The sequence below is a fragment of the Copadichromis virginalis genome, linkage group LG12 (genome assembly GCF_057382275.1).
Source record: "Copadichromis virginalis isolate Kocher_CV1m ecotype Utaka linkage group LG12, C_Virginalis_male_GT1.1, whole genome shotgun sequence".
NCBI lineage: Eukaryota > Metazoa > Chordata > Actinopteri > Cichliformes > Cichlidae > Copadichromis > Copadichromis virginalis.
Window position 1 is genome coordinate 11,199,024 of NC_140629.1, and position 72,089 is coordinate 11,271,112.

The window sequence follows — 72,089 nt, forward strand, 5'->3', positions numbered from 1 at the left end:
CACCAGGGGCTCTGCCACCAAGCAGTTGTTTAACTGCCTCAGTGACCTCGCCCCCGGAAATTGGCGGGTCATTCCCCTCATCCCCAGACTCTGCTTCTTCCTCGGAAGACGTGTCAGTGGGATTAAGGAGGTCCTCGAAGTATTCCTTCCACTGCCTGACAATTTTCTTAGTCGACGTCAGCAGCGCTCCGCCAGCACTATACACAGTGCAGGTAGAGCACCGCTTTCCCCTCCTGAGATGCCTGACAGTTTGCCAGAATCTCTTCGAGGCAGTCCGAAAGTCTTTTTCCATGGCCTCTCCGAACTCCTCCCACACCAGAGTTTTTGCTTCAGCCACTGCCCGAGCCGCATTCCGCTTGGCCTGTCGATACCTGTTGGCTGCCTCCGGAGTCCCACAGGCTAACCAAGCCCGATAGGACTCCTTCTTCAGCCTGGTGGCTCCCTTCACCTCTGGTGTCCACCATTTGGTTCGGGGATTACCACCACGGCAGGCACCAACCACCTTGCGACCCCGCCTCTCGCCCTAGGACTGAGTTATGTTGTACTGGAAGCTGTTATTACCACAAACATGCAGGCCAGTGGTGGGGGTGGGCTATTCTTGTAAAGCAGCTTTATTTTTATGACATTTTTTATTGTAACAACCAACGATTTATACAGGAAAATAATGACTATTAACAAGATTGCCCAAACTTTTGCATCCCACTGTATTAGTATATATTGTCATTAGTATAATATGAAATAAATTCTGCATGTGTCAAGTCGTGTGCCAACATTTGCTGTGTAGTAGAACTGAGACATTAGTCATTATAAAAATTTATTTGAAATAATATTAAAATTCTCACACAGAAAAACATTAAACATAAATATATAAAATATAAGTATTTACAGAGAGACAGGAATAAAAAGGACCAGCTGCTCTCCAGAGCAGGAACAAGGCTGAGGAGGAAATGCTCCATTGGAGACTGGTGTTGCCTTTTCAGGGACACCAGGATGGCCAGCTCCACCGTCGATGGACCGTCCTGGGACCCGTCCCTCATCTGCCTCGGAGCTGTCCTCCTCTGTGGGCCTGTAAAACACAGCACAAAACACAAAGAAATGAGAAGGCTGCTACTAGATTTTAATTTCAACATTGAAAAAAACCCAAAACAAAACAGGATAATTTCAGATTGGTTATAGATATTTAGTAAAGGTTATCAGTAAAGGGAATTCCACTGAGTAAGGCTGGGTCATATCATACCATTCACAGTAATACCGGTATAATGTTGACAAGGACAAGATGGCGCCTGTGTTTGGCTTTGCCACTTGTGCCGCTACAGCTCGCTGGTATAGTTTTATACTGGCCGCTATTGTCACTTGCAAGATTATTTTTACCGTCCTGTGTTTTGATTTTGTCTCTGCCACCAATACTTATGATCGGGGCATGATGTTGTATATCAAAGATTCAATGGAGAGCTACTGTGACAGCTGGGACAGTTACAGGAAATTTTTCCCTCCACCCTTTGTGTGTTCCTCACCTGACTGCATGTTACAATACATATCGGTGGGATTTAACACGAAGAAAAGAAGAAGTAGGGGAACCAGGGCCGGTGTCCAGGTTCGACTGAGAAGGTACTGAAGATTAGCTTCTTGCATGTGGGAAGAGTCCCGGTGCCTACAACCAATTTATCTACTGTCACCTGGTGCCGACGCTACACTTCAGTTCCCAGCTCGGAATCTATGGTCTGATGGCCCCATGTTCACTTGGCGTCCCTCCTTCGACCGCCGTTTTTGTTGTGGTAAGGACTAATTCAATGGTTCATGCAGCACCCTCTGGTGGTGGTGCCGTGTGTATTTGTTGTTGCAGCTTGGCAATAAACGGAGTCGCTACGTTAAGACAGAGCTGTCCCAGTCTCGTTAATGGTGCTGCTATTATAAACCTGAGATCTACCAAAACATGGTGTCAGAAGTACTCTAGAGGGAAGAAGAACGTCACGAAAACGGAAGCTTTCTCACCGGAGAGAACTCGCCCTGCAAGTTTGCATTAACAGCCACAGTAGGAGCTAAGCTAACAAATTAGCAAACGCTAACTAGCATCTTGCGACTAGCAGCATGACAGCCGAGCCAGCAGCCTTCCAAGTATCACCGCCGCCGAAATTTGACTTTTCAAAGCCAGAAGAGTGGCCGAAATGGATCCGACGCTTTGAGAGGTTCAGGATAGCATCCGGACTCGAGCTACAATCGGACGAAAACCAGGTTAACACTCTGATATATACAATGGGCGATGAAGCTGAGGACGTGATCACTTCGTTGAACCTGACCGAAGAAGAGGCGAGTGAGTACCACACTCTCAAAGACAAACTCGAGGCACACTTTGTAGTCAGAAGAAATGTTATCTTTGAACGTGCAAAGTTCAACCAAAGGCAGCAAGAAGCAGGAGAGACTGCAGACGGGTTTATTACATCCCTATATGCCTTGGCTGAGCATTGTGGCTACGGGGCGCTGCACAGTGAAATGATAAGAGACGTGGACTGTGCCACAAACCACAGAGAGGAACGTGAAAAGCCAATGCAACCGCTGTGGAAAGACACCCTTTCACAGCAAGAACCTGTGCCCAGCCAAAGAGGTACTCTGCAATCAGTGTAAAAAGAAAGGTCACTATGCAAGAGTGTGCAGGTCTGGGGCAGTGGGAGAAATACGTGCAGCAGGTGGTGACAGTGAAGAAAGGGAGGTAGCATTTTTGGGAACAGTAGCCTCAGAGAGAACTGAGGATGCGTGGTTGACTAAAATAAAAGTTAACAATGTAGACTGCTGGCTCAAAATTGACACAGGAGCGGACGTAACCGTATTGCCTGAAAAAGAGTACAATGCTCTAGCACAAAAACCACAGCTGCAACCCACAGATCTGAAACTGTATGGGGCGGAAATGTCTCCACTAGCCGTTAGAGGGACATTTACTGCTAACCTGAGCACTCCGAGCAAAACTACAGTACAGCCTGTGTATGCAGTAGCAGACCTGACGCAAGGGTTACTTAGCCGCTTAGCAAGTGTAGCACTTGGATTAGTGGCCAGAGTAGAAGCAGTGTCACTCACTTCGGTAGAGGCAGTAAAGCAGCAGTTTCCAAAACTATTCAGCGGGTTAGGCCGAATGGAGGGGGAATACAAAATTGAGCTTAAAGCAGACGCTAAACCATTTGCCCTGTCAACCCCAAGAAGGGTCCCGTTTCCCCTGTTGCCCAAAGTCAAAGGAGACCTTGCTCGTATGAGTTAGGTGTAATCTCCAGAGTAGAGCAGCCTACTGACTGGTGTGCAGGAATGGTTCCAGTACCTAAACCAAACAGAGATGAAGTGCGTGTGTGCGTGGACTTGACCAAACTAAACAATTCTGTGAAAAGAGAAAGACACATGTTGCCATCAGTTGAGCACACCCTAGGACAGCTAGAGGGCGCAAAGTTGTTCTCAAAACTCGATGCTAACTCAGGGTTTTGGCAAATACCTTTGTCCAAGCAGTCAGCTCTTCTCACAACCTTCATCACACCATTCGGAAGGTACTGTTTCAATAGACTCTGTTTTGGCATATCCTCAGCCCCTGAGCATTTTCAAAAACGAATGTCTCAGCTTTTGGAAGGGCTGGACGGTGTTGTCTGCCAAATGGATGACATTCTGGTTTATGCTGACACACAGACCCAGCACGACAAGAGGCTGGTTGCAGTCCTCGAACGGCTCACAAAAGCAGGGGTGACATTGAAAAGTGAGAAGTGTCAGTTTGCAAAGACCTCAATCAAGTTCCTCGGACAGATCATTGACACTACAGGAGTCAAAGCAGACCCAGAAAAAGTGAAAGCGGTCAGCAACATGGAGGCACCCACCGATGTGGGTGGAGTGAGACGATTCCTAGGAATGGTTAATCATCTAGGCAAGTACCTTCCCCACTTAGCAGAGAAAACACAGCCGTTGAGAGAACTACTCAGTACCAAAAAAATTTGGTGTTGGAGTGAGGCTCAACAAACAGCGTTTGACAACATTAAGGCAGAACTGAGTAAACCACCGAACTTGGCACTCTACAACCCCAAAGCACAAACAACAGTATCAGCTGATGCATCCTCCTATGGACTAGGAGCGGTGCTACTTCAGAAACAAGAGGATGACACAACCAAGCCAGTGGCCTTCGCTTCAAGAGCATTAACCCCCACAGAACAAAGGTATGCTCAAATAGAGAAGGAAGCGTTAGCCATAACCTGGGCATGCGAGCGATTCTCTGATTTTCTTATAGGCATTGAGTTCCATGTTGAGACAGATCACAAGCCTTTAGTACCACTTTTGGGCTCCAAGAACTTAGACGAACTGCCACCACGAGTACAAAGACTGAGAATGAGATTAATGCGGTACTCTTTCACCATCTCACATGTCCCAGGCAAACACATCGCAACTGCAGACGTGCTGTCCAGAGCACCAGAAAAAACTGTTTGTGATGAGACATTAAGAGACGAAATGAACCTGTATGCACATCAGGTGATTTCAGGTCTTCCTGCAACAGAGGAGAGACTACAACAAATAAGAGAGCAGCAAGACAAAGACGAAACACTGAAACAAATCAAACTCTACTGCAGGAACGGCTGGCCGGACAAACTCAAAATACCAGGTCCATGTTTCCCATACCACCAGCATGCAGGGGACCTGACTGTTGAAAATGAACTTCTCCTAAAAGGTATGCGTATAGTTATTCCAAAGATATTACAGAAAGATGTTTTGACACGACTGCACACAGGTCACCAGGGCATTGTAAAGTCCAGGGAACGAGCCAAGCAGTTGGTATGGTGGCCAGGACTGAGCTCTCAACTACAACAGCTGGTAGCAGAATGTGAGACATGTGCAAAGGTGAGACAGCAACCCAGAGAAACACTCATGCCAACTGAGTTTCCTACATGGCCGTGGGAGTTAGTTGGTGCTGATATTTTTGAGTGGAGTAACAGCCAGTATTTGGTTGCAGTGGACTATTTCTCACGATACATAGAAATAGCTAAGCTGTCCTCTACCACATCAGCAGCAGTGATTGACCACTTAAAGTCCATATTCGCATGCCACGGCATTCCAACAGAGTTAAGGTCGGATAATGGTCCACAATCCTCCTCAGAACACTTCCAAAAGTTTGCTTCAGAGTGGGGCTTTGCCCACACCACTTCCAGCCCGAGATTCCCTCAGAGCAATGGTGAGGCTGAAAGAGCAGTGAGAACAGTAAAGAGCCTTCTACAGAAAGAAGGAGACCCATATCTTGCTCTCATGGCATATCGCGCCACACCACTTGCCAATGGACATAGCCCTGCAGAGCTTCTGATGGGGAGGAAACTTCGTACCACAGTTCCCATACTTCCATCCTGCCTCAACTCAGGCTGGACAAACATCACTAAACTGAGAGAGAGAGAAGGGAAGGAGAGAGAAAAACAGTGGAAATGGTTCAATTACAGACACAGAGCACAAGACCTCACTGGACTACACCCAGGAGATCAAGTTTGGATCACAGACATGAAAACAAATGGGACTATATCAGGCAGAGCAGATACGCCGCGGTCTTACCTTGTTGAGACCCCGAGGGGGCTTCTACGTCGAAACAGGAGCCATCTCATCACACTAAAAGGGACCAAGACTGAACCAACTGAACAACAAATCCCTGTCCTGCCAGAAAACAGCAGCAGCCCTGTTTCAAACCAGGTTCAGCAGTGTCTTATACCACCAAGTAACCAGTCTACTGAAAGAAGATATCCTACAAGAGACAGAAACCCACCGAGGTACCTTAAGGACTTTGATTTAGGTAGAAGGTACTCTCGAGCACCTGAGTGACCAGCCCGGGGCAGAATAATCCCCTCACTCAGTTGAAGGACTGGGTTGTCTACCCCACCTTCATAGTTGAATAAGTTCACACAGTTAAATAAAATAATAGTTATAAATTAAGGCAATAAATGTTTGTTACAGATTTGAGTTAATGTAACAGCCTTGGAGTATCCAGCTACAAGTTAAGTTGCAGTGATTTCAGTATTGACATAAATGTGGATTAATACAGAAAACATTATAGTTTATAATGTACTCAGAAGGGGGGATGTTATGGTAAGGACTAATTCAATGGTTCATGCAGCACCCTCTGGTGGTGGAGCCGTGTGTATTTGTTGTTGCAGCTTGGCAATAAACGGAGTCGCTACGTTAAGACAGAGCTGTCCCAGTCTCGTTAATGGTGCTGCTATTATAAACCTGAGATCTACCAAAACAGTTTTGATGGCAGAGTTGATGGATATTAGCTTCTGCTAGCCCTGAAGTCCCCGCCCGGCGTAACAGGTGTAGAGGTGCGCACAGGTGTTTAATTCGAGTGCCACTTCAGTCAGCTGTTGACTGCACCAACCAAACGTCTTCAATCAGGTTTGCCCTGCTCAACACTCGCTCAATCACAAATCGTTTATTTTAAACGATCTTTTTATAAAGGAATCTCTCAACTTCTTGTGTTTAACTGAGATGTGGCAACAAAACATGGATTATATACATCTGAAGGAAATTTGTTCGACGTCTTTCGGGACGTGGCGGAGGTCTCGCTGTTGTGCACCAGGACAGATTCACATGCAGACTGATGAACTTGGATTCTTTTACTTCATTTGAACTTCAGATGATCAAGGTCGGCTCTTTGCGCACCTTTTATTGTATTTTAATCTACCGACCTCCTGGCCCTGCCGGAGTCTTTTTAACTGAATTTAACGACCTCCTATCATCCATTATTAAATTAGAGAAGGTGGTAATTTTGGGAGATTTTAACCTTCATATTGATGATGCATCCTGTAATATGGCTGCTGACTTCATGACTATCACAGAGTCTTTTAATTTTATGCAGCATGTTTCTGGCCCTACACATGTAAAGGGTCACACATTGGACCTTGTTTTCTCCTTGGGTTTAAATATAAATGACATTCGTGTGGAAAATGTCCATGTGAGTGACCATAGCTGCATATATTTTAACTTGTCGTTTTATTTGGATCCCCCGGCTCCCAAAATAACGATTGAAAGGCGAATCATAAACCAGAACGCTGGCAAAAGGTTCTCTGCCATGTTTGACGCTGAAATGACTTAGAATGATTTGGACTCTCTTGTCTCATCCTTTAATAACCAGTGTAATTCTACTTTAGACATGGTGGCACCTCTGAAAAAAAGTACTGTCCTACGTTTGAAATCTCATCCTTGGTTAAATGAAAACATTCGTAATTTCAGGAGATACTGTCGCAAGCTAGAACGTTTGTGGAAGGCTTCCAAGCTTGAGGTTTATACGTTACACCTTAAAGAATCTATCCTCTTGCTAAATGACATGTGGAAAAATGCCAGAGTATTTTTCATACCTCATAGCTTCAAAAAAGAAAGATCCTAAATTCTTGTTTAAAACAATTAAGAGTATCGTTTCTCCTGATGCTCCTTGTGCACCAGTTCACTCAACGTCCGAATGCAATGAGTTTATGAGCTATTTCAGAAATAAGGTCATTGCCACCAGGTCTAATATCTCTCCATCTTCTCAATATCAAACTTTTAACTTGCTCTCCTCTGATACTTGGTCCTCTTTTACTCCTGTTACATTACAAGACATCAGAGGCCTGCTTTGCTCCATCTTCATTTTTCACTAGTGTGTTTGATTCAATTGGCCCCTGTATTGTGGAAATGATAAATACTTCTCTTCATACTGGCTGAGTCCCCAGCTTACAAGCTATTGTTGAGCCAATATTAAAGAAACCCCAGCTGGATCCATCTCTTCCTAACAGTTATAGGCCAATATCCAAATTGCCTTTTATATCAAAAATTTTAGAAAAAGTAGTACTAGAAAAACTTAACTATTTCCTGGATAAAAATGCTGTTATGGACACTTTCCAGTCTGGTTTTCGTAAATTGCATTCCACTGAAACGGCCTTACTTAGAGTATCTAGTGATATCTTGATGGCAGCAGACTCTGGAGAATATACAGTGCTGATCCTGTTGGATCTCAGCTCTGCTTTTGACACTGTAGATCACAGTATCATGATAAACAGACTCGAGAACTTGTTTGGGATTACTGGTGTTGTTTTAAAATGGTTTATATCATATCTGTCTGAGAGATCTTTTACTGTTTGCACAGGGCTCTAGACTAACTTTTTGCCATGGGCGTACCGGTACGCCTAACTTAAAAAAGTTAGTCGTACCGGCACAAAAGTTAGGCGAACACAAATTTTATAATAACTTATATAATATAATGTGTTTTTCTGGATACACTGTGCTTTTTCAGCATTCAAAGATTGATGACACCGTGTCAGAGCACTGGCTATGAATTTCAGAAGGATCAGGCCTTAATTTAACAGAAAAGTTAGCAATAGTTCTTTTCCTATTACAGCTACATCCACTTCTGTCGTGCCTAGGCTACTCACTAGGGCTGGGTATCATCACTGCTTTCTATAATCCATTCAATTCCGGTTTTCAAGTCCCGATTCGATTCAACTTAGCCTCAGACAGTCAGAAATATTATAATTCTGATCATTTATCAGTACTGACTTCATCAGAATTGTGAACATCACAGCAGATGTCTATGTGTGAAAGTAACTGAGAATAAAACACAGAAAAACATGAAGGAGATTTTCCTGGTCTGGCTTTTTATAGCAGATAACCTTAAAAATATTCTACAATGTTCTGCATATAAAGTTTAAATTTCTTCAGTATTGAACAACAGAAAAATAGGCTTTCTCGTCCGAGGTCATTTAAGTGAAAAAAAGAAAAGAAAAAGACAGCAGCCTACAGTGCTGTAAACAACGGTAGACTGGTGGGTAATAAGCGAATGAATAATACAGAAAACAGAGATTGGAGACGGAAACTGTTCTTGAAGTACAGAGAGAGTTAGAGAGAGCGCTAGCTGTGCATGAAGTGTGATTTTAATAGTCGTGGAAGCAAAACAGCAAAATTCATGACGACATTGATCAAATGTGAAGCGCAGTTTGCTGCTTCTTTTGCTGCTTCTTTTGCTGCTGGCTCGGTGAATTTTGGTTGGAGAGAGACAAAACCTGCAGCTCAGAATCAGCGCAAAAAGACGTAATCACAGCGCGGACCGGACGCATCAGAACCGCTAAGCTCCGACAGTGTGTCCGTCTGCGGGCTGTCGGGTGAGAAAGCCGAGGAAGACAAAGTTGATTGTGATGTGTCGAGTCATTCTGTGTTTACGTCTTTGTGTGGAATCCGTGTACCTGCTCTCATTTGCTGTTTGGTTGTTGTTGAAATGGTTTTGTGAGCTTTAATCACAAAACACAGTTATATTTAAAAGTCGATTCAGGATTTAATGAATTGATATCGCTTTATTCAAGCTACTCACCTCCCACTTCCACCTGCACTTTCAACTGGACCACGGCCAATCAGAGAGGTCCCGCCCCTTACTATCTCTGATTGGTTTAGTCCACGATAGGGGCATAATGTGTGTCTGTTGTTGACCACAGGGAAGGTTGCAGATTTTGTTTTTTGTTTTTTGCTACCCGAACAGTTGGTCGCACAGGTGCAACCGAATTTTTTTTTTTAGTCGCACCACTGAAAAATTTGGTCATATTTGCGACCAAATTGGTCGCACTCTAGAGCCCTGTTGCATGAATCATGTCACATCAGAATCAACAGTTTTGCCGTGTGGGGTACCTCAGGGATCTATCCTGGGTCCAATTCTCTTTTTACTTTATGTATTTCCCCTAGGCCAAATTATTAAGCGCTATAAATATATCTCCTATCATCTCTATGCTGACGACATCCAACTATACTGTTCCTTCAAAATGTCTGAGTTTTATAAATTGTCTAATTTAAGTAATTGCCTGACAGAAATCAACAAATGGTTATATGACAATTTTCTCCAACTAAACTCTGAAAAAACAGAAACTCTAATTATTGCTCCAGACCACATGGTCCCAGAAATTAGACAGCATATCAGCTTCTTAGACCCTTATGTAAAATCAAGCCTTAGAAACCTCGGTGTCATATTTGACAGCTCGATGTCGCTGGAGCAGCATTCTAAGCAGCTGGTCTGAAACTGTTTTTATCATTTATGGAATATTTCTAAACTCAGACTAATGGTATCAAAGCTTGAACTTGAGATGATTATTCATGCTTTTATTTCTTCTCGTTTAGACTATTGTAATGGCCTTTTTACTTGTTTTAACAAATCAGCCTTAAATCGTCTTCAGACTCTGCAGAATGCTGCAGCACGTCTCTTAACAGGCACCAAAAGAAGATCGCATATCACTCCAGTCTTGGCCTCCCTTCACTGGTTGCCTGTAAATTTTAGGTTTCATTAGGGCTGCTCAATTAATCGAATTTTAATCACGATTACGATCTGGGCTTTCAACGATCATTAAAAATGACTGAGCCGATTATTAGCCCCTCCCTCATGCTTTACTCTCGCGCTGCTCCGTGTGGCAAATCAAGCGCACTGCTCTGCATTTCGAACACGCGTCACAACAATTAAGAGGACCCGAGGGAAGCTCGGAGAGCTAAGCAGAAGTTATTTGGAGAGGAGTGGACTGCCGTTGGTTGAAAAGAGAGGTAAAAAAAAAACAAAAAAAAAAACTTCAGTGGTGTGGAAACATTATGGGTTCGTGGAGTCAGACGTGGATCAAGTAGACACAGTGTGTAAACTTTGCTATGGTGTCGTAGCTGCACCACAGAGCAACACTGCAAAGTTTACATTTTTCATTTATTTCTTATATTGCAAACATTTGCACTGTTATCAGTATTTGCACACTATTTTATATTATTTTTTAAAGTCATTATTCAATACATTGTTATTGTTAACCCTTTAAAGCCGGTCAGAGCAGCATGCTCGTTTTGTATAACTATTTTTAAATCCCTGTAGAACCTGAACCGCTAAGCTAGCACAATAAAATTTTTTCCATATGAAACCAGAGGAGTTGTATTTACATCTTATGCCCTCAGCTTGTCCTAGGTCACGGTTTCCTTCCACATATAGCTTTGCAAAAATTGCATAAAAAGTGCTTGCAGGAACAAAAACATAATATTCCAGAAACACGCTTTGCCGATCTGATCAGCTGTTCTTAACACTTCCCACATTGAAAAAGACATCAACACGAACTATCGCAAGTGACGTCATTTTCGCGGAAAATGTAGTTTTTTACTTGTAGGCCTTAGAACTCGAATTGCGCTGCTGGAAATAGTTTATTTTGATGCACATGCTTTGCAAATTTGCATCATAGGATTGTTTTTTTGTTTTTCCTGCAGTATATAAAAATTGCTGTATCTCCAAAAATAAAACTATGAAGACACTCAAAATAAATTTCCTGTTGTTGTAAACTATTTTTTGCAACTTTTTTGTATTTAAAGTTTTGAGGGATAAACCTCTTAAATTTCTCCAAGTAGAAATATATGTAAAAAAAACAAAACAAAAATGATTTTCAATTTTTTTGTAGTTTATTGCACTTTTTTGCAATTAATGTAGTTACTATGGACTTAATACATACACATTTTTAAAATATGGGTTATAACAGTTGTATTGATGTATAGCAACTTAAAATGCTCCCACAAATGGCACTACAACATTTAAAAAAAAAAAAAAAAAAAGCTCTGGCGGACTTGGTTCTATGGTAGGTCTTAAAGGGTTAAATAAATATCGTCAAATAATCGTGATCTCAATTTCAGTGAAAATAATCGTGATTATCATTTTTGCCATAATCGAGCAGCCCTAGGTTTCATTTTAAAATTTTAGTTCTAAACTTTAGGGCCCTACATGGTCAGGCTCCTCAATATTTATCTGACCTGCTGAAACCACATGCATCTTCTCGGGCTTTAAGGTCATTAGATCAGAGACTGCTGGTGGTACCGCGCACTCGTTTTAAAACTTGTGGTGATCGGGCCTTTCAGGTTGTGGCACCACGGTTGTGGAATTCTCTCCCACTGTCTCTTCGTTGCACGGACTCCATTGATTCTTTTAAGAAACAGCTGAAGACATTTTTATTTAGAAAAGCATTTGATTAATTTCTTCTTATGCTGTTTTTATAGTTTTACATTGTTTTATTTACTGTTATATTGTTTTTATATTCTCATTTCCTTTGTGATTTTTATCTGTGAAAACCGCTATATACTTACTTACTTTTACTAATGTTGGGCAACGATAAGAAAATGAAATATCGCGATAGAATATGGGTAAAACGCACATGCGCAGTGCCTTTGTTTTCATACGCACATGGCGGAAAAAGTGTGCCGGCAACAGAGAATGAGAAGGGCGAAAGCGGATCGTTGAATGAAACTGATGAATCAGAATTGGTTTGTAAAAATGCTGAAACTTCAGTGGTGTGGAACTGGTTTAGCTTTCGTCCGTCAGATACACAACAAAGCACTAGTTTTGGTAGCGCATGCTAGCGGGCTGTCGTTATTACCGTGTTGTTTGGAAAATACGGCACACTTAAAATCAATCCTTTGTTTTTTCTGAAAATCGACAGTGCCCCTTATAATCCTGTGTGCCTTATGTATGACTTCTGGTTGTGTTTACTGACCTCAAAATGATTTTATGTGGTACACGGCGCTGGAAAATCTGTCACGTTTTAGTACGACTTTGCTAAGCTACGAACCCGCACCGCATGATGGATTGTCGGAGCATTACGGCTATCGTAGGCAGGAGCCTCGCGGAGTGATACGTACTGTGCTTCAACATAATATTACCGTATTGTGTGTGTATAACCTCTTTTTAAGTTTTGTGGATAATAATATCCACAAAACAAAACTCTTCCGGGAAAACATCTGATTTAATGACATGTGAATATGCTGAGGATATGTCGGCCAATTTCCACTGGAAATGCCTTTTGGTTAAACTGTCAGCAAGGAATTTGCACTGTTACATTTTTATATAACTTTAATGCACATAAAAAACAGCTGCTTGTTTACGTGAAAATACATTGATGGGGTTTTTTGCACTAATAAAGTTGTGGAGTTGTAAAGCATTTTGTCTAGTGTCAATTATATCGTCAGTCATATTGTTAGCGCAAATTTTCAAATGTATATTGTGATAAATATTTTTGGTTATATCGTCCTGCTCTAGACAAGGGTCACTCCCATGCAAGTAATTAAAATGTTGCTTTGTCATTTTGTAATCCAGATAACATTTTATTATTTCTTTTTCATAGTTTGGCGAAAAAGGTAAAAAAAAAAAAAAGATACAAGGTGATAGCACACTTACATGCCTCAATTACAAATACAGCTACACTTGCATCCAAATCAGATGTCATAATTTTTAGAAGTGTGAGCTTCAGACTACAGGAGCAACTCTTCCTGGAAAACATCTGATTTAATGACATGTGAATATATGTTTCGTCACCACTTTAGTATTTTAAGGTACATTGCGGAGTTTACTGGGACTGGGGTTTTCCATCAGCATGTTTCTTTCAATTTCATTTCCTCTTCTTTAGCTGTATTGAGGAATCTACTGAAAATTAAAAAAAAAAAAAAAAGCTGCAACATATATTGTCAGTGTCATTTTCACAGAAGCAGAAGTTAGAAAACAACATGCCGAGTAAGCGACAAAATTACAGTTGTGTTGTGACTGAGCATAGAGGTTACTTCATGACCAGTGTTGGGAAGGTTACTTTTAAAATGTATTCAACTATACCATACCAATACCAACTAGATTTTTAAATCTTAATATAAAATGAGTAACAGTTGGGATGACATTATGTAAGGCTGCAGTTTTTGCAGCACTCTGGTATAAAAAACTATTCCGCGCGTATATAAAACAGGTCCCCGGCTCCGAACCGTAGTAAAGGGACCTCTGGCTAATTCGTCGGGTTCCGTGTCGGGCTCGTAGCCGAAAACTAGCTTTACTTTGTTGTCTGGGTCAGCTTTGCTAACAAGAGAAAGAGAGAGGCGTTGAAAGGCTGCTCCAACGGAATTTATCGTTTCGGAGGAAAACGAACACAGCGTACTGTCGAGTCTTAATAGCTTACTTACAACTGGGCTCGTCAGGCTCTCTTTTTGGCTGCAGTGGTTATTATTATATTTACATGTTTCCATCTACCGTTTGTGGTCGGTGACAACTCGTACTTTTCTTTCGACTCTCCTTTTTCTCCCTCCCTTGAGCTCACATGGCAGTCCATTCTCCCTGCAGCATGGACTACACTGCCAATGAGGCTACATAATTTAGGGTTATTGCCTGTAACACTCTAACACTCTCTGATTGAGACACATGCATTAGAGCCTCGTATTGTGTGTTTTGTTTGGGTTTCCACCGGCGTCGAATTACCAAAAATAGAGAGAGCCTAGCCTAACATGAAACAGGAAAATACCGTGTAATCCATTTATTTCAACAAAGTAACTGTATTCTGAATACCACCCTTTTTAACGGTAATTGTAATGGAATACAGTTACTCATATTTTTATTTTAAATACGTACATGTAGGGCTGGGCCATATTATATCATTCACGGTACAATGTTAGACAACGATACGAAAATAAAATAATGCGATAGAATATGGGTAAAATGCGCATGCGCAGTGCCTTTGTTTTCATATGCACATTGCGGAAAAAGCATGGCAGCAACGGAGAATGAGAAGAGGGAAAGCGGAACGTTGAGTGAAACGGATGAAACAGAATTGGTTTGTAAAAATGGTGCAACTTCAGTGGTGTGGAACTGGTTTGGTGTTTGTCCGTCAGATACCCACCAAAGCACTTTTTTTTTTTTTGTAGAACGTGCAAGCAGGCAGTCGTTATTGCCGTATTTGCCGGACTAAGGTGCTCGTAAATCTGGGTCCAAAACTCCGTCCGCTTGAGGTCCCAAAGTCAAACGAACACTGCGGCATCACTGAGAGTTAAAAACAGGCTTGTACGATATAATGATATATATCGGATGACGATATAACAGTGTCTATCGTTTCATTTTATGCTATCGTTTGTTTCGTGGTGTCGCAAAATAAACTGTTTATGGCAATATTTTTTCATCGTTTTGATGGTCACTGTAGTGGCTATATTAATTTCTTAAAGTTCTCTCTTTCTCTTATATTTTATATAACCACACTACGGAAAGACAAGCGCCTGGTTTTTATGCGTTGTCGTGAGCAGCAATGACGGTAAAACCATCACGTGTCCGGTTGTTTATTTTCCACATAAACCTTTCACAATAAAGCTCCAGATCCTGTTGAGACTTTTCAAACTAAACTGAATTGCGTGAAAGAGTCTGCAGAGTGCTAAAAAATAAACCTTGGACTCAAACATTAGAACAGGCTTTTCCCCACAGCACGCTGTGTAATAAATACTCACAAAGAAAATGGCGACTGTTACAAGTCATGTCTAAAAATGCATCCTTTAATGCATCGGTTATAACACTCGACTCCAGGTACATGACGCCCAGCTGGAAACACTTCACGCAAGTCGAGGTGCCCGAGATTCACAGAATTTACAGAAAACGTTAAATCTTTGTGATTTATATCGTTATCAGGACGATAGATGTCTTATATCAGGATGTGAGATTTTGGTCATATTGCACAGCCCTAGTTAAAAACTGTCTAAATTCTTTCATTTTTAATAAAACGAACAGCATTGCTGCTTTACCAGGTGTAACAATTAAGTTTAACATCCAGGCATCCATGAAAATTTATTACATTTAACAGAGTCAGAAGTTAGCATGATATAGCATGTTCTCACTGAAAGATTTCTGAAATTATTAAAACGTACAGCTCTGCTATAACTTCCAACATAAATGAAGACAGAAAACTAAACAGCAGTGACATTTGTAGGGTTAATGAAGTTGGGCTAGCTGGTATATAATGCTGTGCTACATGATCGCTAGGGACACAGCTATGTTAGCATAACATAAACAGTGAAGCTGCAGGATGAATGCTAACATTTTTCCACTCGATAAAAGTTAACGTGAGGGTTCCTGATGGTTAGAGACAAATGCAATCGCATGGCAAGATGCTTTAAACTAGTGATGTGTCGGTCGCAAACGAAACGGCTCTTAGAGCCGACTCTTTGAAGTGAGCAACGTAAGCCATAAGGAGCCGTGTTTTTTTTTTTTTTCTCTCTCTCACACTTTTCCCCCCACTTCACTCCGCACGCGAGCCCTGTGCTCTGCGCTGGGCAGAGTGGTATGGCGTTATTTTTGTGCCACTATTCTGAGCGCATGTAAAATAAATTGCAGCTGTAGGTGTTGCAATTGGCAAGGCAAACCTAGACTTCAGAAAAATAATTGAGGCAATTCATTTACATGGGATCAAAATGTGACTGAGATAGTGATGCAAAGAATGAAAAATATTACACCAGAATAATAACAAGATGCAGCACGATGGTTAGTACTGTTACCTCACAGCAACAGCAGTCCTTCTGTGAAAATCTAACCGGAAATCTTACTATTTTCTATTAGTCTTTTTGTTCACTTTTGACTAATTAGTGGTGTTATGAAGGGACACTGTATCAGCTGAGAACCATAGCTAAATTAAAGCTACTTGTATTGCTTACGAAGAGTGATCCATGCATATCAAATACTGGAGTAATACAAGTCCTTGCACATAGAGCTGTCACATACCGTCAGGTGTTGCCTACAGTTGGTTCATATGCTGAACTTGTAAACAGAAAAAACTCAACAGTTGCACCTGATGAAATACATACATTTTTAGACAGTGAGATGACTTTCAATTTGAAGATGCAACTTCAACTATTTTGCTGGTAATAACTGAAATGAGCAAAGAAAACCAACAGCCTATTTATGCAAGATAATTCATAATTTTATTGAGGAGGGTTATATTGATTGGGTCTAATTACTGGGGTGGGTCATAACCCCCCTAAACCACCTTGGAAATTACGCCCCTATTCGTATTGCATATATATGTGTGTGTATATATATATACATATATATATGTGTGTATATATATATATATATATATGAAGAGATAATGAAGAAATGGCTCACATACACAGCTTCTGAATTAACTTGATATTTCATTTCACAATATATAGGCTAAACTTTCTCAACAGCCCCCTTAAATGTAAGCTGAGAGTGTGCACAGTATAAATAGTTTTATTTCAAATCTATTTTGCTGACACACAGAGTCAACACTGAAAATTGTACAACATTAATGAATTACTATGTACTCGCTGTGTAGTTCAAAAGTACAATGTTTATTGTGACTTTAAATAAAGGTACCCTGACTTTAAAGCCTTCTGTTTCGTATGCTTGACATTTGTGGTATGTGATGAATTAGTAGTAGTAGCATGAAAGAGCATAGAAAAAAGTGTTTGTGTGAATGAGTGTTCAGATAGAGTAAAAAAATGCTATATAAGAACCAGTCCATTTACCATTTGGTAATCTCAGTCTGGTGAATACATTTTTGTAACTGGAGTGGCTTTCTGACATGAACTGCTGTGTTTTTATTGAGTTAGTTCGAAACTTTTACAATCTTGTTCATAGACACCACCACGTAAAATAAATTGCACATGTAAGTGTTGCAATTTGAGGAGAAATTTATTTTAAGTGAAGAAAAGCTAAATTTGAGTGAACAAAATTCATTGCTGCGTGCAAAAAAATGTATTTCTGTGTTTGCTATTATCCATACACACACAATAGCAGCCCCTGTCACTCAGTTTTTGCACTTGTGCTCTCAATATTTCTGCCTGTGCGCGCTCAACTCTTTCTGTACACCGTTATATTTGTGCCACAAAACCAGCCAATCACAGACTTGGATGAAAAAAAATCTGATTGGCTGTTTTGGTCTCCAATCAGCTCGAAATGACAAAATGCAATATCCCAGAATCCATTTCGTCCAAAACTCAAACGAGGCAGTGGCGGAGGAACACAGAGTGGCGGAGTTTGAAATATTACTCTTTCCGGGTCACAAAATAAACTTTTAAGATATTTTCATGCGAGAATAGTGCTGTGTAAACTTCAAATATTTGCTTGATTTATCAAGACATCACATATTTGCATAAGTGCTCCCAAAAACAAAAACCAGGGGGGAAAGCCTTTCTGCAGGATATTTGTTTTCTTTAATCCTTAAGCCTAACAAGAACATTTGAGAAAAAAGAAAAAAGAAAAAACCTAAACAGACAAAGTGGAAGGCCACAGTCAGAGGTCAGCGTAATCACATAGATCTACATAGCTGAGAAAATCATTTTTGCTGTTTTTTTTTTATTTTTTAAATCAGATCTCACATTAAAAATGCAACTGGAAGCTTTATGGTGATAGCTAAAGTGTAAGGGATAGCAGTGTACAAAACAGTTTAAATTAATATATAGTTGCTTTTGTCATGAGCTGTCTTATTAATGTCATTTATGTACCTAAAAGATTTCCCTCTGTAGGCATTTTTTCAATAGCTGCGATTCTCGGAAACAGGCTTTGCAGAGGGGAAAAAGAAGAAGAAAGTGAAAGGCATTCTGGAAAGTGAAATTAATGTTGCAAAACACCTCTTGGAGGTGGGGCCACTTTGTGCAGGCAGTGTATATAAGCGTGCTGCTTACTGCTTCACAGCATCAGGAGCCATACTCAAGACAGAAACGGTGAACAGCGGATCTGCCTACAGCCACAACTATGAACTCAGTCACTGCCTTCGTTGCCTGCCTGCTTATCCTAGGTGCACAAGGTACTGTGAAAATCGTATTTTTTTTCCTTCTTTGTTTCTTTTTTCCCCTTCATCCTGTTTATGGATATTTTGGCTGCTGATCAACAGGTAATGCTCTTGTCTTTTCCTACACAGGACAACCAGCCAGCAAATCTAATAAATGCAAGTGTTACAGTTACATTGGCAGGATCAGCCCAAAGCTCATCAAGACTGAGCCAGTGATACACTACCCAAGTATCTTCTGTCCACATACAGAGATCATGTGAGTCCACAAGATGACCTGAGGTATGATTCTGCTGTGTTCTCCAGTTCCTTCCTAATACACCTCTTTTTAAAAATCTTTCAGTGTTACCACAAAAGCAGATATGAAGAAGTGTGTGAATCCAGAGTCCCCACTTGGACGACACATTCTAAAAAATCACAACAAGTAAGCCAAATTCAGAATGACACGCACGCACAACTCTGTGAAGATGACAAACTAAAGGTCTGTGTTGCTTGTCACTGATAATCTCACTTGTTTCTTCAGGCAAGGGAAGAAAGGAGCTGTAAGCACCACGACTGCTGGTCAGAGTACTGCTGCAATCTAAATAAGACACTGCGTGACGAACACGCTGCACTCCTACTGCACAGCAGAAGTGACACCTGGTGTTGAACTAAAAGGACTCATTCAGTCTCACCGGAAATACAAGACAATCAATATTCTTTATGATTACTCTGCAATTTTTGTTCCCCTTGCGTGTATATATATATATATATACACATTAATATATATTAATATATATATATAAACATATGTATAGTCTAGACTTGAACTTCTTACATTTTTGTACATATGCTTTTTAAATAATAAAATAAAACCTATATGACGGGACTTTCTGTTCTCCATGTTTTGCTTTGTTTCCTGTGTACCTGTGTACCAACACAAGACAAACTAAACTCTTACACATGATGTTTTTTAATCTGGGAAAAATGCAGTGATCAATCCATATGACCTTTTTATGATGCAAGTGTAGCAGTTATGGTTTTAAAATTTGAAATGTGAGCCACCAGATAAGGGATCTCTACTAAATCAGGGATAGCTGCATGAAAGAAATACAAGGCAAACCTAGACTTCAGAAAAATAATTGAGGCAATTCATTTACATGGGATCAAAATGTGACTGAGACAGTGATGCAAAGAATGAAAAATATTACACCAGAATAATAACAAGATGCAGCACGATGGTTAGTACTGTTACCTCACAGCAACAGCAGTCCTTCTGTGGAAATCTAACCGGAAATCTTACTATTTTCTATTAGTCTTTTTGTTCACTTTTGACTAATTAGTGGTGTTATGAAGGGACACTGTATCAGCTGAGAACCATAGCTAAATTAAAGCTACTTGTATTGCTTATGAAGAGTGATCCATGCATATCAAATACTGGAGTAATACAAGTCCTTGCACATAGAGCTGTCACATACCTTCAGGTGTTGCCTACAGTTGGTTCATATGCTGAACTTGTAAACAGAAAAAACTCAACAGCTGCACCTGATGAAATACATACATTTTTAGACAGTGAGATGACTTTCAATTTGAAGATGCAACTTCAACTATTTTGCTGGTAATAACTGAAATGAGCAAAGAAAACCAACAGCCTATTTATGCAAGATAATTCATAATTTTATTGAGGAGGGTTATATTGATTGGGTCAAATTATTGGGGTGGGTCATAACCCCCCTAAACCACCTTGGAAATTACGCCCCTATTCGTATTGCATATACAGGGGTGCAAAAAAGTATTTAGTCAGCCACCGATTGTGCAAGTTCCCCCACTTAAAATGATGACAGAGGTCAGTAATTTGCACCAGAGGTACGCTTCAACTGTGAGAGACAGAATGTGAAAAAAAAAATCCATGAATCAACATGGTAGGATTTGTAAAGAATTTATTCATAAATTAGGGTGGAAAATAAGTATTTGGTCACCTCAAACAAGGAAAATCTCTGGCTCTCACAGACCTGTAACGTCTTATGTAAGAAGCTTTTCTGTCCCCCACTCGTTACCTGTATGAATGGCACCTGTTTGAACTCATCATCTGTATAAAAGACACCTGTCCACAGCCTCAAACAGTCAGACTCCAAACTCCGCCATGGCCAAGACCAAAGAGCTTTCGAAGGACACCAGGAAAAGTATTGTAGACCTGCACCAGACTGGGAAGAGTGAATCTACAATAGGCAAGCAGCTTGGTGTGTGTCATGATCCAAGCAGCCAGGAACACACAGGCACAAATGTAATCTTCAAAAAATGGGTTTTATTATACCCCCAAAAAGGACAAGATGATTACAAAAATTCAAGATATCAAAAATAAAGTTTTTAAGAACCAAGTGGGCCCGTAAAAGAGGTTAACATAACATAACGCTACTCAAAAGTCACTTAACAAAAACATAACTCAACAAACTGACCTGCCCAAATGAGAAACAGCTCCAGTTATATAGCAAATGAATAAACCATTATATACACCAAAGGTGAAAACTAAAGAGATAACAGCCAACCATCATTCAAGAAGAACCCCATTCCCCCTGCATGATCACAATAGATGGTTCAGTCCACTTTATTGGCTTCTGCATTTAAACCAGCTCCACCCTCAGCCTCCTCTTTCAGCCAAACCAGGAAGGACTGGAGCGGAGGTCAGGTAACTCAGAAAGAGCAGAAATATAATCAATATAACATATACCTATATAAAATAACAAACAATGCAAAGCAAAGTCTATGCCACCATTTGGGCTATAGCTTAGTGCTGTCATGCATTACAGGTAGTGATGGGCAGATGAAGCCCCATGAAGCACTGAAGCTTTTCATCCAATTGGTTCACCCCAACGCGAAGCTTCATGAAGCTTCATTTGCTCTAGCAGGACACCTACTGGACGTAAAAATAATAGCTGGCATGAATTTGAAGAGTGTGGCATTTTGCACACAGCCTGTAAATGTCAACAACAAAAGGAGTGTGTAAAACATGTATATTGTAGTGATGGCAGTATACTGTGTATATTTATAGTGGCAGTATGGGAAATGATTATTTGGAAATGCTTGAAATGGAAATGATCATTTACTGTGAGGTGAGGTGTGGTTGGGGTGTGGACAGTAGTTGTGCTTTTGTAACGTTGAGGTATGGACAGCTACACACTGAGGCTTTGAGCCTCAGTCCTGCCTGTTCACATTTTATTCTGTAAAAACTAAATTTTCACTGCTTTTATGACCTTTTTAGTGGGGAGAACATAGCTAGGATTTAATGATTTAACAAGTCTTTTGAATCCTTTGTCCTCCACAATGCTAAATGGCTGTGAGTCCTCAATCACCATGCTGACCAGGTCTTCATCTATTTGAGATTGTTCTCCTGAGGAAAGACAATAAAGACAAAGCACAAATATAAATATCACACACGTAACTTATAACAGTTGTATAATATTGTTATATCATTTAGTAACATTACTGCATCCTATATTATCATTGCATTTGATGGCTCACCTGGTCTTGCTCCACAATCGGTGTTCCCCTTATTCTCATGCAAAGCTCTGTAGTGCCTAAGCATGGATGAGGTGTTGTTGTTATATCCCAGCTCCCTGGCACATAGCAAACACTTCACCTTGTACAAAAGTAAAGACAGCTTAACATAAATTGTATTGCACCATCAGTATCATGAAAATACATCTTCTGTAGAAATTTACATACCTTGTTGGGAGGAATAAGATCAAAATGTTCCCTCACAGGGGAGGACATCCTCCTCTTCTTAGCTGGCTCCATTCTCTCCAGACTTTCTCTCCTCACTCTCATAAACCTCCAAACGGTCTCCAAACTCACACTAACCGCAACTCTCCATCAAACACCCACATTTTTGAATGAAGTCTGAGGGGTTTATATTGCTGTCATAGCTCGCGGCAAAGTTCGAACCACTTCATGAACCAGTCACGTGGTACAGCCGGGCAGCGAGGCTTCGGACGTCATCATTTTCAGCTCCTCCCATAAATGAAGCAAGCCTCGATACGCGCTTCGCGGAAACGCCCCCTCCATTACTCGACACACGCTCCGAAGCCTCGATACAGAACGTCCCATCACTAATTACAGGTAACTCAAAATATCAAATTAGTTAACTTATGATCACAGAAGCTTTAGAGCATAACGTAAACATAAGACAAAAGACCACATGAATATTACCTAAGTATCTCAGTTGTGTGGTTGCATGCATCCATCACAGTGTGAAAAAATCAACTGTGGGAGCAATCATCAGAAAATGGAAGACATACAAGACCACTGATAATCTCCCTCGATCTGGGGCTCCACGCAAGATCTCATCCCGTGGGGTCAAAATGATCATGAGAACGGTGAGCAAAGATCCCAGAACCACACGGGGGGACCTGGTGAATGACCTGCAGAGAGCTGGGACCAAAGTAACAAAGGTCACCATCAGTAACACACTACAACGGCAGGGAATCAAATCCCGCAGTGCCAGACGTGTTCCGCTGCTGAAGCCAGTGCATGTCCAGGCCCGTCTGAAGTTTGCCAGAGAGCACATGGATGATACAGCAGAGGATTGGGAGAATGTCATGTGGTCAGATGAAACCAAAGTAGAACTTTTTGGTATAAACTCAACTCGTCGTGTTTGGAGGAAGAAGAATACTGAGTTGCATCCCAAGAACACCATACCTACTGTGAAGCATGGGGGTGGAAACATCATGCTATGGGGCTGTTTTTCTGCCAAGGGGACAGGACGACTGATCCGTGTTAAGGACAGAATGAATGGGGCCATGTATCGTGAGATTTTGAGCCAAAACCTCCTTCCATCAGTGAGAACTTTGAAGATGAAACGAGGCTGGGTCTTCCAACATCACAATGATCCAAAACACACCGCCCGGGCAACAAAGGAGTGGCTCCGTAAGAAGCATTTGAAAGTCCTGGAGTGGCCTAGCCAGTCTCCAGACCTCAACCCCATAGAAAATCTGTGGCGGGAGTTGAAAGTCCGTGTTGCTCGGCGACAGCCCCAAAGCATCACTGCTCTCGAGAAGATCTGCATGGAGGAATGGGCCAAAATACCAGCTACTGTGTGTGCAAACCTGGTAAAGACCTATAGTAAACGTTTGACCTCTGTTATTGCCAACAAAGGTTATGTTACAAAGTATTGAGTTGTATTTTTGTTATTGACCAAATACTTATTTTCCACCCTGATTTACGAATAAATTCTTTACAAATCCTACCATGTGGATTCATGGATTTTTTTTTCACATTCTGTCTCTCACAGTTGAAGTGTACCTCTGGTGCAAATTACTGACCTCTCTCATCATTTTAGGTGGGGGGACTTGCACAATCGGTGGCTGACTAAATACTTTTTTGCCCCACTGTATGTATGTATATATATATATATATGTATATATACGTATATATATGTATATTAGGGTTGCCAACCGTCCCTTAAAATACGGAATCGTCCCGTATTTAGAAACAAAAGCACACGTCCCGTATTGAGCTAATAAGGGACGCACTTTGTCCCGTAATACAGTGAGAATCAAAAGTAGTCTATAAATGTTAATGGAATTAACGCTTTGTTGGAAAGCATAATTCCCAGCCCCTCTCCTGCTTTGTGACCAATGAGCTGACAGCACACTTATGACAATTCGAGTATGACAATTCAGATTACCGCTCATCTCATTGGTCGATGAAAGGTCGCTTACGGAGAAAATACCGGAAGACAACAGATGACCACAACAAGAAGCATGGCCAACAGGGAAACAAACGCCGACACTGCGGTGCAAGTCTCGGACGACAGTACACCTAAAGCTGGGCAGACACTGTGCGATTTTCAGTCACGTTATTCAGCTCCTGCTCAAACTGCACGATTGACTCGCAGGGGTTAGAAGTTGGTAGGTCACGATGCAGGGTCTCACACTATACGGCCCGATGCTCTGATGCGACCTGAGTGCTCACACTGTGCCTCCATAACATGAAGGTTATAACAGAAAATCTGTCGCTCTCTCTCTCTCTGTCTTTCACTCACACAGACACACCACCACCATCAACTTTGCTAAATTGCTAATGAAAAACATTATCAGGCAGCTGTGAATGAGCAGCAGTGTAGATCCAACTATTTTCACGGTTGTTGTGGTCGTGATAATTTTGTGATGCCACATCGAAAAGGCTCGGATGAGCTTTCCAAAGTTCTACAAGTTGTGCCTCCATCACTTGTGTCCAGATCACACGCTGCACTGCCGTGCTGCGCCGTCTTTTTCACCGACGTTTACGTGTTTGCGCGTGAGCAGTGTGAGCGGCTCACGAGCGATTGATAATCGGGAGCTGCTCGAGGTGTTAATCGCTTCTCGTTACCCCACGTATACTACACGATGCACGATGAAGGCCAAAATCGGGCCGATCACCAAATCGGTCGCACGACTCAAAAATCGGCTCAAAATGGGCCAAAAATCGCACAGTGTAAGCCCAGCATTAGAGCAGCAATGTTTGTTCGCTCAGAGAAAGAAAAATAGGCTGCAAAAGTACTGGGAGGAATGGGAAAAGGGAAACACCTGGCTGGGAAAATACACCATAACACCTTTAAAGCGCACTGCACTGTGTGCCGGCGCACTTTTTCCATAGGCATGCTTCTAGTGGTGGGCACATGAAGAACATGAGGGGCGTGAAAGCTCGGGGAACCCTTAACCAATTTCTTGTCCACCAGGCCACGGCAGAAGCAGATATGGTATGTAAACACTGGTTTGTTGTTTAAACCCTCTGGTTAAGGTTAATATGGGCATGTGCAGTGAATATCAGCGCTATGTGGCCAGAAGTGTGATAATATAACTTATTTTGTGTAATAAACAACTGCAAGGATAGATGATTACAACAAATAGATCACTAATACATAAAAGTAATACATAGATGAATAATGATGATGAGTTATGATGCGTAATCATGGGAACAAGTGGGTTTACAAACCTGATTAGCTTTAGAAAAGCTGAAATAATACCTCAACTGAAGCCAGTTGTACTAAATGCACTAAATGTGCACAGTTACAAGAATGATTTTGTTCTATTGTTTTCTATTAATTTATATAATTTTAAGTTAAGCAGGACAGAGTTCTTTTAAAGAAAGATTTACTTATATCCTCAAAAGCTAAGCATGACAGGCTTCTGTTTAAGAAAGAGACCTGTTTTACTGTGTTAATGTTGTCATTTTGAGCTAAAAATAAATGGCTAAATGATCATTTGTTTCCCATATGGTCATATCACAAAGAATATGCATCTGCTTAAATCAAATTCAAGTCAAATGGTTAAAAAATAATTTCACACACAAAAAAAAGAGCTACCACACTGGGAAGGGTGAAGACACGAGGTGTCCCTTATTTATTTTTCAGGGAGTTGGCAACCCTAATGTATATATATATATATATATATATATATATATATATATATATATATATATATATATATATATATATATATATATATATATATATATGTGTATATATATATATATATGTGTATATATATATATATATATATATATATATATATATATATACATATATATATACATATATATATATATATATATATATATATATATGTGTATGTGTATATATATATGTATATATATGTGTGTGTGTGTGAAGAGATAATGAAGAAATGGCTCACATACACAGCTTCTGAATTAAATTGGTATTTCATTTCACAATATATAGGCTAAACTTTCTCAACAGCCCCCTTAAATGTAAGCTGAGAGTGTGCACAGTATAAATAGTTTTATTTCAAATCTATTTTGCTGACACACAGAGTCAACACTGAAAATTGTACAACATTAATGAATTACTATGTACTCGCTGTGTAGTTCAAAAGTACAATGTTTATTGTGACTTTAAATAAAGGTACCCTGACTTTAAAGCCTTCTGTTTCGTATGCTTGACATTTGTGGTATGTGATGAATTAGTAGTAGTAGCATGAAAGAGCATAGAAAAAAGTGTTTGTGTGAATGAGTGTTCAGATAGAGTAAAAAAAATGCTATATAAGAACCAGTCCATTTACCATTTGGTAATCTCAGTCTGGTGAATACATTTTTGTGACTGGAGTGGCTTTCTGACATGAACTGCTGTGTTTGTATTGAGTTAGTTCGAAACTTTTACAATCTTGTTCATAACAGACACCACCCACATTAAAAATCTAGAAGTAATGTTGAAATGAAATGCGCAAACCCACTCTAAAAAATAATTATAATTAAAACAAAATTGCAAATGAAAAATAAAAAAAATAGCTCAGTAGGTTGACCATTCGCCCCATGATCGGGGGTTCAAATCCACCAAATGGCTACCATGAGGTACCCTGAGCAAAGTACCATCCCTACGCAGTGCTCCCCGTGTGCTGGATTGGTGGCTGCCCACTGCTTCACTGAGTGAATGGGTTAAATTCAGAGAGTAATTTCCCTACAGTGGATTAATAAAGTATACCAACCCATTGGCATTCTGGAAAGTGAAATTAATGTTGCAAAACACCTCTTGGGGGGTGGGGCCACTTGTGCAGGCAGTGTATATAAGCGTGATGCTTACTGCGTCAGATGATAAAACCCATGTGACGAGACTTTCCGTTTTCCGTGTTATGCTTCGTTTCCTGTGTACCTATGTAAGACACATTACATACACATGATGTTCTTTAATTTAGGGAAAGAATACAGTGATCAATCCATATGACTTGTTTATGATGCAAATGAGCAGTTATTGTTTTATTATTTGAAATGGGATCTCTACCAATTTAGTGATAGCTGCATGAAAGAAATACAAGGCTTCTATACAAGGCCTAGACTTCAGAAGAATAACTGAGGCAATTCATTTACATGGGATCAAAATGTAACTGAGAGCAGTGGCGGTCCTAGCCTTTTTGGCGCCCTGGGCGAACACTCCCTCTGCCCCCCCCCCCACCACACACACACACACACACACACAAAACATATTAAGGATTGTACATTAACAAAAAACTGTTGTACACACACACACATGTGAAGAGAGAGAGAGTATGCATAGTATACAAATGGACACCAAACAGCCATCGTAATTCGTCATACAATTAGAACAGGGCAAATCAACAATTAACAATGACTAATTAATATTAAAATCTGTAATATAATGTATTGTTTGGAGTTTAGTCTGTTACTGCTATTTTTACCATTTCTTCTTGGAGCAACTGTAACCCACATAATTTCCTTAGGGATTAATAAAGTATTCTGATTCTGATTGTTTCAGGATGACCTGCCATTATCCAATGACACATCTGCTTACCTGTATCTTTTGCTCGTTTCTCCTCCTCTTCTTTTCTCTTTTTTCTAAACTGAGCATCTGATGGCTTTGAACTTTTCTTGTCCATCTTCCATTGGTTTTAATTTTGCACTCCAGTATGAACACCCATCCCTCAACCCGAGGATCACCACAACATGACCTAATAGACCTACACCTTAGTTCACAGATTCACTTTGTCTAGGGTTTATTTCTGGGATTTCACACAACCCAAGGTTCAAATCATGAATACGTAATGGGCTTGGATTTACAACATTATAAATGAAATGTGCTCTATTTGGAAGCAGCAGGTCTCCCTCCCCTTTCGACAGGTTGTGTGTGAGACTTTAAATCAACAAACTGTAAATTTTAAATTGTTATTGATCCCTTTACCCCGAGTCATAAAGTGTATATTTATTTTCTTACTCTTCTTATATATATATTATTTGTTTACTTGCACTGCTGTAACTGGAGCCTCGTCGTCTCGTCTCTCTATATACTGGACTGTATGTAGCGGAGATGACAATAAAGTTTACTTTGACTTCAGCAGCAAGCAGGCGCACCGAGGGTTTTCGCGCTCACTTTTTGTGTACAGAATTTCAAAAAAACATCGGTGCAAATTATAAGTCTGTATTATAATGTCTGGTGTTTTCGTGTTTGTTGGTTTGTTTTTATTTTGCGAATTGATTATTATTAGATGCTGCTCCAACCAGCCAGAGAATCCCCCGCCGCCCTGCCCTCTCCTCCCCGTGTCGGAAGCAGCAGGAGGGTGCCCTTACCCCCAGCAAATGGGCGATAGAAAACCGATCGGTGCCTGTGCCATTCCCTGGCTGACGTCGGGGCAGCATGAGTACGAGCATTTTTTTTTTTTTTTGCCGATGCCCGTGATGCCACCCCGGGCAAACCGCCTGTGTCGCCCGTATCTAAAACCGCTACTGACTGAGACAATGATGCACAGGATGAAAAATATTACACCAGAATAACAACAAGGTTCAACACGGTGGCTTGCCTCACAGCAAGTAGGCTCAATTCCACCATCAGGCTGTGTGAAGTTCGCATGTTCTCCCTGTGCTTGTGCGGGTTCTCTCTGGGTACCCCGGCTTCCTCCCACAGTCCAAAGAGATGCAGTTAGTGGGGTTAGGTTAATTGGTAACTCTAAATTGCCCATAGGTGTGAATGTGAGTGCGAATGGTTGTCCGTCTCTGTGATGGCATGCCACACATGGTAAGCTCCACACCTCACCACTAGTTGATTCACTTTAGTTTAATTTACAGTCACTACTTTAATATATTCTACTTATTGTTCAATATTGTTTCTTTATTAAATGTATTTATTTTTCCATACACCTTCCAATGTTTATATGGCGTGCACACATATTAACACTGCAAGGTCAAAGTTCTGTTTTGTTATATTAATACATCTTTCTTTGTTTGGGTTACCTGGGGTTTGGCTTCTCCTCCTGTCTGGCAAAAGGTGTGGCAAACGGCTTGGAGAGCTGAAGTATCACTGACAGCTAATTGGATAAAATCACATGCTTCATTGCCTGGGGGTGTTTCATGTTTGTTTAATTGTTTTGTATTAGTTGGTTATATGGCAGCCATTTTGTTTTCCCCGTGTGTTTCATTCGGTTTAGCTAAACCAGTATTTAAGTTCCCCCTGTGTCATTTCAGGAGGTCAGGTTGTCTTATTGTTGCACACTTGGATTAAAATAAATTGAAACCAGTGTGGCTTTGTGAGTTCGCCTTTACTGCATCTGCAAATATATACATTGACATAGCACAACGTTACACACTTTTGCAGTCTCACACAACTCTTATAGGTGCACTGCCTTATGGGTAGTCTTTAAACTCAAACTCAAATCACTAATATTTCTTACAGTGTAACAATGAAATAAACATAAACAAAAGATAGTGTGATCCACCAGTCAATATCTGCTGTGATTACAGCCCGGTACAGGTATAAATCCACCAAAAGCGCTACGAGGTTTCCGCACAAACTAGCTGCTAATCGTTAGCGTCACGGCTAATTCACATCGCTACCAATAACTTATACACTAATGACACATAGTGGGGATTAACGGCCAACTTTCCCACATTCTCTGCAACCCCGTGGACTCATCTGTAGATACATTTTAAGTTATTTACCATCTTGTATCTGCTTACCTGCAAATATATACATTGACATAGCACAACTTTACACACATGCAGTCTCACACAACTCTTATAGGCGCACTGCCTTATGGGTTATGGCTGGGCTTATTTACTCCCGCTAGAGCTGCTCATTTTAGGGGATACTCTCTCTTGTGGTGTAACGGAGGAATAACTACGCTTCCTGGACTATGTCATTTTTGGAGACTGGGGCACACATTATTTTACCACAATCAAAGAAAATACATATTTGAACAATCAGACCATTTAACTAACTATAATATTGTAACTAAAGATTATGGGGGGGGGGGGGGGGGGGGGGGGGGTGTTCTGTTTTGTCCACAATGTCTTTCTTGTCCTTACACTATGTTTGTTTGAGATTTTGTTAATTGTTATCTTGAGTTTAGTCTATTTAGTTGACCTCTTTTATTGGCCTGCCTGTTTAAGTTTTGGCTTTGTTAAATATATCTTTAATATTTTTTTGAATTAAAACACCTGTGTCCTTTATGCTTTACTGCTTGGTCCCTGACAGTCTCTCAGCCCTGTGACAGACTGGTGACCTGTCCAGGGTGTATCCTGTCTCTCGTCCTAAGACAGCTGGGATTTTTGGAACAGATTGGCTGGAGTTTAATAACCCATTGGAGCAGTGTTTGGGGATTTGTTCAAGACCTGTAGAGGCAAGAAGTGTCTTTGCTTCACTCAGCAGTGATGCAAGGTTGTCCAATGTTGACTCTGGGGAGAAGGAGACAGTGATGCCATCTTGGGAGACCATGTACCCTCCAATCATTCATTCTAAAGATTTCCCACTAGAGCAATCATGATGACACACTATTCTCAGCCAGTGAGTGAGTTGTGATACTTCCATGTAAGAGGAACATATCCAGGTGTTGTTAAGGGGCTAGAATCAGACAATTTTTTTCTGAGAAATAAAGGGCTTGTATTACTCCCTTCCTCTAGCCCACAGTTACTCGCCAAAACAGCAAGGGCCCTTTGTGGTCACACAGTGAATGGGGAACATTGATTATGAGGTGGTATTTTCAGACAAGGGTGGCACCACACAGGTGTATCACCTCAATCTCCTCAAAGCTTGGAGAGAGGCTGAAACTGCTTCTCTGGTGATTCTGATGAATGAACATTCCTATATTCCACATGTAGTGTAAGTGACATGAATGGAAATGAATACATTGTAAAAAGTAACATTTTAAACAAGAGAAGCCTGTAGAGAATTTAGAGAGCTCATCTAGGAAAAGCAAATGCTTTACATCACTTTCTCATGCTGTCAACCTCATTGCCACATCACTGGTCCATCCAGTCATCTTTCTGTCCATCTTCTTCAAGCCAATCAGCCTCCACTCAGCGTACTTTTAATCTCACTGCTCATCTGTCATTCTCGCTTGCAGATGTCTTTATGCAACCCACCTCCTCCCCTACGTCCCAATCCCCCTTTTAAGGTGTGGATTAAATGCCTTCTTTTTCTACATTCATGGTCTACATAAATAGATCAAGCTGAGTATATTCATTAGAATTACAATTTAGACTGAAATAAATTTTGTATTCGCATATACTAATATAAATTTGTTACATTAATATAACATTTTGTTATTTTTACAGAAAAAATGCTAGTAGAAATGTTCTAGAATGATTTACTTTTTGCTTTCTTACTCATTTCAGAGCCCATACCTTTTTACTTTTATTGGTGTAAACAACTTAAATCTGAGAAATCTTTAACAAAAATATATATACTACTACTTGAACTAGTAGTACAGAATGCTTGTACTTTTGCCACTTCTGCCGCTCAGCTTAGCCTGGGGAATCATGTACCCCAATGTACTTAGGCAACTTGGCAGGTTAACCACTGATACTCAGACAGGATGTGCACCACTAGCAGACATCTGCCCGAATGCCCGGGCAATAAAATCAGGCCATTTCCAGAGTTATATACCTGGGGGATATAACACAGCAGCAGCTTTTCGGCACCAGGAACTGGGTAATTTTTTATCCCAAGCAAGTGTCATGACTCACTCAGTATAACCTGTTTCTAATCCTTGTGAAGTCTGGATGTATTTGTACTGCAGCAGGGCACACCAGCTGACCATCAACTTGATCAAAGGCAGACCTGTGAATGTCATCACCAAACTGTTTGAGCAAACCATCTTCCATTGAGTTAGCAGCTCACATACCACAAATAACCCTAACCCTACTTTCAGAAGGGAGGTTAACTACACATTCCAGACAAGTGTGTTGCTCTCTTCATCAGGCACCCCCCCCCCCCCCCCCCCCAGACACACTGGTCCACTTATACCTCTTACTACTGAGCATAGAAACCTCACCCTACCATGCAGTTACCATGAAGAAGGTTATTAACCCAACAGCAGGACCAATATCTGCCCTTTTGCCATGACAATCAAAATTGAGGTCATGTGGATCCTCTCTCCACTGATCATCTGCCAAATGTTTCTACAAGGTGATTGAAGTCCACCGTTGGTAAATTCAGACCTGCAATTTGGTAAAAGCTATCTGAAAGACTCTCAGATCATGATAAAGAAAATTCTCTGGTCTGGTGAAACAAAGATCAAACTCTTTAGCCCAAATGCCAAACCAGGCACCTTTCATCACCTGACTAATACCATCCCTACAGTGAAGAATGGCGGTGGCAGTGCCATGCTGTGGGTATGTTGTTTTTTTTTAGTAAATCTGGCCCTACATTGTCTTTCCCTACTTTAAATTACAACCTTATTTTTCACATGCTGTTAATTTTTATATGCTCTAACTCTAAACAACAGGGTTAGAATATGTTGGTTAAGTAAGATGCACATTTTATAGTCCATCTTCTGCACATTGTAAATTTGGTGTCACATAAGGTTTTGAATTCTGAGCACCACTCTTCTCTTTTCCTAAACTCCTCCTCCTCAGAGACATGCCTGATGTTGGCTTTGGGGGAAAGACAGCACCTCTTGCTTTCATTTTTAACTGATTATCCAAAATAATTTAAACTACAAGCAATGTTTCTACAAACTCTGGACAATCACCACTTTATATTGTGGCCTTTGAGCTACAACATGAGCCCCAACTCAATATATATGAATTCCAGTGTTATACATACAATCTATCCTAACCCACTCAACAGTCTCAAGATACAAATATTCTATATTAAACAACTATGTAGGACTGCTTTCTTCCATTTGTAAAATATCTCTAAAATTTTAAATATCCTGTCTCAGTGTGATGCTGAAAAACTAGTTCATGCATTTGAACTAGTAGTCTAGGCTGGACTACTGTAATTCTTTATTATCAGGAAGCCCTAAAAACTCCCTGAAAAGCCTTCAGTTAATCCAAAATGCTGCTGCAAGAGTACTGACAGGGACTAGAAAGAGACAGCATACAGTATTTCTCCTACACTGGCTTGTCTCCATTGGCTCATTGTTAATTCCAGAATTGAATTTAAAATTCTGCTTCACACATACAAGGTCTTGAATAATCAGGCTCCGTCCTATCTTTATGACCATATAGTACCATATCAACCCATTGAAGCACTTTGCTCTCAGACTTGTGGGCTTCTTTGTGGTTCCTAGAGTATTTAAAAGTAGAATGTAGTCTTTAGCTTTCAGGCCCCTCTTCTGTGGAACCAGCTTCCAGCTTGGATTCGGGAGACAGACAGTGTCTCTACTTTTAAGATTACTTTCCTTTTTGCTAAAGCATATATTTAGGGCTGGAACAGGTGACCCTGAATCCTCCCTTAATTATGCTGCAATAGTAGTAGGCTGCTGGTGGACTCCCATGATGCACTGAGTATTTCAAAGTCAAAGCCAACTTTATTGTCATCTCTGCTATATACAGTTCAGTCTACAGAGAGACGAGACGGCTCCAGTTCCATACAGTACAAAAGAACAACAATAAATATAGGAAGAATAAGAAATATATATTTCTTTTTCAGTCACGTTTCTCACTCACTATGTGTTAATAGACCTCTCTGCACTGAGTCATACCCGTTATTAATCTGTCTCTCTTCCACAGCATGTCTTTTGTCCTGACTTCCTTCTATCGCCCCAACGGGGCGCAACAGATGGCCACATCTTCCAGAGCCTGCTTTTTCCTTCCCACGGTCACCAAAGCGCTTGCTCATAGGGGATCACATGATTTTGGGGTTTTTCTCTGTGTGTATTGGAGGGTCTACCTTGAGGCAACTGTTGTAGTCATTTGGTGCTATATAAATAAAATTTGAAATGGATCGATTATCATCAGAGAATATTGTAAACCTTGTCGATAAAGGACAAAACAAACAGATCCTGACCAGATTGTGTTTGCACGGCTGTTTATTGAGACAATATTAAATCTTCTTCTCTGCAATACACAATATGAAATGTATTATTATTTCTTTGTGTGTTACGGGAAACATTATTGTCAAGACTTCAGTTTTAAAGATTCTGACATTTTAGAACAAACAAACAAACACAGGAATTGCATCAGAATTTATTATCAATGTTCCACATCAGTGCTCCCTCGCTTCCACTGAGTTAAGTGACTGCCCCATCCCCCAGCTCTTGAATGCATTTTTTAGACACAAAAACTATTAATTTTGTAACATAAAAGGTATCACTTGCACATTAAAAACAAAGCACATTTATAATGTCATTATCCGCCATTGTCTGTGATTTCCATTATATGTTAATATTGCAATGAGGACATACTGATAAGGCATGGTGAACAAGAACAAAAAAAAATGAATAAAACATGATAATGAAGAGGTTAAAAGGGTAACAGAATGTCTTAACGGTATGTAGGCCAAGAGGAGGCAAACCTTTCTATCTTAAACAGAAAAAGGTGTCAGGATATGATGTTAGTAACAAGCAGAGCTAACACTGAAAATATTAAAAACAGTCTCCATTTTTGTGGTTAAACTGAGCTTTGATTATTGAGCAGTGAGTATTCTGTAGCTATTTCATCTCGCAAACGGGTGTTCAGCTGCTCATAAAGTTCAAGTTGTGGCTTTCTTTGCTTCCCCCACAGAATCACTCAGTAAGACTTCTGTCATAATCACACATCAGAGTGACAATGGAACATAACAGAAACATATATAAAATTTTTGGAATTATTATCATTTGTATTTTTATAGAAATACAAATCCACCAAGACACATAGCTGTTTTAACAGCTAGTGCCACATCAGATCAATATTTCAATATTTCAAGATCAATACTGACAACAAAAGCTGGACCAGCTGTCCTTAAATTCAGTAACAGTCAAACAAGTGGAAAAGTGAAGTAGCTATTTTAGAGAGCAGGCACATTTGGGATGTGCAGGTTGCAGCACTGGGGGTTAGTGTGGCCCTTGCATTATCTATTAGAACTTTTCAAACACTGTTGCCTCAATAAAGCAGTGTAAGCTTTTATTTCGAAGCAGCACGATAGTGAGACTAGATCAGGGGTGTCAAACATAAGGCCCAGAGGCTGGAATCAGCCCAGCAAAGACTCTAATGTGGTCCGCTGGAAGACTTCAGAAAATGTGCAGTATTTCATTGATTTTAACTGTACTACCATAATTCCTATTCCTATTGATAAAGACTCTAAAAGATTAAAGGACATAAAAGTTTGATTTTCCACAGTTGGCCCCCTTAAACCCTTGTGCAATGACAATAAAGAGCTATTTTTTCTATTCTATTCTACTCTATTATACGGAAACTGAGATGTACAGTTAAAATTGCATTTATTTTTTTTAGATTTTCACTGGTTCGCCCAACTTAAAATCAAATTGTGTGGGACACAATTTAAAACGAGTTTGACATCCCTGGACTAGCGTCAATCTGCAGCATGTCTTAATGCACCTGAGGACAAAAGCAGGCAACAGCTTGGCACAATGGTGTCTGTGCACCACACTTTTCCTGTATTGCTGTGGTGCATGGCGAGAAGTAGAGTACTGAGCAGCTGGTGCACTCCTAGGGTGGTCTACTGAGCCAGCAGTTGCTCTGGTGGGCGCAGGAACACCACCATTACTGTGATGTTATCACTAGAACCAGCTGTCTTAGCATTACCCACCAACTGTTGGGCGACTCTTGCCCCCACATCATCCTCGGACTGTTCCACTGGAGCAGTTCCTCCTTCTGGTTTACCAGCCAGCTTTAGTGCATCCATAACTAGATGTGGGACTGCTGACGCCTTAACTGCATCAAAGAAACCATCGCATGCCAGAAGAACATAGTCCTCATCACCCTGCAGTTTCATTGTTAGGCTTTCAGCGTCTCCAGACACAAAGGGCTTCTGGTCAAAGTCACCTGAACGAGGGATGGATGAGTGGTTAACAGCTGCAAGTGAATACTGCAGAACCTCAGACTGTTGCAGTCATTGCCTGAAAACTATTTATTAAATCAACAGGCAAACCACGTGTACATAATCACTCACACTGCATTTTATGTATACAAAAACCCTCCCTTTTAGTATATTTTACTGTATATAGTAACCATTTGTACACAACACAAGTTACTCTTGTTTTTTACTTTATTTTTCTTAATTCTCTAATATCTCTGAGTCACTTTTTCATTCCCAATTTCCTAGTGTGGGATTAATAAAGTCTATAAAGACTCCCTGACTCTCAATTAAGACTGCAACAATTTAAGTAACTTCAACACATGCACTGCACACAACATTTGTTTTTACAGATGTTGCATGTAAGGTGAGGATTACTTGTCACCATCTAAGTAGTTTAACATGGAGCTGCAGTCTAGTTCTGTCTACACACATGGTGAAGAACAAAGAGGCAGCCTTTACTGTGATGCAAATAAAAAATGTGTATGTGTAGGGATGGCTATCGAAACCCGGTTCTTGTTGAGAACCAGTTCCCACTGTTTCAATTCCTTGGAATTGTTTGCCATTTTTGCAAACAATTCCCTTATCGATTCCAGTCGCCCCGAATGACGTCACCACGTTGCGGAGCGTCATTTACTAAGCGGCTCAAACACTCAAAAGTTTGGTTATACTTTACGAGAACGGATGACGACAGGGCAACTTGCAATACTTGCAAGTAGATATTTCATTTAAGGGAGGAAACACTACAAATGTGCAAAAGCATTTGCTCACAAAACACGCGATGACCTTAAATGAATGTCGTGTTTTTAATTCCGCTCCGGACTCATGAATCTCAACCCAGCAGCAGCGGTAACGTTTGTACGTCCTCTCCCATTAATGCGGCAGGGAGTGCAAGGCTGTGAAACGGAACGGTCTAGCCTTCAGATTTGCGTCACCGCTGTCTCGGTGGAGTTTAATAAACTCAGCAAGGAGCAGACGGCCATCTAAAATATAACAGGACACTGGCGTAAATTCTCGACCGTCTCACACTTCTGTTTAATCAGTTTTCTGTTTGACGTTTATTCAGCTGTGTGAAAATCCCGGAAGAACCCACCAGATAGATTAATAACGTTTTATTTAATCTAATAATTTTGATCTCAGCCAAACCGATTTACTCCGGATCAAATAAAACACCGAAAAAAAGGCAAACAATTACATTTTTAAGTTATCCGAGTGACTTACTGTATATATCATGTTTAACCTGAGTAGCGAAAGAGCGGGGATCTGAAAACGACGAAGCCACAATTCCGCTGCTCTCGCCGGCTCGAGTGACCACTGAACCCCTCCGGCTTGCTATCCAGCGGGTGGCTAACAGACGTCTCCAAAAACGTCGGCGCACTTTTGCAAATATGCGATATCTTGATAAACCAAGCAGATATTTGAAATTTAAACAGCTTCTTTCTCGCCTGAAAATATGTTAAAAGTTTATTTTGTGACCCAGAAAGAGTAATAAGACTAATTTTAAAACTTAGCAGCGGCCGCCATTGTTGGCAGCTGAAATTTGGCTGGGCCGCGCTATAAAGGATATGGTGGGCCACGAAGGACACACCCGACCCATCCTTCAAATTCGGGGAAATGAAGGACGCATTTGTCACCGAGCAGTGTCTAAGCTTGTGGTAAAAGGCTTGCACCCATTTGCACCCAGAAGTGTGAGACGGTCGATTTTCGGTAAGTGAATGTGTTTAATTGTAGGCAGGGACATTACTGGATATTCTTGTGTAATTGCTACAGAACAATTTATGTTATACTTTGTTATTGCTACAGAAGAATATTTTATTATTTTACATTTACAATTTTTTTTTTCCTGGTGACCCCGTGACACCCCATTGAAGAGCCATAGGCTGGATCTCTTAAGATCTCACTGTTGGGTTTGTAAGGCCATGTTACTCCTAAATTTCTATCTTGTTCAAAGAGAAGATATAAAACAAAGTTCTAAGCAAATCGACCTTAGTGTTCTCCTTTTTAAAAAAAGAATCGATAAGAGAATTGATAAAGGATCAAATTGTTGAACAGAATCGAAAATGGAATCGGAATTGTGAAAATCTTATCAATACCCATTCCTATGTATGTATCCAGGTGACACATTATTTAAATTCTTCTGCTTGCTGAAGGTTGTTGGCAGCTATCTTGCTTTATTTGGCAGTGATTACTGTAGTCTTTCCATTACAATATAAAGCACCTTAACGCAACTGTTGTGATATGGTGCTATATAAATATTGAACAGTGATACCTGTGGCAAGCAGGGCTGATTCAAATGAGGAGCATCCAGTGGGTCACCTTAAAAAGGCGGTTCATGTTTGAAAATCCTCCAATCTGTCTGAATTACAACCATTCTCAAAAGATTAGTGGACCAAAATTCCTCCACAGAACTGTAAAAGACTCATTGCCAGTTAGGGCAGCCCAACTAGTTACTAGGCTTAGGGGGGGCGATCACTTTTTCACACAGGAACAGGACCATGTAGGTTTGGATTTTTTCCCCCCTTAAGAGTAAACCCTTCATTTAGAAACTGTATTTTGAGTTTAATTGTATTGTCTTTGTCTAGTAATTAAATGTGTTTGATCTATAAGAATTAAATGTTACAAACATACAAAAAAGTAGGAAATGAGGAAGGGGGCAAAAACTTTTTCGCACTACAGTAAACTACTAAAAACATTGCAATTTCTAACACCTAAACCAGTGAACATTTCATCAAGACCTGTATCTCAATCAAAAGAATGATCAGCAGAATACGTGCTTACAACACAAAAATTTCCTTTGTGGGATTAATAAAGTATCTATCCATTATTCTAGCTGTTGCCTTACTATCAATAATATTATATATATATATATATATATATATATATATATATATATATATATATATATTTATTAGGGGTGCAACGATACACAAAATTCACGGTTCGGTTCGATACTTTGGTGTCACGGTTCGATATTTTTTCGATACAAAAAAATGTTCATGCATTTTTAATTTGTCATTTATTAAAATTATAAATATATATTTTAACTCAAAAGTACAGTTTTTAAATTTAACCCTCACCCTTGTGCGTGTTTTTTATTTTGACAGCGAATGCGCACCTGCAGACCACTTATGTGCAGCCCTGGTTATTTAGCTCATCATATTGCAGCCACAGAAATTCTTTTGTCCATGAAACCATAAAGCTGCACTTTCTTTTTGCCTTATAGTCTGATTTGTCATAACTTCTCCGTTTTGTGGTAAGCTTTTCTTTGGCTGTCACTTCTTCACCCTGACCTGTCTTATTTGGCTCAGCAGAACTGAAATGCTTTTACACACGCACTCACAAAAACTCAGCGATTCTCTGCGCGATCAACCTCTCACATGTTTAAGCTTGCTGCGGGAGATTTCACTTGTCATGTTTGCATAGTAAGCTAACGATTAATAAGACGATGTCAGAGGAATTGGTGCACAAATTATCATCACTCACAGATCAGTACTGTCGCTCTCTATACACAGTTCGCACGATTGCAAAGTGAAAGCAAAAAAACAAGCGCAAATTCAAACGCGATTTCAATATGTCACATATTGACAGTGGCTCACCGATGCCAATGACATAATTACCCAGCTACATTTCCGAAAGAATGCAAAAGCATTGACATATATTTTTCCTACAATAGCCCGACGGGCAGGGAAGAGATAGATTTTGGTAGCCCGACTGAAAAAAATCGCTAGCTCCGGGACGTCGGGCTAGCGATATTGCGAGCCCTGTATCTGATTGAGGAATCACTCATCTTTGGAAAAGAGAGTTTATTACAGAGAAATGGCTCTTTCCAAAATAAAAGCTATACTATCCGCTTCTTCTGGGCTATATTCTCAGCAGCATAAGGAGAATCATGTGCTAACAGCTGTCTAAATGACTCGGCTAAAGTTAGTAGCATGCTTGCTTTTTTTTGTCTGCTTCCACTTGTCTTTGCACTAGGATGATGTCGGCGTAAATGTGCAGTCATATTCGTTGTGTTCCCACTAGTGCTTTCAGGTTAATCTCGTTGAAATGACCTTAACGCCACAACACGGCAAATCTCCGTTAACGAGCTACCGCCGATCGCTCCGTGCATGGGGCTAGACGGCCAACATGTTAACGAGCTAACTGCGCTAACACACTAGTTCACACCAATGTAATTGAGCATTGCATGGCACATCCAACATACTGTTTTTCTTTAGTCCATGACTCGCTTACCTTCAGGGTCATACGTCACATGAAAACCAAAATAATTCCAAACGCCAGATCTGAATGAGAGTGGGGGAGGTCCATCTTGCAAGGAGAGCTTAACTTCTGTCTCGCTAGCTTGCCCTGCGCTCTTCCTTCTGACTATGCTGTCTGTGTTGAGCGCTCAGTGGATCTGCGCTCGACAGTGCAGCCTAGGCGGAGTAGTCGAACACAGATTCACTGAGCGCTCAACACAGACAGCATCGTCAGAAGGAAAATTGATAAAATAAATTACAAATGTTGTATTGTTCGATACATATGCGTACCGAACCGAAAGCACTGTATCGAACGGTTCAATATCGATACGACTATCGTTGCACCCCTAATATATATATATATATATATATATATATATATATATATATATATATATATATATATATATATATATATATATATATATATATATATATATATATGAATGAAATGGTACATTTTCTAAATATCTAAACACAGATTGCAAATATGAGTTAATGAGATTCACAAATCATTAGATTTCCCTTTTACTTTACAATTTACACACTGTCTCAACTTTTTTTGGAACCAAGTTTGTCGTTTACTTTCAGTTAACATGAGCAACCTCAGTTTATGTAGCAGTGGAGGTCAATTAAGGTCACACTTTGAGAACTACTATATGATACAGCCAGTCAAATCACATCTACAGTGGGGCAAAAAAGTATTTAGTCAGCCACCGATTGTGCAAGTTCCCCCACTTAAAATGATGACAGAGGTCAGTAATTTGCACCAGAGGTACACTTCAACTGTGAGAGACAGAATGTGAAAAAAAAAATCCATGAATTCACATGGTAGGATTTGTAAAGAATTTATTCGTAAATCAGGTGGAAAATAAGTATTTGGTCAATAACAAAAATACAACTCAATACTTTGTAACATAACTTTTGTTGGCAATAACAGACGTCAAACGTTTACTATAGGTCTTTACCAGGTTTGCACACACAGTAGCTGGTATTTTGGCCCATTCCTCCATGCAGATCTTCTTGAGAGCAGTGATGTTTTGGGGCTGTCGCCGAGCAACACGGACTTTCAACTCACGCCACAGATTTTCTATGGGGTTGAGGTCTGGAGACTGGCTAGGCCACTCCAGGACTTTCAAATGCTTCTTACGGAGCCACTCCTTTGTTGCCCGGGCGGTGTGTTTTGGATCATTGTGATGTTGGAAGACCCAGCCTCGTTTCATCTTCAAAGTTCTCACTGATGGAAGGAGGTTTTGGCTCAAAATCTCACGATACATGGCCCCATTCATTCTGTCCTTAACACGGATCAGTCGTCCTGTCCCCTTGGCAGAAAAACAGCCCCATAGCATGATGTTTCCACCCCCATGCTTCACAGTAGGTATGGTGTTCTTGGGATGCAACTCAGTATTCTTCTTCCTCCAAACACGACGAGTTGAGTTTATACCAAAAAGTTCTACTTTGGTTTCATCTGACCACATGACATTCTCCCAATCCTCTGCTGTATCATCCATGTGCTCTCTGGCAAACTTCAGACGGACCTGGACATGCACTGGCTTCAGCAGCGGAACACGTCTGGCACTGCGGGATTTGATTCCCTGCCGTTGTAGTGTGTTACTGATGGTGACCTTTGTTACTTTGGTCCCAGCTCTCTGCAGGTCATTCACCAGGTCCCCCCGTGGGTTCTGGGATCTTTGCTCACCGTTCTCATGATCATTTTGACCCCACGGGAAGAGATCTTGCGTGGAGCCCCAGATTGAGGGAGATTATCAGTGGTCTTGTATGTCTTCCATTTTCTGATGATTGCTCCCACAGTTGATTTTTTCACACCAAGCTGCTTGCTTGGTGCAGGTCTGGTGCAGGTCTACAATACTTTTCCTGGTGTCCTTCGAAAGCTCTTTGGTCTTGGCCATGGCGGAGTTTGGAGTCTGACTGTTTGAGGCTGTGGACAGGTGTCTTTTATACAGATGATGAGTTCAAACGGGTGCCATTCATACAGGTAACGAGTGGGGGACAGAAAACCTTCTTACAGAAGACGTTACAGGTCTGTGAGAGCCAGAGATTTTCCTTGTTTGAGGTGACCAAATACTTATTTTCCACCCTAATTTATGAATAAATTCTTTACAAATCCTACCATGTGAATTCAGGGATTTTTTTTTCACATTCTGTCTCTCACAGTTGAAGTGTACCTCTGGTGCAAATTACTGACCTCTGTCATCATTTTAAGTGGGGGAACTTGCACAATCGGTGGCTGGCTAAATACTTTTTTGCCCCACTGTACATTTCTGTGGTTTTGTGAGTTGGGACTGACTTACCTATGGCTCTCGATACAGCATATGTGCCATTAACACGCCAGCAACCCATGAAAGTAATGCAGCCTCCAAGATCCTCAATTCTCTGTTTCTCATCCTGGACAGTTTAACACATCAGAGAAGGAGTTTAGCTTCTGGTTTCCTTCTCACCATTATGTGTGAGTATGTAAAAATAAGTGCATGAGTAATTTAACTTCACATGAAGTAACTGCATTTGTTAGTAATAGTTAAAAAAAACACATGCGCGTACACACACACACACACTGTGTGTGTGTGTGTGTGTGTGTGTACGCGCATGTGTTTTGAGCTCTGAGGAATGTTTGATCCATATCACGCAATAAACTTTCCAAATATTTTATCTGCATTCCCATTTTGGAATACAACATAGTATGAAATTTGAGGCAGCAGAGGTTGTGTGTTTGTATGTGGGATTCTTACCTCTCTCTCTGGTTTATGTGGGTCCATGAGTCTAACAACATGCCCATCTCTGACCAGTATTGCCTGAGAGTCTCCCAGCCAAGCAACAGTCAGCTCTTGATCCTGGATCAGTACTGCCACTCCTGTGCTGCCACTCCGGAGACGCTGCAGCACACACAGGTGTAATTTAAAGACAAAAGACAGAGCAAGACAGCACACCAAGTTGAGTACTATAGCATGTAAATGTCAGCAGAAAACATTGTGCTCAAGATGCTGCACTGCTGATTTCTCAGTACCTCTCTCTTGGCCTTGTTTCTGAACATGTCATCTGTGCGTTTGAAGGCTGTTTTAAAGGCTGTGGTTGCATCACTCTGCAGCATCTCCTGTTTACTTAGAACAACATGGAGGTGAGTGGAAGCGTAGGTTGCTGCATCCACCCCTCCATGGCCATCAAACACAGCATAGTAAGCACGATCTACATCATCCTGGACCATACGGGAGGGAAAGAAAGACACAGTCATAAATAAATGTCACAGAATGCAGTTTTGTGAAAAACTAAGTGTACCCCATGATTCAGTGGCTTGTAGGACCACCTACAATACACACCCTCTGAAGTGTGGGCTGACAGATGCCCCCCATAGGCAGCAGTGATCCCAGGATGCAGCCTACCAATCCCCAGATCTAGCCAACCCCTCAGATGGGACTCTAAAATACTTTGGTATGCAGAGGAGCTCATGGTGAAGTTGGTGACTGCAAGATATGCTGCACAACAAATCTAAATCACCTCTCCACCACCGTGCAGCATCTGTGTATGCTTGGCTTTCTTCAAATATGGCTTTTATAGAGGATCAGCACCTCACTGCTGCTTACTTTATTTCTATACAAGCAGTAAGGGTACACTTAGTTTTAACAGGACTTTATGCGGTCCTGTGAAAACTTTTTTTTTTCATGACAGTATGTTTGATAATTAGTTGGGATTGTAATTTCAGTTTTTATTTTTGTGTCTGTGATATTTTTCATACCTGAATTCCAAAGAGCTGGTTGAACTCGGCTAAAGCCAAATGTTTGTCCTCCATTTTTCTCCGGGTGTTTTTGATGGCATGAATGGAGCACTGGAGGTTGCGAGAGGGACAAAGAGCCACCTTGGGGAAGTTTCTGTGCCACGCCAGTGCTACATCTATCAGTTTATTCAGGAAGGTGCGTTGGACTGCCTCTGATTGAAATACTGACAATAAATTACAATACAAGTAAGAAACCTGTTATATTTCTGGTTTTTTTTTTTCAATAACATCATGGACAAAGGCATTTTATTCCTTGAATTAATATGTACAATGGAAGTCAAACTACTTCCAGGTGGCACGGTGGTTAGCACTGTTGCCGCACAGCTAGAAGCTCCTGAGTTCAATTTCACCATCAGGCTGGGGTCTTTCTGTGATCTTTCTTCCTCCCACCATCCAAAGACATGCAGTTTGTGAGGATAGGTTAATTGGTTAAGCCAAATTGCCCTGTGTTAGTGTTAGCCCTGTGACAGACTGGCAACCTGTCCAGGGTGTACCCCGCCTCTCGCCCTATGACAGTTGGGATAGGCTCCAGCACCCCCCACGACCCTGAAAAGTATAAGTGGAAGCGAATGGATGGAAGTCAAAATACTACTTTTCAGTGCAGTGCAATGCAATATTTCCAACCACTATGCAAATGTACACCAGTTCCTTATAGAGGAGAGGTCTACTCATAGTTTCAATTTTGGTTTTTTACTTGTTTAAAAACTTTAGAAACTGAAATTATAATTGTTTGTGTTAAAACGGACCCTTTCACACACATGTGGCATCATCGAGGCTGAGGCTGTGCCCAAGTTGGCTGTGTGGCAGCAGACAGGGTGATATGTATTGGATAAATTATCATCTCCCCTTTTGCAGCCTCAAATTGCACTGTAAAAGATAAATTATAGTCTGCGAACATGCCAATAAGACCTGAGATGTGAAGACAAGTGTGAATGTGATCTGTGTTAGTACCGCTAATGATATTTGGTAATGATAAGTTGGTATCAAGTTACTTGGGGAGTGTATATCAGATATATGATCCTGGACAGACAACTTCCAAACACAAGATTATTTCATTCTGTCTGCTTGAATTGAATTGGCATCTTTCAGTATAATGCAATATATTCAAAGCACCACAAACATACAGACTGCTTTGTCATCTGCCTTCTCTTCTTGGTCACCTTCAGGTTCCTCAGGGCACTGGTAAGGTAAAAGGTCAGTCTGCAGCAGCTGGGAATATGCTGCCTGGCAAAGGAGGGCACCGAGTCTTGGAGAAGCACCCCTGAACAAACACAGAGATAAATACATGTTGTGTAATCTCTTGAAATTTGAGTCATTTTTCTAACTGCAGTTACAAAGTGTTGCACCAAAGTCCAAATTGTGGACAGAAAAAAGAAAAGATAATTTTTGGGCAGTAACCTGTAAATGCACTTCTTTTCCTCTACAGAATTGCATTTCTCTGGCAGCAAAGATTGTGTTTAGGAAAAAGGAAGTGGCATGAACAATTTTGTTTCTGCAGACAGGAAATGAAACCTTCCTGACAGGGAATACATCTGTAGAAAATGTGAGCAGAACAGAAAGCCAGTCACAGTTTTTAAGTGTTACTTTTTCCTGCTCAAAGTTTAAAAGTGTTTGAAAGTCTTTTACCAGCCTCTTCTCATTGCAGAAAGATTGACTGCAGATTATTGATTTCTAGAAGCCCAGACTTCTTACTAGGGATGGGTATTTATACGATTTTTACGATTCCGATTCCATTTTTGATTCTGTTTAACGATTCGATTCTTTATCAATTCTCTTATCGATTCTTTTTTTCTTTTTTTTTTTAAAAAGGAGAACACTAAGGTTGATTAGCTTAGAACTTTGTTTTATATCTTCTCTTTGAACAAGACAGAAATTTAGGAGTAACATGGCCTTACAAACCCAACAGTGAGATCTTAAGAGATCCAGCCTATGGCTCTTCAATGGGGTGTCACGGGGTCACCAGGAAAAAAAAAATTGTAAATGTAAAATAATAAAATATTCTTCTGTAGCAATAACAAAATATAACATAAATTGTTCTGTAGCAATTACACAAGAATATCCAGTAATGTCCCTGCCTACAATTAAACACATTCACTTACCGAAAATCGACCGTCTCACACTTCTGGGTGCAAATGGGTGCAAGCCTTTTACCACAAACTTAGACACTGCTCGGTGATAGGGCTGGGCGATATATCGAGTTTTTTAAAAATATCGATATATTTTTATATGAGATATAAGATGTGACCATATCCTTTATATCGATATAGCCTATGTTACGTTATAATTATAGTTGTGGAGCCACAAGTTCTCTTTCGTCCACTTTTGTCTCTACGCAACGTTACTCGGCCTCGCCTCTCCTTCACTAAACACAGCTCCCCCTCCACCCCCATCGCTTCACCTGCAGGCAGCAACAAGATGGACACGGCAAATCTCCGTTAACGAGTTACTGCGCATCGCCCCGTGCGTGGGGCTGGACGGCGTCAACGTGTTAACGAGCTAACCACGCTAACGAGCTAACCGCGCTAACGCCATGCACAGCCTAAAATCCTTTCATTTTCTCAAAAGTTGACAGCGCGCCTTATGTATGAATTCTGGTTGTGCTTGATGACCGCAAACCGATTTCATGTGGAACACGGCGCTCAGCAATCTGTCAAAAAATGTTTTAGTACGACTTTGGTAAGCTACGGAGCTGCACCGCTTGATGGATTGTCGGAGCATTACGGCTACCGTAGTCCGGAGGCTGGCGGAGTGATACGTACTGTGCTTCAACGTAATATTACCGTATTGTGTGTGTATAAGGACCATAAATGGCACCTGTTAAGAGACACGGTTACAAAGAGGGTTTCAAACTCCAGGCTGTCAGTCACATAGTAGAAGTTGGGAACAGAGCAGTTGTGAAATCTGTCTTTGTTATTATGCTCAGCGTCTGTTAGTTTACATTTTGACTGCACAATTGTGAGCTCTTTGTTATGCACAAAAACAACAAAGTTTTCTTTTATTTATGGATCATTATTATTTAATAAATGCTCATAATTTATTTTTGAGTAGTTTTTTTCATGTACATCTATGCTGTATGTTAATAAAAGTTAATAAAATATCGAGATATATCTTATATCGCCATCCAGCTAAAAAATATCGAGATATGAATTTTGGGTCATATCGCCCAGCCCTACTCGTTGACATTCGTATATCCTGGCCTGAAAGAAGACACTAACGGTAGACTGCAGCGAGAACTGCCAGCATCTGAGCCAACCAATTCGTCGACTCCTTCAAATGCGGCCGACAAATGCGTCCTTCATTTCCACGAATTTGAAGGATGGGTCGGGTGTGTCCTTCGTGGCCCACCATATCCCAGAATTCATAGCGCGGCCCAGCCAAATTTCAGCTGCCAGCAATGGCGGCCGCTGCTAAGTTTTAAAATTAGTCTTATTACTCTTTCTGGGTCACAAAATAAACTTTTAACATATTTTCAGGCGAGAAAGAAGCTGTTTAAATTTCAAATATCTGCTTGGTTTATCAAGACATCGCATATTTGCAAAAGTGCGCCGACGTTTTTGGAGACGTCTGTTAGCCACCCGCTGGATAGCAAGCCGGAGGGGTTCAGTGGTCACTCGAGCCGGCGAAAGCAGCGGAATTGCGGCTTCGTCGTTTTCAGATCCCCGCTCTTTCGCTACTCAGGTTAAACATGATATATACAGTAAGTCACTCGGATAACTTAAAAATTTAATTGTTTGCCTTTTTTCTGTGTTTTATTTGATCCGGAGTAAATCGGTTTGGCTGAGATCAAAGTTATTAGATTTAATAAAACGTTATTAATCTATCTGGTGGGTTCCTCCGGGATTTTCACACAGCTGAATAAACGTCAAACAGAAAACTGATTAAACAGAAGTGTGAGACGGTCGAGAATTTACGCCAGTGTCCTGTTATATTTTAGATAGCAAGGAGCAGACGGCCGAGTTTATTAAACTCCACCGAGACAGCAGTGACGCAAATCTGAAGGCTAGACCGTTCCGTTTCACAGCCTCGCACTTCCAGCCTTCTCGGTCTTCAAAGGACCCAGCCCACGTAGACTGCGAAGGCCAGGTCCTCCGAAGGATGCAGCCGACGTTTTGGAACACAGCTTCTGTCTGTCTCTCTCATCATGGTCACCTAAATGCAGCGCACAGTAATGGCAGGTTTTGTAATAAGGCAGATCGCGCTAACATAATATGCACTGTTAGTTAATTATTTACCTGCCGCATTAACGGGAGTGGATGTACAAACGTTACCGCTGTTTCTGGGTTGAGATTCATGAATCCAGAGCGGAATTAAAAACACGACATTCATTTAAGGTCATCGCGTGTTTTGTGAGCAAATGCTTTTGCATATTCGTAGTGTTTCCTCCCTTAAATGAAATATCTACTTGCAAGTATTGCAAGTTGCCCTGTCGTCATCCGTTCTCGTAAAGTATAACCAAACTTTTGAGTGTTTGAGCCGCTTAGTAAATGACGCTCCGCAACATGGTGACGTCATTCGGGGCGACTGGAATCGATAAGGGAATTGTTTGCAAAAATGGCAAACAATTCCAAGGAATTGAAACAGTGGGAACCGGGTTTCGATTCCCATCCCTACTTCTTACCTAACAAAATGTTAACAAAAATGTTAGATGCAATCTCTCTAATCTGCAAATAAAATTTCTATTAAAAGTACAATACTGAACTAAACACTGTAGGATTAATGGTTACTTTGCCTCTTTCCCTTGTTATGCGTATATAAAGAGACGACCGTGGCTCAGGGGGTTGGGAAGGTCGCCGGTTCAATCCCCGGGCTCTCTGTCCTGGTCATTGTGTCCTTGGGCAAGACACTTTACCATACCGCCTACTGGTGTTGGCCAGAGGGGCCGATGGCGCGATATGGCAGCCTCGCTTCTGTCAGTCTGCCAAAGGGCAGCTGTAGCTACAACTGTAGCTTGCCTCCACCAGTGTGTGAATGTGACAGTGAATGAATAGCGCTTTGGGTGCGTTGAAAAGCGCTATATAAATGCAATTCATTATTAGTATACAACAATAACCAGCATTCGACTGACATTTACAGTTTGTATAAAACAAGAATAAATAAGTTTTACTTCATGTCTGCTTGTGTATCACCATACACTAAAAATCATTACATTTAAAAAAATGGAATATGTAAAATAATCCACAGTATAATCCTTTGTATTTATAATATTAATTAAGGCCCTTTACTAACTAAATGGTGTGTGTCTTAGATAGCCACAATCATTTTCTCTTATTGGTCCACAGAAAAATAAATTTGTTCATCGTTACAACCTTCTATTCAGTTTGTCTCCTTCCCAGTCATACCTGTTTGCCAATAGCCTCAGGCCCAGCTCCAGGCTCTCTCCATGCAACTCCTCCATTGTGAATTTACGACTAAGAGGGCTAACAGGAAGTGAAGCGCCTTCCTCCAGAGCAGCTGGAAACTCCTCCAAAAATGCCTTCAAAAAGCACAGAGCCTCCTCCTGCTCCATCCCGCTGACTCTGGCTGGAGTGAACTCTTCGGTAAACAGGAGGTCAGGGCTCACAGGTCACTTCACAGTGGACAATTGAAGGGCACAAATTGAAACAAATTAATCAGTATAATTACATTACCATTTTCATCTAAAACTGTTTTTTTGTCATACAAGTTCAGAAAACTAATATAGGAGGTGCTTACTGTGTCACAAGATGCTTGTCTGAGAGTAAAATTAAAAGCAAAAAAAACGTAAAATACCCAAATTCCCCCGAATCTTATATTTTAATTGAAAGTACTAATGTAATGATACAAGTGTTGTTATAAGCTACAGGACTAATAGGATTGCCACATCTTGTAATTTGTACAGATTTATTGGTCGAGGATGTACTGCAGTCATCTGTGTGCATTTTGTGCATGATATGATGCTCCCCTGAGACAATATAATTCGAAGGTATAGCATACAGTTTCATTGGTAGGGATATGATACCCACCTCTAAGTATATAGGTATCAGTGAAGCCAGATAATACACACACTGACTACCGAAATGTCTTAAAGACAAAGACCTGGATGACCTCTAATTTCTTGTTCTAAATCGGATAAAACTGAGGTCCTTGTATTTGGCCCTAAATAGCTTAGAAATATGGTATCTTACCAGATTCTTAAGCTGGTTACCTCTGGTAACATTGTGTGGAATCTCTGACTTATTTCTGACCAGGATATATCCTTCAATACACATATTAAACAAATATATCGGACTGCTTTTTCCCCATTGTACTCTAAATATCTCTAAAGTTTGAAACATTCAGTCTCAGAGTTATGTTCAATAACTAATTCAAACATTTATTACTTCTAGGCTGGACTATTGTAATTCATTATTATCAGTATGTCCTAAAAACTCCCTGAAAAGCCTTTATTTAATACAAAATGCTGCATGAAGAGTACTGACAGGGAGTAGAAAAAGAGCATATTTCTTCCATGCTGGTGTCTTTTCATTAGCTCCCTGTTTAAAAATTCAGAATCAACTTTAAAATTCTTCACCTCATATCCAAGGTCTTGAATAATCAGACCCAGTCTTATCTTAATGACCTCATAGTATTCTATGATCCCAATACAGCATGCGACTCTCAGACTGCTGGTTTACTTGTGGTTCCTAGGATATTTAAAAGTAGAGTGGGAGGCAAACCTTCAGCTTTTCAGGCCCCTATTTTAGGGAACTAGCTCCCAATTCTAATTCAGGAGGGAGACACCCTTTCTAATTTTAATATTAATTAATATATTATGATAAATGGTAGAGCAGGGTGATATGACCAAAAATATTTATCATGATATATATTTGAAAATTTGCAATAACAATATAACTGACGATATAATTGACACTAGACAAAACACTTTACAACTTTATTAGTGCAAAAAACATCAATGTATTTTCACTTAAACAAGCAGTAGTTTTTATGTGCATTAAAGTTATATAAAAACTTAACAGTGCAAATGCAAATTCCTTGCTGACAGTTTAACCAAAAGGCATTTCCAGTGAAAACTGGCCGACATATAATAATAATAATAATAATAATAATAATAATAATAATAATAATAATAATAATAATGGATTGGATTTATATAGCACTTTTCAAGGCACCCAAAGCACTTTACAATTCCATTATTCATTCACTCTCGCATTCATACACTGGTGAAGGCAAGCTACAGTTGCAGCCACAGCTGCCCTGGGGCAGACTGACAGAAGCGAGGCTGCCATATCGCGCCATCGGCCCCTCTGGCCAACACCAGTAGGCGGTAGGGTAAAGTGTCTTGCCCAAGGACACAACGACCAGGACAGAGAGCCCGGGGATCGAACTGGCGACCTTCCGGTTACAGATGCGCTTCCCAACCCCCAGCACCACGGTCGCCTAAATCCTCAGCATAACCATATATAATATCCACAAAACTTAAAAAGAGGTTATACACACACACAATACGGTAATATTATGCTGAAACCCAGTACGAATCACTCCGCGAGGCTTCTGCTTACGATAGCCGTAATGCTCCGACAATTCATCAAGCGGTGCGGATTTGTAGCTTAGCAAAGTCGTACTAAAACATTTGACAGATTTTCGAGCGCCGTACACATAAAATCGTTTTGAGGTCAGTAAACACAACCAGAATTCATACATAAGGTTCACGGGTTTATAAGGGGCACTGTTGATTTTCAGAAAAATCAAAAAGATTGATTTTAAGTGAGCTGTATTTTCCAAAAAAAACAAAAACAAAAAAACACGGTAATAACGATGGCCCGCTAGCATGCTCTACCAAAAATAGTGCTTTGTTGTGTATCTGATGGACAAAAGCTAAACCAGTTCCACACCAATGAAGTTGCAGCATTTTTACAAACCAATTATGGTTCATCCATTTCATTCAACGATCCGCTTTCGCCCTACTCATTCTCCGTCACCGCCATGCTTTTACAGCTATGTGCATATGAAAACAAAGGCACTACGCATGTGCATCCATATTCTATCGCGATATTTCATTTTCTTATCATTGCCGAACATTATATCGGTATTACGATATGATATGGTCCAGCCCTAGTAAATGGACTGGTTCATATATAGCGTTTTTCTACTCTGAGCATTCAAAGCGCTTGTAAATTCACCCATTCGCACAAGCACTTTTTTCCTATCCTTTTCTAAGTACTTCCTATCTAACAGTCAGATAGGACTCAGATGCCAGCAAGGTGGAGGTGGAGTACTGGTTTGGGCTGGTATCATCAAAGATGAGCTTGTGGGGCCTTTTCGGGTTGAGGATGGAGTCAAGCTCAACTCCCAGTCCTACTGCCAGTTTCTGGAAGACACCTTCTTCAAGCAGTGGTACAGGAAGAAGTCTGCATCCTTCAAGAAAAACATGATTTTCATGCAGGACAATGCTCCATCACACGCGTCCAAGTACTCCACAGCGTGGCTGGCAAGAAAGGGTATAAAAGAAGAAAAACTAATGACATGGCCACCTTGTTCACCTGATCTGAACCCCATTGAGAACCTGTGGTCCATCATCAAATGTGAGATTTACAAGGAGGGAAAACAGTACACCTCTCTGAACAGTGTCTGGGAGGCTGTGGTTGCTGCTGCACGCAATGTTGATGGTGATCAGATCAAAACACTGTCAGAATCCATGGATGGCAGGCTTTTGAGTGTCCTTGCAAAGAAAGGTGGCTATATTGGTCGCTGATTTGTTTTTGTTTTGTTTTTGAATGTCAGAAATGTATATTTGTGAATAGAGCAGGGCGATATGGGCAAGAATATTTATCACGATATATATTTGAAAATTTGCGATAATGATATAACCGACGATATAATTGATGCGAGACAAAATACAACTCCACAACATTACTAGCGCAAAAAGACAACCTTCCATTTATTTTCACTTAAACAAGAAGCTGGTTTTTATGTACATTAAAGCTTTATAAAAATGTAACAGTGCAAATGCAAATTCCTTGCTGCAAGTTTAACCAAAAGGCATTTCCAGTAGAAATGGGCTGACATATCCTGAGCATAACCATGTATAATATCCACTGAAGTTAAAAATAGGTGCTTTGCAACATTAAACTGCAGTGTGCAGTATGCATTTTTCGGACCGTAAGGTGCACGGGATTATAAGGCACATTAAGCGAAACAAAGCAGTCAGATAAATCAAACTTTATTAAACTCATTCTTCTTGCTTCCTCCACTTCTGTACCATTGTTTCATTAATGTTGAATTCTCTGGCAGCTGCTCTATTCCCATGTTGTTGCAGTATATTAATGACTAACCTCGTATTGTGGATGGATTATCTCAGTTGTTCTCCTGACTGAAGTTTGGTCCGTTTACAGCATCCTGCCATGCGATTGCATTTGTCTCTAACCATGAAGAACCTTCACGTTAACTTTTATAAGTGGAAAAGTGTTAGTGTTCGTCCTCCAGCTTCACTGTTTATGTTATGCTAACATAGCTGTGTCGCTAGCGATCACGTAGCACATCATTATATACTAGCTAGCCCAACTTCAGTAACCCTACAAACGTCACTGCTGTTTAGTTTCCTGTCTTCATTTATGTTGGAAGTGATAGCAGAGCTGTACGTTTGATTTTTTGCAGAAATCTCTCAGTCAGAACATGCAATATCATGCTTAGGTAACTAGCGAAACTAGCGAGCTAACTTCCGCTAGCTTCCTGCTAACTTCTAACTCAGTTAAATGTAATAACTTTTGTTTTCATGGATGCCTGGAAGTTAAACTTTATAGTTACACCTGGTAAAGCAGCAATGCTGATCGTTTTATTAAAGATGAAAGAATTTAGACAGTTTTTAACTCTAAGTGACGCTGCAGTGTTGTTTGACCTGAAGTATACGGAGTTTAGGACCCAGATTACTCCCAGATTTAAGAGCATCTTAGTCCGACAAATATGACAATAACAACGGCCGCTTGCATGTTCTGCAAAAAAAATGTGCTTTGTCGTGTATCTGACAGACAAACACCAAACCAGTTCCACATCACGGAAGTTGCACCATTTTTACAAACCAATTCTGGTTCATCTGTTTCACTCAACAATCGTCCATGTGCGTATGAAAACAAAGGCACTGCGCATGCGCGTTTTACTCCCATTCTATCGCGATATTTCATTTTCCTATCGTTGCCTAACATTATACCGGTATTACCGTGAACGGTATAATATGGCCCAGCCCTATTTGTGAATGTGGAGATGTTATATTGGTTTCACTGGTAATAATAAATAATTGAAATGGGTATATATTTGTTTTTTGTTCATTTGCCTAATAATTATGCACAGTAATAGTCACCTGCACACACAGATATCCCCCTAAAATAGCTAAAACTAAAAACAAACTAAAAGCTACTTCCAAAAACATTCAGCTTTGATATTAATGGGTTTTTTGGGTTCATTGAGAACACGGTTGTTGTTCAATAATAAAATTATTCCTCAAAAATACAACTTGCCTAATAATTCTGCACTCCCTGTATATGTGACAAGAGCGGAGTTCTTGTAATGGTCACTTGGGGCTTGCTCCAAAACTTTTTCAGTCCCACGGACTGTCCAGCTTTACATGTTTATTGCCTGGTACAATAATGTGTCCAACTTGGACAGCTTCTCTCCCCAACTGTATGGTGGGAGACTTAAATTTTATGTTCTTATAATTCATTTATTTGGATATTGGCATTTGGGGGTGTAGACAGAAAACTGTCATTCCTGTTTTCTTCTTCTGACCCGTCTCCGTAAAGCTTAGGCTGTGTGGGAAAATTCCAGCATACCAGCAGTTTCTGAAATAGTGGGACTAACTTGTGTGGCACCAACAACCATGCCCCTTTTCTAATGCTCCGTTTGAACCCGAGGAGGTCAACTTGACCATGGCTACATGTTGCTGCCATAACTGCTGGTTAGATATTTACATGCCTATCTAATAAAGTGGTAAGAGAGTGTATATGGATTTTTACAGGAAATATTCGTACAGTTCGATTCATAATTTGTTGGGCATATAGAACGTTTTTGTACAGCATCGCAGTGGACTTGAAATCAGCAATAATTAATTTATGAAATGTAACGCTCTAAACCAGGCCCCAGGGACTTCATTATTACAGGATATTTTTAAAAATAAAAATAAAATGTTTTTTTTAATGCGCCAGCTTGTTGTCATGTAAGTTACATGTTGGCCAATATGTCTGAACATTTCTTGAAAGAAGCGCAGAGAAGCACTTGAAAAGGGCTCGCAAACTCCCCACACTTTGAGTTAAACGCAAAGAAAAAAGCAACCGTGTTGCATTGGTTGTACACCAGGACTCATACCTGAAAACTGGAGCCTAACGATCAGCTTTCCCGTTTCTTTTCTTTGCAGTGCGTTACATGAATGTTGAGGGTTTGGTGCTTTGTATGCAGTACACATTATAGTGCTGCCCACAATTACACCTCGAGTCCTGAGTCACTCACTCAAGTGAGTGAGTGACTCAGCGACCATGTTTCATCGACATGATCGCTACCAGAATACATGCTTATTTTACAGCCAAGCAGACAGTGGTTAACTTGGTCTTACCGTCCGCTGACTTGGTGCAGTCCCTTGTTTTAGTACGCGTCTTCACACCTCCTGAAGTCCTACTGACTAAACACGCCCTTCGGCGAGACAAAGACTAAAGGGATTTACTGATAACACAAACATGCACCGCGTATGGTAATACACAATCCCAGTTCACTATTAACAGTGTTTACAGATCTGCGCAACGATCCACGCCCAATTGAACCGGCAGTTTCCTGTACGCCATCATCGTCATCACCATTGTTATAAGACCCTTCTTCGCCTATCTTTTTATGGCGGGTAGCAAACAACTTTAGGTGTTATACCACCACCCTCTGGACTGGAGATCTCCCATCATGCCTTGGGACATGTGCTGCTGTTTAGATGTTCTTGTTCTATTGTTTATGGTTACGTTACTTTTAACTGTTATCTTGAATGTTGTGTTTACGCCGTGGTGCAGCGTCACTGACAGTTGTTGTTTTGTAGCGAGAGTGCTGTACCATGAGTGACTTCTGTTGTGCTGTTGTTGAACTTTGAGGCACATTGTAGCACAGCAAGTGTTTTAATAAGGTGCGCTCCCTATCAGCTTGGGGTTAAATAACAAGCTCAATCTTTCTCTGTGAGCTTCTTTGTTAAGATTTCTCTGAATTTCACAATATAAAACATTGCACGGACACGCTTTGCTAATTATATATTTTGAAAAAGAAATGTAGAGGTAGGAATTGCAATTAATATAAATAACATGACGCTAAGCATCGGCCAATGAATGTGAACTAACAACAAGGTCACGGGTAACGCTGCGACCATAGGAAAAAAACCCTAATATGAAGGTATTTTACTGTGCATTTTACAGTAATGTTCTGTTCTTCTAGAATATCATTAAAGTTACGTAAATAGACTTTGACTTCACATTTTGAATGTAAATTAACGTTAAATCACTGTAATGTAATACAACATAATTGTCTTGATTATTAAATGTATCTGTCTGTACATATGCATATTTAGATTGTTAAAATACATTCACAAATGTATCATGATCTCACAAATATCTGTCCTTTATTTGAAAGATCGAATTCAAATGTAATGCTATGGAAAAGTATATAACATGATCCCTATAAGCTTGTGTTACATCACATAAGTATTATTATCACTGCTAGTTATGCCTCACCTCACCTCTGTCCCAGGGCATGCAATCAATTATTATTCAAACCAACTGTTAACTGTATATTTCTGTACATTTACGTATTATGATTCATATTTCCACATTCAGTGACCTTGTTTATAGGTAATTGCATTGTTTGATCGCGTTTTGATCACTAACTAGCACTTGGAAAAGGCAGAATCCCCTGTCAAATTAGCGCAACAAACTCTATTTTCATTACTGAAAATAACCGTATTTTTATGGGACAGTTATTTTCTGTTATTTTACGGTCGTATTTTGGCGCCCCAGCTGCCGGAATATTACCGTTTTTTAAAGATTTTTTTCCCTATTTATAGATGATTTCATTGTTTAATCACATTAACATGTTCCTTATTTAATGTTTAGCGGCACTTGAAAAAGGCGAGATTCCATGTCAAATTAGCGCAACTAATTGTACATTACTGGATATAACCGTATTTTTATGGGACCAGGGCCGTGCAGAGAGGTTTAAAGGGGCGGGTGCTCAAAGTTAAAAAGGGGCACATTGAAACAGGGTGAATAACAACAACACACATTCACCAAGAATCTAATATGGGCAACAAGGCAAAGCAAACGTAGCCGATGTTCTACCTGATGGGTACAATGTTGCTGTTGAGGGGTTGCTGTGGATAGTACTGGAGGGCAGGGCTGTGTTGATCTGAGACTGTAGACAGTAAAAAGTCCATAGGAGAGATGGTAGCTGATTAAACAAGTGTCATGAGATAATAACAAAATGCAAAGATTGGTGACAGCGCTTGGAACCATAAGGCAGCAAAAAACTGTGAGAAATAATTTAGGCTCTGCCTGTGAATCACTCTTTGCTTCTCTTCTTCCTTCCATCCCATCATTTCATATATCACTCTCCACTCGCTGTCTATCTGAGAACAAGCTTTGCAAGCTCCTTTGACTACGATGACCTGGATGACTGAGAACCTTCACAGACATCTGAGAACAAGGCACAACTTGCTATTGCAATAAACTATAATCTAATTATCCACACCTAACAACTCTTGCACTTAATCTATAATAAAATGATGACAGAAAAATGTTATAGCAATGCCTTTAGTAGCCTCACACAGCTCCTACTGTTTCCTCCTCATGTCCTTACCAGGCATGTCTGGACAATGTTATATCATGAGTAATAATTTAAAAAAATCCATTTACATAAAGCAAACACATGCACGCACACACAGTGACATTTTAGACCTTCTTCAGAATACTGTACTATGGGCATCATGGTGCTGATCCAGAATCCTTACATTATTATTTATTACTAGAGCTACAATAATAAAGCAATGAGGAGGGGGAAGTAATAAATATGAAATAATGTCATTATGATGATTCCATTTGTTTCACTATCCACTCTGTGCAGGGGCAAAGCTTATTACATTTTTAAACTGTTTGAGATACAATAATTTTACTGCTGTAAAATCCAAATTTTGGCTTCTTGGGGCGATCGTGGCTCAAGAGTTGGAAGTTCGCCTTGTAATCGGAAGGTTGCCCGTTCAAGCCCCGGCTCGGACAGTCTTGGTCGTTGTGTCCTTGGGCAAGACACTTCACCCGTTGCCTACTGGTGGTGGTCAGAGGGCCCGGTGGCGCCAGTGTCCAGCAGCCTCGCCTCTGTCAGTGCGCCCCAGGGTGGCTGTGGCTATAATGTAGCTGCTATCACCAGTGTGTGGATGACTGGATGTGTAAAGCGCTTTAGTAAAATACAAATACAGGCCATTTACCACTTAATGTATGTTCTTTAAAATACAGCGTGTGTTTTTTAAAATATTATAATAATGCATAATTATGTGGACATGCATATTAGATCGTTTTTAGTGAAATATAATCCCTCCAGAAAGGCAGGAAAAGCTCTGTAACTTACTTTAAAACTAAATATGTTCCCTAAAACGGTGACAGAGCTACAGACCCATTACAGCCTTACACAGGTAGCCAGCAGCTATGACCAGCACTACATGTGCAGTTAATAAAAGGACAGGTAATGTTTGTCACGCTGTTGCACACACAGTACGCTCATTTGTTTCAGTTCATTTGTTTCAGTTCGTTCGTTGCAACAAGACAACTTACCAACGTGTACGTAATAAGCTGATACTCCTGGGTGCTATACACTACAGTGTAGGGGAGACCGGGGATAGTTGTAACATTTTTGACATTTCTGTCTGTAAATTGGAGCTCTTTTAAGGTAGTGGATTTAAAGTGTAATGCAAAGTATTTACATGTCTCTGCTATTAAATAGTGCAGCTATTTTCTCTGCAGCACAATTACCCATTGCATGGTATGGTCTCAAACACGAAGAGTGAAATGTTACAATTAACCCCATAGTCTGGGTTAGTTGTAACATATCCTGGGGTAAAATGTAACACAATGAAATAAGGGTACTAAAAAAACATTAACATCTTTTTTATTCAACACATGAATGCACTTACATCCATTTATGTAGATGTGTGTGTGTGTGACAGAATGCAGAAATCTAGCTTTTGAACATATTCCAACCCCCCAAAAAAGACAAATTCTGGAATTTTCTGCAACTGAATATTTCATTAATTTTGGTTGGTCTTCCTTGAGTTTGGCCTCATTGGCTCAGTGGGCATTATAACCTACAACTCTTGCACCAATTTTGAACATAACAATGAAGCTGAAAAAATGTAGTTGTTCACCAGCATCGCAATTCCATTACTTTTTATCATGGCTTACCTTGGTGTGGTTTGCAAAGTGCTTCAGAAAGATGAGGAAATCTGTTTCTTGCACCCATCCTGATTTATTTCCACTACCAGTACTTCCTACTGGTCCATCTCTGACACAGTGGCCTGCATAATGTATGTGTGGGGAACACAAACAGTGGAGGATTTGTGTTGCCAATGGCATTAACCGCATATACAAATGCGACCAGTGAACTTCTCTCTGCTGATGTCGTTGCCCCAACTTGTTTAATATAAGTTAAAGTAATAGTGTGGTAAGTTTTAACATCTGTTGTTATTGTTATTGTTATTGTTACAACTAACCCAGACTGTTGCTGTTACAACTGACCCAGACTCCTATAGCCATGAACTAGCTAACATTACAGCCAACGGCTAAAACACTAGCTCTAAAGACCTACACAGAATATATCCCCATAGACATACAAATAACATAATTTAAGTTTGATGAGTTTAGCTGCAAAGCAGATAATGCTATTACAAATTGAAATAAAGTAGAAAAACTTACTTTTTGGCATACAAATTACTTTTTTTCGTGTTAAATTGTCTGTGTTTGACAAAATGTACTGATTTTTCACATGTGATAGCAGAACTGAATTGGGCATGCACAGGATGAGTCACATCATTTGAAACTTAGCCCTGGGCCCTGTTTCAGGAAGCCGGTTTAGTGGAAAAACTGAGTAAGTATACCCTGAGTTAACGAAAACTCTGGGTTTTCGGTTTCACAAAGCGAGTTCAGCTGCAGCCTGAGTGAGTCACTATGACGACACACTCCGTGAAGCTAACCTGCCCCCTAGCAGGTTTACTACAACTAACCCTGACTGTCTCCGCCCCTTTGTCGGAAACCTGACAGTAGGAAGTGTCGGACATGGCGTGCCACTTCCTTGAAGAGCCAGTAGATCGTGAAGCCCAAATTCTCCGCAGAGCTCTCCGCCGGGAGAGAGTGATCAGAGCGCGTTTGGACATTTTATCATTTCCTGATGATTTTCTGTGCGAACGTTACCGTTTCTCAGCACAATCTATAATTTATTTGGATAACATCCTCAGGCCATATATTACGCATGTGACACATCGCGGACATGCTCTCAGTTCATTGCATATTATTTGTATTGCACTTCGTTTTTTGCAAACGGGAGCTTTCTGTATAATATTGGTGACGCTGAGCACGTTTCCAAGGCTACAGTCTGTCGGGCAGTCAGGAATGTTACAGTTGCACTGAAACGTCTCCTGTACACGTTTGTGGTGTTCCCCGGTCATAGACCCACAAGATTTATCAAAGAGGGATGCCACAAAATTGCAGGTATCAGGATGACCAAAACTTAATGTATGATGTGGTGATACTTGGACTACTACTTAAATTGCACATTTATTTTCAGGGTTCCCAGGCGTGATTGGCTGTACAGATGGCACTCACATTCCAATCATTGCTCCTTCAGTAAATGAAGGAGACTATGTGAACAGGAAGTCTTTCCACAGCATCAATGTACAGGTACATAGTTCCCTGTAGCATGTCAAACTAACAAATTATTTCATTATAGTAATGGATGCTAATTTGTGTTCTCTGCACTGTGAAGATCATATGTGATGCTGCCAACATTATCACAAATGTGGAAGCCAAGTGGCCAGGCTCTGTCCATGACTCACAAATATTCCGTGAATGTACACTGAGCACAAAATTTGGACATGGTGAGTTGAGAATACTTTAAAATATATAAAGACCAATTGCTTCAGGGACATTTGAACTGAAGTGTACCCTTCTGTCTTAGGAGAGTTCACTGGCTACTTGCTTGGTGATAGGGGGTATCCATGTTTACCCTATTTGCTTACCCCTTACCCTGACCCTGAACCGGGCCCACAGCAGCGATATAATCTGGCTAATTGCAGGACAAGAGCCAGAATTGAAATGACTATCGGAATGCTTAAGGCCCGGTTCCAGTGCCTGCAAAGACTCAGGGTCACCCCAGAAAGGGCATGTGACATTATTGTGGCATGTGTGATTCTTCACAACATTGCCACAATTAGAGGAGAACACTGTCCTTCTGAACCAAACATCAGCAGTGATCCAAACCATGAACATCCTGACCCTCCCACGGACATACAAGATGGAAGAGCAGTCAGAGACACCATATGTCACAATCATTTCTTTTGACCCATCACCTCAACATGTTGAAAGAAGAATAAACAGATTTTTTGTTCAACTGGCTTTATTGGTCGCCTGTATTTCCTGTACACAAAGTATTAAAAGATGTAAACCTCATAAAGTGTCTCTGTTGCTTCCTCCTCTGTAACAGCTGTCAATGTTTCTTCATTATTTTCCTGTAGTAAAGAAATAGACAACATTGCTGTTCTACTGTAAACTCATATAATCTGTGGAGTATTACTCACAACTGCATGTTGGTCTGGCTCAACAGGAGGCTGCACCAGATGCAGTACACCACCACCATCAACTGATAGAATATGAGGTTTATACAGGTCACTTATAACTTACAAGGGACCAAATGGCAATTAACAAACATACCAAGCACCTTACACTTCATTGTCATTATGCTCTCAAAGACAACCAAGACTGAGGGAAGGCAAAATCAGTCGGAAAATAACTTCACTACAAAATAATTCATTATGGTAAAGAGTTTATCAAATGAATGTGTCGCACTGCAAAGGTGACTGTGAAGAAAGGATGTATGCACATCATGTATTATTTTGAATTTACCCCTTATGTAGGCACTTGTGTCTTGCGGGGTTATTGCCTCAGAGGATGTCCCCGCAGAGATGCCTTCGGCCACAGGGCGCCCACTGTTTTGGCTGAGGGCCAACTGCTCAGCCTCTGTGAGTGGTGGTGGTGGAGGACCCCCACCTGTTTTTCGGGCCTCCGCTTTTTTTCTGTTGGCTATAACGGGCCACATTTGAGCATACAGAGTAAGCAAATATGTACTTGTAATGTGCTCAGATAATTTCAATAAGTGCTTACAGAAAGAAAATTAATGTAGCCTCTAACTGCAGTTGATTTACATGGGACAAACAGACCAAGCACTATGGCTCATAATACAATTACACCTTACCTGTTTGGACTATATTTTTATATTTCATTTTTACTTGCTGCCAGGCACGTTTGGGGCCTGTTGGGTTGCACCTGCGCTCACATCACATCACAAAATAAAATGTATAAAATAACAAATAAAATAACATATGATAAAATAACGTGTTAAATGGGTGGAAATCCCTCGATCAATGTTTAAATTAACACTCACGCATTGACTCTGTCGGCTATGTTTTGCCATGCATGCTTTTGCAGCTGTGGCTGTGTTACTTTTTTCCGCGGAATTTGCATGTTATCGGCATATGCTGCCATCAGAATTTCGGCCTCAAGCGCTGTGAAATACATTGACCGCGCCTTCTTTCCCTCCGTCTCCATGGTGACTCGCTTAATCTGTGCTCCGCTTATCAGGGCTTTATGTATCCTCGTCCGCGCGCTTCACTTGGGGTTAAAGCAACTCCGCGTTGACTGAACTAATTGTTATCAGCCTTTCTGAAACGGAATATTCCGAGTTGGACAGTTCGGGGTTACTCAACCGTGAGTGTCGTTTTTCACTCTGAGTTTTCCAAACCGGCTTCCTGAAACAGGGCCCTGATTGGAGAAATTGGAAGTGTTACAACTGACCACGTTACAACTATCCCCGGTCTCCGATACGCTGTACACCTACTTACTGGTTTTGTCGCATCAGTCCGTGTCTCTGAGTTAACTTGTGTTTCTCCTACAGCTCCGGACCGCAACAAATGCGCGTGCTTTTTGTGAGCTCGTTCCCGGCTCGTACCCAGCGAGTTCTGCCGTCAAGGGCGATCATTGGTTAAATGTGATCATGTTACTGATGCAAGCCAGATCCTTTTATTTAGCAAAACTATGATTATTAGTTAAATATTATTGTTGAGGGCCACAGACAGGACTCCGCACGCACACATTAAAAATAATAATACATTTTTTTTTTAAAAAGTTGCCTCAACAAAAGGGCACTTTGGGCACCCATCAGGAAAGGGGCGGATGCTCAAGCCCCTCTAGCCCCCCCCTCTGCATGTGCCTGGTGTGGAGTCCTGTCTGTGCCCCTCAACAATAATATTTAACTATTAATCACAGTTTTGCGATCACAGCGATCTCAAATACTATTTTTTTATGGTCAAACTATGTGATTTTCCAAATGTGTGTGTGTGGAGTAAAATGACCTTCTTCTTATGATGTTGTCACATGAATCATTCAGGATTAACAACACAAATTGTTTCGATAGCAGAAACAGTCTGTCTTATAGTTCTCAGACGTTTCTGCTAGTTTTACAAACACAGTCTTCTTCAGGTCTGTTTATGTAGCTTTTATGAAACTGATTTTCCATAGTACAAGTAGCTTTTAATTTTTCTTTGCTCTCCAGTATAAATGCAAGAATTTGCAAGCTTTATTGAAACTGTGACAAATGTAACACTCAATGCCAAAAACAGGGTTGATCAATGTTTCTATGAACACTGCTTTGTATATCAACAGCTCTGAAACCCCCCTTTAGTTTTTAAAGTAATGCAGAACAGGATCTCTCTCACTCTCTGTGTCTCTAAAAATCGCAACAAAACTGGCAATCACCTTGTAGAGGAATTTCTTTCATTTATGTATTGATCACATTGTTTATTGGTAATGCTTTTAGGTCACTGTTTTAGCATGTCTGCCTCATACTCCATTCAAACAGTTAGACAGATGTGGGGGTCTGGTAAGGAAGTTGGAGGGAAGCAGACAACTCCACAGGAAGAGTGTTTTTGTCTTTTCTCCACTGTAAGAGATGGCAAGGGAGTGTGAAACTTTCTTTGGGGCAAAGACCAAAGGTGTGAAAACAGCTGTGTACTGCCATTTGTTCCTGAAGGAGGTATTTAACCGAGAGCCATGCTAGGCTCAGTGAGAGACTCTGCTCACCTTCTGCCCCAGCGATGGCAGTCCCTCACAAAGCTTGGTATCTGTTCTTTGTCTTGATTAAAGAATGTTAGCTACCGCTCATCGCTTGTCTGCAGGCTTTATTAAATGGAAAACTTCTACAACTGCCTCTAAACAGTGGTTTATGGATTTTTATCACCTGCAACACCATGTAACACTTGGATGTTAGATTATTTTACCAGTCAGTGTTGTTAGCCCCCCAACTCCCAGGCTCCAGGTGTCTGAGCTCTAACCCTGGCTGCCAAATGTACCCCTGAGGCCTTTGTGCCTTTTACCACCTGACTAAGTTTGTAGTCCTATCTACTAATATTATTATTTTTTCTTTATTATAGCACATGGTTCAGTTAGGTTACTACTTTGACTTTCTCACTTTGAGCACATTTCTGACCCGATACTTTATTAAATTTTTTACTCAAGTGTTTTTGACACTAACAGCTGTACCTCTACTTAAGTAAAAAAAAATTGCCTGCACTTTTGTCACGTCAGTTGCCACTTTTTCTGGAGTTTGTACGATTTTTACATTCACATTTTCAAGGGTTTATGTGTTATCTTTGATCACAGTTCTAAAAAAGTTAACTTTCTTGACACAAAAGTAGCCCAAAAAAGACAAATATATGTCCATTTCTTTTTTACTCCAAACCTACTGATCGGAAAACATTATGTGATGCTGGAAGTTTTCATCCTATCCACCCCCAAAACAAGTTTACACCAACACCATCCATCCATCCATCCATCGTCATCCGCTTTGTCCGGGGTCGGGTCGCGGGGGCAGCAGCCTAAGCCAACACATTAGACTTAAACAAAATTGTGAAATTCCTGAACAATATGCTTTGTGCAGTAGCAGTAGTACTAGAACTAGAACTAGTAGTCCTAGTATTGTGCAGCAACCAGGCTTCAAGAGCGATCACTCTTCTGGCTTGCAAATTGTGAAAACATGTCACAGTCTTAGCTGCAAATCAGAAATGTTGGTAAATTTAAAAAAGGAGGTTTGGCATAGACACAGACTTTATTAATGCCACACTCGGGAAATTCACATGTTACAGTAACACAATGGTCAGTAAGAAAAAGTGAATCAGAGATAGATTACAAAATACAAAAATAAATAGTGCACAAATTTAAAACAAGCAAAACACCTATGCAAGAATAACTACTAATGATTTACAAATACTTGTCATATACAGCCAATACACTCAGAGAATTTTAGCATATCAGTATAAAGCTCTCTGTAATTCCTGGACAGTTCATGAAATAATTTAAAATTAAATCTGCACGTCAGTTAACTTCTTTTTAAATAACAGGTTTATGCCTTAGATCTACCGATACAGGTAAAACACTCTGCTTGTATAATGCTGTATGCTCTCCCAGCTTACCCTTTTCTCACAACAGGGTGATTCCCAAAGTACGAGTCAAGAAAACGATGACTCTAAAACCAGAACAGAAAGATAAAGTTGGAAGATCAACGATTAAGATTTTTCTTCTTGGCCTTGTGTGTGTATGTTGTGTGTACCTCACAAGTCAAATTATACATTGTGATGGAGCAGTCACAGTACACTACAATGTACACTCACGAGACAAAGTTTGATTTTTCCTAACTCAAGTTTGTATGAAGTTCACCTTATCAGCTGAAAATATAAAAGCCAGAACTTAATTACATTGATACTTGTAAAGAGTTTCCAAAATGGTTTTTGATATTGTAATTTAACTTGAAAATCTTAGCTCAAACAGCTGCAAAACCTATTTCCCCAGCACGGACATGCTGAATTCTATAAGGCAAATCCATAAATACGTGTGTCTGAGTCTTCTATCAAGAGTTACAGCTATCTCTATGAAGTTGTACAAAAAGGCTTTATTTCGCTAAGACAGTTTGAATGGAGTTCTCGCCCCAAACAAAGTATAGGTTTTAACCTTCTTATTATGTTAAGGGTCAATTTGACCCATTCCCGTTTTTGTGTTGACCAAAGTACTGGTCATCCTTTCTTTTTCTTCATGAAACCTTATGACTTTTCCTTATCTGGGGTCATGAACTAGTGTGTAAAATATGGACACTTTGATGTGTCTGGAATGTCTCTGCAGTGTTTGTATACAAAGAGGATGTTGCGGGTTATTTTGACACACACTTTTATGTAAGTAAAAAGTTGTTCAGATCCAAAATAAACATTTCCATTTGACGTACTTTGTTTTGACTGCTTCTGAATATACATTCAGACCCAGGTGTGTATGCAAGAAACTTTCTCTCCCCTATTCTTGTCACTGTTCTCATGTCAATTCAACACACCAGAAATGAGCTCCAGGAGGTTGATGACTGAACAAGCTTTATCACTGCTTTTCAACTGGGATAGTGATGAAGAAGAAGATGCTCCAGAGACTGAGGATCTTTCAGAGGCCGAGGACAATGTTATTGATGATCCAGACTGCCAATTTTCAAATAAAAACCAAGGAATGCAGCAATCATCATCCACAGAGGAGACATGGACATCTAAAGATGGTAATATAAAATGATCAATTCAATATCCCTGTGTTAGGCAAACAGGTTTTGCAGCCGTTTGAGTTAAGATTCAAGATTTAAGTTATTCACAAGATGAAAACCTATACTTTGTTTCGTTTGAGAACTCCATTCAAATGCATGTATTAGTTAGAAACGCATTGTCTTGGCGGAAAGAAAACGTTTTTGTACAACTTCATATAAATAGCTGTAACTTTTGATAGAAGACTCATATATTTATAGCTTTATCTTATAGACTTCAATATCCCCGTGCTGGGCAAACGGGTTGTGCAGCTGTTTGAGGTAAGATTTTCAAGTTATTCACATAATGAAAACATATACTTTGTTTCGGGCGAGTTCCCCATTCAAATGCACGGAAATCGCAAGAAATGCACTGTCTTGACGAAATAAAGCGTTTTTGTACAACTTCATATACATAGCTATAACTTTTGATAGAAGACTCAGACACACATATTTATGGCTTTATCTTATAGACTTCAATATCCCCGTGCTGGGCAAACAGGTTTTGCAGCTGTTTGAGGTAAGATTTTCAAGTTATTTACATAATGAAAACATATACTTTGTTTTGGGCGAGTTCCCCATTCAAATGCATGGAAATCGCAAGAAATGCACTGTCTTGACGAAATAAAGCGTTTTTGTACAACTTCATAAACATAGCTATAACTTTTGATAGAAGACTCAGACACATATATTTATGGCTTTATCTTATAGACTTCAATATCCCCGTGCTGGGCAAACAGGTTTTGCAGCTGTTTGAGCTAAGATTTTCAAGTTATTCACATAATGAAAACCTATACTTTGTTTCGGGCGAGTTCCCAATTCAAATGCATGTACCGTATTTCCCGGACTACAAAGCGCATCTGAATATTAGCCGCACAAGCTAAAATCAGGAGAAAATCCTGTTTTGTACATACATTAGCCGCACCTGACTAAAAGCCGCAGGTGTTTCAATGTTGACTTATCATATGTAAGAGAATATGCGCAAAGGGAATTGTCAGGAAAGAGATGGCTGTTTGGAGACACACCCCTTTTATTAATATTTTGAAAAACAAGTTATGGGTACATATTTGCACAACTTTTTAGGTATATGTAAAAGTAGCGGTAATTACAAGTACGAAACATGTACTGTGCTTCATAAATGAGTAACAAATGTAGTACATAACAATAACCTACAGCACACCAGAAAAATTGATTCGGACTACCTTTTAGGCTCAGGTGTATGGGGCGCCGTTTGTAAAGTGAAACATGCTGAAATTAACGGCAACATTTTTCCACATTTAGCTCAAAACAAGTCATTTTTTTTACAACATTTAGTAAAATATTTGTAACTTTTCATATTAAAAACAGAATTTTAAATGTTAAATCTAAATGTTAAATATTCAATCTAAATGTTAAATGTTAAATCTAAATATTATATTTAAATCTAAATGTTAAATTTAAATATTATATTTAAATCTAAATCTAAATGTTAAATCTAAATGTTAAATGTTAAATCTAAATATTATATTTAAATCTAAATGTTAAATGTTAAATCTAAATATTATATTTAAATCTAAATCTAAATGTTATATCTAAATGTTAAATCTAAATATTATATTTAAATCTAAATGTTAAATCTAAATGTTTAGGCTAACATGCAAATTTATTGCACGGATCAGCGGAAATACCAAAATAAAAGCTTTCCAAAAACCTCTGGTGCAAAAGTGTGCCGGTAGTGGTCAGACACGTTCTCACTCCCAAAGCGTAATAATTTTCGCTAGGTGACAAATTGTCAACATTTTATGCTTTGGGGTACCCAACACGTTCCTAAATTACGGCATTGGAAAAAGGAGAGCACCTGAGAACCGTTTGGACTCAATCTACACATGTTCGTTCATTTTCTAAAAATCGATTTGGAAAACACTATTTTACGTAATTTAACTGCTAGTTAAGGTTAGGAATAAGGTTATAGTTAGGGATAAGGTTAGGTTTAGGGCTGGAACACATGGCTGAAACGTCTATTATGGCGGGACCGTCATTCCACTGGAATTCAGCCATAACCCGACCATGAGAAAGCACGTCCGGCGATTTAGCTGAAAACATCGGAAGATCCGTTTTGTCGGCCATCCAAAGGTTCAGCAGTAGTGCACTCTTAGCAGCTGCAGTCTTCACTTCACAATCGCTGCAGCACATGTCCAGCAAAATCGCTGGACATGCTCGTAGGCAAGAAGTGAAGCAGCACATGGCGGGGAGAAGTGAGGAGGAGAACAGACACAATTTTGCACCGGAGGTTTTCGGGAAGCTTTTATTTTGGTATTTCCGTTGATCCGTACAATAAATTTGCATATTAGCCTAAATATTTAGGTTTAACTTTTAACATTTAGCATTTAGATTTAACATTTAGATTTAGATTTAACATTTAACATTTAGATTTAACTTTTAACATTTAGATTTAACATTTAACATTTAGATTTAAACATAACATTTAGATTTAACATTTAACATTTAGATTTAACATTTAACATTTAGATTTAACATTTAACATTTAGATTTAACTTTTAACATTTAGATTTAACATTTAACATTTAGATTTAATATTTAACATTTAGATTTAACATTTAGATTTAAATCTAATATTTAGATTTAATATTTAACATTTGATGAAAAGTTACAAATATTTTACTAAATGTTGTAAAAAATTACTCGAAACAATATGTTTTTGTAAGGTTTTGAGCTAAATGTGGAAAAATGTTGCCGTTAATTTCAGCATGTTTCACTTTACAAACAGCGCCCCATACAGGTGCAGTGACATGGCTTTAACAAGAAGAAAAGTCAGTCATTCACCACCATCTTCCTGCGCACTAAAACCACCAAAGTCCTCTTCTCCAGTGTCGGAAGCGAACAGGCTCAGGGTGGCTTCGTCATCCACTCTCAGCTTCTTTCCTTCGTTGTCACTTTCAAAACCAAAGAAATCCTCGTTGTCAGTGTCAGAGTCGAACACCCTCAGAGGGCCGTGGTGTCCTCCTCTCCATCGTGCAGCAGTCCAGCCCTTCGAAATCCGTTGGTGACCATGGCACTATGTTGCACTATGTTGCCTGGCGGATGGACATGTGACCAACATACTGTGTGTCTGATCACATGCCCTTCCGCCAGGCAACGTAGTGCCGTACAACAGCGGAACAAACAAAACAAATCGTCTTACGATATGACAAAAATCATGGATAATCCATAGAAAAGCCGCACCTGACTAAAAGCCGCAAGGTTCAAAGCTTGTGCAAAAAGTAGCGGCTTATAGCCCGACAATTACGGTAATCGTAAGAAACGCACTGTCTTGACGAAAGAAAGCGTTTGTGTACAACTTCATATAAATAGCTATAACTTTTGATAGAAGACGCAGACATACATATTTACAGCTGTTTGAGCTACAATTTTCAAGTTATTCACATAATGAAAACCTATACTCTTTTTTTAGTGCTAGAAAAGCACTGGCTGCGGTGTAATGTTGATGGAGTCAGCCAGCAACGCAGGCCCTGGTAAAATGTGGATGGCCTTAGCCAGCACAACAGGCCCTGGTGTGGTGATGATGGCCTCACAGGAAGCACTGGCAGTGGTGTAATGTGGATGGCCTCAGCCAGTAGCACAGGCCCTTTGTGTATTGTGGATGGGATCAGCCAGCAACACACGCCCTGGTGAAATGTTGTTGGCCTAAGCCATGAACACAGGCCCTTGTGAAATGTAGATGGCATCAGCTGGCAACATACACCCTGGTGAAATGTAGTTGGCCTCAGCCAGTAGCACAGGCCCTGTTGTAATGTGGATGGACTCATCTAACAACACTGGCCCTGGTGAAATATGGATGGTATTGGTCAGCACCACACACCCTGGTGTATTGTGGATGGCATGAACGAGCAGCAAAAGTCCTGGTGTGGTGAAGATGGACTCCCAGGAAGCAATGGCCCTGGTGTGAAGATGATGGCCTCACAGGGAGCAGTGGCCCTGGTGCAATGTGGATGGCCTCAGCCAGCAACACAGGCCCTTGTGTGGTGAAGATGGCCTCACAAGGAGCGCTGGCCCTGGTGTAATGTGGATGGCATCAGCCAGTTGCTCAGACATTTGTGTATTGTGTTTGGCATTAGCCAACAACAAAGGCCCTGGTGAAATGTAGTTGTTCTCAACCATGAACACAGGCCCTTTTGAAATCTAGTTGGCCCAATCCAGAAGCACAGGACCTGGTGTGGTGGAGATATCCTCACAGGAAGCACTGACCCTGGTGTAATGTGGATGACATCAGCCAGCACCACAGGCCCTGGTGTGGTAATGATGGCCTCACAGGAAGCACTGGCAGTGGTGTAATGTGGATCGCCTCAGCCTACAACACTGGCCCTGGTGTAATGTGGATGGCATCAGCCAGTATCACAGACCCTTGTGTATTGTGGATGTCATCAGCCAGCAATAGAAGCCCTGGTGAAATGTGGATGGTTTCGGACAGCAACACTGACCCTGGTGTAATGTGGAAGACATCAGCCAGTATCACAGGCCCTTGTGTATTGTGGTTGTCATCAGCCAGCAACACAAGCCATTGTGAAATGTGGATGGTTTCGGACAGCACCACTGGCCCTGGTGTAATGTGGAAGACATCAGCCAGTAGCACAGGCCTTTGTGTATTGTGGACGGAATCCTGACAGCAACACACGCCCTGGTGAAATGTTGGTGGCCTCAGCCATGAACACAGTCCCTGGTGAAATGTAGATGGCCTCAGCCAGTAGCACAGGCCCTGGTGTAATGTGGATGGACTCATCTAACAACACTGGCCCTGGTGTAATGCGGATTGTATAAGCCAGCATCACAGGCTCTGGTGTAATGTGGATGGTATATGCCAGCATCACAGGCCCTCGTGCAATGTGGATGGCCTCAGCCAGCACCACAGGCCCTGGTGT

General features: G+C 40.4%; 2 protein-coding genes across 4 annotated transcripts; one reads left to right on the forward strand and one right to left on the reverse strand.

Annotated features, from left to right (window-relative positions):
* Nucleotides 1-764: 764 nt before the first annotated feature.
* Nucleotides 765-56,166, reverse strand: ppm1f (protein phosphatase, Mg2+/Mn2+ dependent, 1F). 3 transcript variants are annotated; one of them, XM_085474727.1, is made up of 8 exons: nucleotides 55,850-56,166; nucleotides 49,632-49,858; nucleotides 45,417-45,553; nucleotides 44,254-44,456; nucleotides 43,528-43,716; nucleotides 43,253-43,396; nucleotides 42,818-42,911; nucleotides 765-1,066 (listed from the first exon to the last, which is right to left on the reverse strand). In XM_085474727.1, the coding sequence occupies exons 2-8, from the start codon at nucleotides 49,796-49,798 to the stop codon at nucleotides 798-800; spliced, it is 1,203 nt and encodes a 400-aa protein (XP_085330853.1). In that variant the 5' UTR covers nucleotides 49,799-49,858; nucleotides 55,850-56,166; the 3' UTR covers nucleotides 765-797. The 3 variants fall into 3 exon arrangements, with proteins under 3 accessions (XP_085330853.1, XP_085330852.1, XP_085330851.1); XM_085474726.1 differs by lacking the exon at nucleotides 765-1,066 and adding an exon at nucleotides 34,265-36,236 and having other exon boundaries at nucleotides 45,453-45,553; nucleotides 55,850-56,155; XM_085474725.1 differs by lacking the exon at nucleotides 765-1,066 and adding an exon at nucleotides 34,265-36,236 and having other exon boundaries at nucleotides 55,850-56,154.
* Nucleotides 18,120-19,416, forward strand: LOC146696571 (C-X-C motif chemokine 10-like). Its single transcript, XM_085474133.1, has 4 exons — nucleotides 18,120-18,566; nucleotides 18,681-18,807; nucleotides 18,892-18,972; nucleotides 19,072-19,416. Exons 1-4 carry the CDS (start codon nucleotides 18,515-18,517, stop codon nucleotides 19,130-19,132), a joined length of 321 nt encoding a protein of 106 aa, XP_085330259.1. The 5' UTR covers nucleotides 18,120-18,514; the 3' UTR covers nucleotides 19,133-19,416.
* Nucleotides 56,167-72,089: the final 15,923 nt, after the last annotated feature.

What these genes read in the sequence shown, in the direction of transcription:
- LOC146696571 (XM_085474133.1), top strand. Translation starts at nt 18,515, where the DNA reads ATGAACTCAGTCACTGCCTTCGTTGCCTGCCTGCTTATCCTAGGTGCA. An exon ending in GCTTATCCTAGGTGCACAAG is followed by an intron (nt 18,567 to 18,680) that starts GTACTGTGAAAA and finishes TTTCCTACACAG; the next exon opens with GACAACCAGCCAGCAAATCT. An exon ending in ATTCTAAAAAATCACAACAA is followed by an intron (nt 18,973 to 19,071) that starts GTAAGCCAAATT and finishes TTGTTTCTTCAG; the next exon opens with GCAAGGGAAGAAAGGAGCTG.
- ppm1f (XM_085474725.1), bottom strand. Translation starts at nt 49,798, where the DNA reads ATGGAGCAGGAGGAGGCTCTGTGCTTTTTGAAGGCATTTTTGGAGGAG. An exon ending in CTGAGGCTATTGGCAAACAG is followed by an intron (nt 45,554 to 49,631) that starts GTATGACTGGGA and finishes GTGTTTGTTCAG; the next exon opens with GGGTGCTTCTCCAAGACTCG. An exon ending in CACATAAACCAGAGAGAGAG is followed by an intron (nt 42,912 to 43,252) that starts GTAAGAATCCCA and finishes TAAACTGTCCAG; the next exon opens with GATGAGAAACAGAGAATTGA.